The sequence below is a fragment of the Megalobrama amblycephala genome, linkage group LG4, assembly GCF_018812025.1.
Source record: "Megalobrama amblycephala isolate DHTTF-2021 linkage group LG4, ASM1881202v1, whole genome shotgun sequence".
Classification (NCBI taxonomy): Eukaryota; Metazoa; Chordata; class Actinopteri; order Cypriniformes; family Xenocyprididae; genus Megalobrama; species Megalobrama amblycephala.
Window position 1 is genome coordinate 16,408,978 of NC_063047.1, and position 72,089 is coordinate 16,481,066.

General features: G+C 36.7%; 4 protein-coding genes across 7 annotated transcripts; 3 read left to right on the forward strand and 1 right to left on the reverse strand.

The window, feature by feature from the left end:
• Positions 1 to 6,808: 6,808 nt before the first annotated feature.
• Positions 6,809 to 37,066, reverse strand: adad1 (adenosine deaminase domain containing 1 (testis-specific)). Of its 4 annotated transcripts, none has more exons than XM_048187943.1 (12): positions 37,048 to 37,066; positions 35,853 to 36,010; positions 32,002 to 32,136; positions 31,746 to 31,913; positions 29,330 to 29,404; positions 29,026 to 29,151; positions 20,861 to 20,984; positions 18,773 to 18,943; positions 17,750 to 17,982; positions 14,037 to 14,271; positions 12,062 to 12,194; positions 6,809 to 7,212 (listed from the first exon to the last, which is right to left on the reverse strand). In XM_048187943.1, exons 2-12 carry the CDS (start codon positions 36,001 to 36,003, stop codon positions 7,099 to 7,101), a joined length of 1,665 nt encoding a protein of 554 aa, XP_048043900.1. In that variant the 5' UTR covers positions 36,004 to 36,010; positions 37,048 to 37,066; the 3' UTR covers positions 6,809 to 7,098. The 4 variants fall into 4 exon arrangements, with proteins under 4 accessions (XP_048043900.1, XP_048043901.1, XP_048043899.1 ...); XM_048187944.1 differs by lacking the exon at positions 37,048 to 37,066 and adding an exon at positions 36,868 to 36,886; XM_048187942.1 differs by lacking the exon at positions 37,048 to 37,066 and adding an exon at positions 36,578 to 36,674.
• Positions 37,067 to 41,634: 4,568 nt separating this feature from the next.
• Positions 41,635 to 53,656, forward strand: srp72 (signal recognition particle 72). Its single transcript, XM_048187945.1, has 18 exons — positions 41,635 to 41,791; positions 42,280 to 42,400; positions 44,892 to 45,015; positions 45,119 to 45,262; positions 45,353 to 45,464; positions 47,161 to 47,192; positions 47,364 to 47,488; positions 48,281 to 48,338; positions 48,451 to 48,582; positions 48,667 to 48,795; positions 48,869 to 48,941; positions 49,039 to 49,103; positions 50,672 to 50,767; positions 50,862 to 51,043; positions 51,195 to 51,332; positions 51,447 to 51,484; positions 51,569 to 51,728; positions 53,089 to 53,656. Exons 1-18 carry the CDS (start codon positions 41,692 to 41,694, stop codon positions 53,255 to 53,257), a joined length of 1,998 nt encoding a protein of 665 aa, XP_048043902.1. The 5' UTR covers positions 41,635 to 41,691; the 3' UTR covers positions 53,258 to 53,656.
• A 1,917-nt stretch (positions 53,657 to 55,573) lies between these two features.
• On the forward strand, positions 55,574 to 61,546 carry arl9 (ADP-ribosylation factor-like 9). Its single transcript, XM_048187946.1, has 4 exons — positions 55,574 to 56,171; positions 57,010 to 57,178; positions 58,341 to 58,516; positions 60,863 to 61,546. Exons 1-4 carry the CDS (start codon positions 55,971 to 55,973, stop codon positions 61,037 to 61,039), a joined length of 723 nt encoding a protein of 240 aa, XP_048043903.1. The 5' UTR covers positions 55,574 to 55,970; the 3' UTR covers positions 61,040 to 61,546.
• A 143-nt stretch (positions 61,547 to 61,689) lies between these two features.
• Positions 61,690 to 69,111, forward strand: LOC125266858 (testicular haploid expressed gene protein-like). The gene is made up of 8 exons (XM_048187948.1): positions 61,690 to 61,837; positions 61,935 to 61,944; positions 62,030 to 62,086; positions 62,255 to 62,383; positions 63,898 to 64,017; positions 65,440 to 65,581; positions 66,370 to 66,504; positions 67,890 to 69,111. The coding sequence occupies exons 1-8, from the start codon at positions 61,828 to 61,830 to the stop codon at positions 68,001 to 68,003; spliced, it is 717 nt and encodes a 238-aa protein (XP_048043905.1). The 5' UTR covers positions 61,690 to 61,827; the 3' UTR covers positions 68,004 to 69,111.
• Positions 69,112 to 72,089: the final 2,978 nt, after the last annotated feature.

Below are 72,089 nucleotides of genomic sequence, written 5' to 3' on the forward strand. Positions count from 1 at the left end.
GCTTTAAGCATCAGCTTGTTTGCTAAAGTGAGACAGATCACTCACACAGGAAGGAGGTTACTACGAGAAAGCCAAACCTCAAGCCAGCTCTCACAACAATTCTCACACACACACACGCTTCACAGCAGCTGAGAGATTTACAGAGAGAGATGTGCTCTGCAAACACCTCAACGATGAACTAAAACTCTAGGCCTAACGCACTCCTGTCTCTGTTTCTTTCAAGGATTGTTTGTCTTCAGCTCTGAACTGCACTATTATGGAGCTTACAGTCCTTGAGGCTGAATGCCAAGAAAACTTCTTGATCCTCAAGACTGGACTGAGTAGGCAGTGGAAAGTAAGTAAAATTTACCTCCTATTAACATAGATTAAAACAATTTCATATGCTTCATCTATTAGGGCTAAAGTAGTGGTACATAATTTAACAGACATGATAATAATTGGTGTTACTTTCTTAAAAATAAAGGTCCTTTATTGGCATCAGTGGTTTAACGAAGAACCATTAACATCCACGGAATGGGTTCTTTATAGTGAGAAAAGATTCTCTAATACAAAGAAAAAAATGGTTCTTCTATGACATTGTTGCAAAAAAAAACAAAAAACAAAAAAATTAAGAGTGTAGTGGGAAAAGGTTCTTTAGAATTTTAAAATGTTCATCACACTAAGAACTGCAAGGTTCTTTGGGGAACCTAAAATGACTCTTCTATGGCATCTCTGGGAAAACCCCCTTTTGCAACTTTTATTTTTAGGAGTATAGACACTTTTGCCATATTTTTCTCACTTTTCTCATTCTTCTCTCACTAGATTACATCAAACTCAACCCAAGACTGCAGATGCGAGTTGTACGAGAAAACAGATGTGGAGCAGTTTGTAAACAACTTGAAAAGTCTGGTGCAACAACTCAACGTCTTAACAGCGTGATCATGTGAAGGTTACCCTGCTCTTGACCACTGCAGGCTTTGGGTCATAAAAAGCTATTTCTAGACAATGTTTAAAAAAGCAATTTAAACGATTGCTATGTTTTTTATGTGATGTATCATACTGGTTTATGATATTAATTGAATCATGTTATACGTCTTTATACATCGCACTGCTAAGAATGTATCCATGTATCCAGTGTATGTAACTTATGAAGACCAACATGTTGCCAGTTCTCTGAGTATCTATTTATTTTTTAATGAAAAGCACTAGAATGTTTTACATAAGCTTTGCTGCTTATTTATGTATTTAAGAATCTATTTATTGGTTATTTATAAGATGTCTGCCATGTGTTTTAAGATAAATAAATGTGAACATTTGAATTCTAAAAGCTTGAGATTTCTTCACTGACACGTTCATCATGTGGGTTTAATTACGCAAATGTCATTTTTGCAGCAGAGGTCACAGGTGATGAACTGTACCACCTCTGCTGCAGCTCTGGATGGAAACGCAGCCGCTCATTTTGATTCTGACCTCATGACCTACATATAATCTGCGGGACAGCGAAATCAGCGGAACTTTAAAGTTTCACTCTTTTTGGCGTTTGATACATTCCATCGCTAAGGTGGACATCGTGTGTGTGAACTCAATGGGAAAGTCCCCGATCACACGTTCTATGACAAGCAATAGGAAACATGCCTGGAAAATATTTTCCACTCCTACTACTAATAAGTCAGCACGCATCACTCTTACCCACCTAAACCACACTGGGATGCTCATCATTACACCGAATTAGAGTTATCAGTTATGGCACGTTCCTTTACCATGTGTGCTAATTCAGTTCATGTCATGCAGTTGCGGTCAGGCATTTATTTTCCCTCAGTGGTCAAAATTATGACAGGTCTCACATTACTCACTCTTGCTCTGACAGCAGTGGGCGTCTGTCCAGAACAACTTTAACTCTCCAACTAGATTTGTATTTTCTTACATAGCAGTGCCTGCAATGCAGCAAAAGTATAGTGTAAATATAAGTTTCGATTTCGAGGCATCAGTGCTTGTATTGTTTACACTGTGCAAATAAATGCAATCAAGAAGACAATTTGATAAATATTACAATGATGCCATCACCTCTGGTAACATTTCAAAATTTGGTCAGTCAATGGGAGATTTTTAAACTTTATTCTTTTATGTCTTATAAAGTTTACAATAATAAACAAATGGTCAATGGGAGATTTTTTTAAAGTTTGCAAAAAATAAATTAAAAATAAGTGGTCAATGAAGACAGATTCATGTATTTCTTATAAAGTTTACAAAAATGAATGAATGAATACATTTCTAATAAAGTTTATAAAAATAAAATGAATAAATAAATGCTTAAATGGTAAATGGGAGATTCTTATATTTCTTTTAAAGTTAATAAAAATAAAATAAATTAATATAAATGTCACACTTAAGTATTGAATTATCTATAAAGTTTGGGTAACACTTTGGCATGGGGAACACATTCACTATTTACTACGACTTGTAGAATATGGTCACGCAGAATAAGGCATTAATATGCGCTTTATAAGAACTAATAAACAGCAAATATGCAAGCTAATAAGCAACTAGTTAAAAGTGAGAATTGTTTGCATAAAGTTAGGTCCTACATGATGCATGCAATCTGTCTAAAGATATGATTGTCGACAAAAATCATAAATTTGATTACTTGAATTTTATTAAAGTCTTCTTCACAAGCTTCACGATTTGAGGCATCATTCATTCCCGCGGTACAAATGGTGCAGCACATGTTAATTGTCAAAGTTTAATACTTGGGGTTAGGGATTTCAATGCTAACACTAAGTATGAGCAATAGTATTAGAGATACTTGACATGGCAAACCCTGCTTTCCTTCCTGAAAGGTGTGAAGGGAAATGATTAAACTGCACTTTGTAGCATAAAGGAACTCCTTCAGATTAGATTGTGTGTGGGCACTACTATAAAAGGCGCCTGCGTGGGTCTCAATCACCCCAAAAACCAAACACACAACACTCAGCACTAAACCACAGTGCTGCTTCATTTCAATTATCTGCTGCTTCAAAAGTTGATCCCAGATGATGATTGCTCAAGACGACTAACGCCCACCTTCCTGAATGGGAAATGTGTAGGCAACAGTGGGATGTGGGATAACGGGACGGCCTGCCATTGCAGCAAACAAAACAGGAACTGAAAATAAATGAATAAATTGCCCCAGATGTGAGAGTTTATGTGGTTGAGCCCTTTAAACCATAAACTGATACTATCTGAGTTACAACCAGGTGCATAAACTCAAGTTCCAGAGCTAAAACTGCTCTATATCACCTCAGCGCTCAACATGAAGAACGTAAATGATGTTGCATTCTTTTTCGAAAAAGAATGCAACATCATGTACGTTCTTCATGTCAGGTGACTCTCTGCGGAACACACGAGGAGGAGTTCTGAAAAAGAATGCAGATCTTCAGTCTGTCAAGCACCAAAATAGAGTAAATAAAAAGTATTCCATATGTCTGTGAGTCATAATTCCAAGCTCAAACTCCCTTGAAGGAATGTCAGTTCACACTGGGGACATCTTTGAAATGTCTCCAGGCAGCTTTTTTTCCCTAGTCATTAGAGAACATGCAAGTACATGAACGGGTCAACCTGTCATTCACATGAGATTCACCAATAGCAAACCATCCAATAAATTCCCCTTGGACAAAATCCAGCCCCGCTTTACATTTGTTCTGATTCCAGAAGCCGTTTCACTCGGATACACGGCACAATAGGGAAGAAAAGACTAGTGCAACTTCTGTTTTATGCCAACTTTAAAAATAAGGTGGATAGGCCTCGCTATGTTTACATACAAACAAATAATTTTGAGTAATCCAAATTAAATGTCATTCGGACTGAAAGGGGTGGTGCAGATCTGAAATAATTCGATCAACAGTAGTAAAAAAAAAAAAAAGCATGTAAACGCTTGAATTTAACTTTTTTTCTCAATCAAATATATCTTGCGCAGTGCTCTTCTATATACATGCTCGATGACATTAACGCCATAGCTTTCTCCGATTCTGAACACGGAAGTTTTGTTGTCAAATCCAGTAAAACTAAAACGTTTTAAAGACTTAAAATATGCAGTATACATTTAATTCAATATTTCATTATATTATAATAGGTGTTTGTATTCATGTGGTCCCATCAGCCAACCAGTGTTGCCAGGATGTCATTTACCTGTGGATCCAGAGTGCGTAGTCACAAGACATTTACAGAACAGGTGATAAAATAAAATACAACAAAAGAATTGCCCATAAGCAGAGATAACCGCTTTCTGATCACATAATTCCATTTCTGGCAGACGTGCAACGTGGGAATGACAACGGAATCTCTGCAAGTATAAGCTTATAACCTGCAATTCTGAATTTATTACTTGCAGTTGTAAGTTTATATCTCAAAATTCTGAGGAAAAAAGTCAGAATAGCAAGATATAAACTCACAATCCTGAGGGGGGAAAAAAGTCTTAGATTTGAGAGATAAATTCGCAATTGCGAGGGAAAAAAAAAGTCAGAATTGTGAGCTGTCGTCCTCCTCATATATCCTCTGTTCCATTTCATGGGCATTTTACCTTTGACTCCACACCCCATAACTTTATTTTTTTTTTAAATTTGACAATTTCACTAAGGTTAAATTCTTTAAACAAAATATTAACATAACTGAATGCATTGCTATGAAAATAAATGCCACTTAACATAAATGACATAAATTGACCACAAGCCAAGTTCAAGCACTGACTGAACAAAACATCCTGCATGTTAACAGCACAATTGTCGCTATGCATTTTTGGCTGTTTATCCAGCATGGCTTGTGTGCATGCATAAGCATGCACATTGAACCTGTGCATTTGCTCCAAAGAAAGACAAAGAATCATCTTCTTTTGTATGACTTCAAAAAGCAATAATCCAGCACAAAAAGCAAAAGCATGACTCACTCCCTCCATTTTAAGAGATGCATACAGAGTACAAACCTTCTCCACAGCAAAACACGGTCCTGTCATTAAGATGTGCAACATAGCCCAACTGTATGAAAAAAAAGATGGTCCTTGCATGAACCCCACTAACACAAACGCATATTAAATGCAATTGGATGCAGATACACCTTTGACAGGAAGCCCCTGAGGTTTCCTGTGTTGTAGTGTGAACAGGGCACTTGAATGTGTTTACCTCCAAACACCCAGCAACAAACACACACCGCGCAGTGGCCCGTTTCTCAGTAGGGTTTCACTAACCACAAATAAAGTGACCCATAAAGCACTTAAGAACACACACTGCTCATCTACAACATATTCCTGATGTTAAGACAGAGAACTATTTTCACGCCTGAAATAACTAACCCAGGTTATTCTAAACCCCAGGTAAATGGAATCCCGGGTTATCTTGCTTCACGTTTCACACTGCTCATAAATTACACTGGGTTAACTATTAATCCTGGGTATTCATTAGCTGCTGTTTCACACTGCTGTTTCACTTTTCAGACTATAAAAGGTACACTCTAAAAAATACTGGGTTAAAAACAACCCAAGTTGGGTTGAAAGTGGACAAACCCAGCAATTGGGTTGTTCTAACCCAATGGTTGGGTTAAAGGTGCACTATGTAATATTTTCTGTATGCTAGAGGTCACTAGAGGCCTATTCAAAACAAAGGCGTAGCTTGATGATGCCAAGTTTGAGCGCGGAATCTTGGGACATGTGGTCTTCACATCACAGCCGGTGGAAATAATCGGAATAGGACTCGGGAAGAGTCCTATTTAAATGGATGCGATTATTAACGTTACTGTGGTATGAAGCAGAGCAAGAGCGAGTGTTGTGGAGCTGAACGAGGCCGCTGGAGCAACACACGCCGCAAGCAGCAGAACTTTTATTATGACACAGTCGCCGGCGCCGCTTCCGCTTTTCCGGTCATGAGTATGAGGTAACGCAGCTCTGTTTATCATATTAGATACATTTGAGTGTGTTGAAAATGATGTTATAACGTTACTCTGTGCGTTCGCTCGGCGGCTGCTGTGAGACACTGTTACACACTGCAGTAAGATAGATCGATTTTACAATATCATATTAAATGCTGGATGGCTTGTGTTGATAAATAAATTTTAAAACGTATTGTATGATGGAGAAAATTCTGTATTACTGTTACTAAAAATAAAGCTGCATCTGATTATGCTATGTTAGCTACTTCACAAAATAGTGTTTTCCTCTGGGCAAACATTTAACCCAACCGCTGGGTTTGTCCATTTTTAACCCAGCATTTTTTTTTTTTTTTTAGAGTGTACATTCCTAAACCCTGGGTTAATGTCCTTATTTGCATATTTCAGTGTCAGTGTCATTGATTGGATAAGTGCAGCACATGACCCTGTTTACATAAAGGCTTTATATAATATATTTTGCTGACTATATCAAGTTTATCCTGAATGGATTTTTTTTAACTATAAAAGGTAAGAATTAAAAGGTCTCTACACTCTAATTGGTGTTTTTTATATCTGCGTTTGACATTTTCCCCCTTAACCTATGAAACACTTTATACAACGCAGTGTTTCCGTAACTGTTCAAAGCATGCGAATAGGAGGTACGCGATTGGCTGTCGGTTACTAAGCATCTAGTCGTAACATTCCAACACCGCATCATTTCAGGTCCATGTTTCCGTTTACAAACGTCAGAAATTTTCAGAACAATCAGTTTTCTAAATTGGTTTCATTTTGACCTGGTGAGGAAATTTTAAGCTTTGAAAGTTGTTTTCAGAATACAATGGGGGAAAAATATCACGGAAAAGTTGATTCCTTCATAATATGTTTTCTTTAAAATACAGCACTCGCTGTTCAGTCAGTAAAGCAAATGAATGACCAAACAAACGTTTTTTTTTTTATTTTCATTTACCTTGGAAGCAAACAGAACATCCCCTTTTACACTATTATATGTCTTGAACTGTACTTATATCTTTGCACTTGGGAAAATAAACTTCAAATCCAGTACGTTTCCCCAGTCCATAAACATATGTATGTCTGTTGTCTGCAAGTGCCTCTTGTTTCATCGATATAAAACAAATTTGAACAAAACAAACATGCAAACCACAAAGTAATTCAGCATGCAATTTAAACATATTTAAACATGATATTGCACTGGCATCTGTAGGTGGGCTCTCACATTGAGAAATGGTCGCTGATCGGCGGTTTCTCCACCCACTGGCCGTAGCCCTTTCTTTCCAGGTAAGACTTCAGCACACTCTTTGCTTCCTGGTACGGCTTTGCCATCATCTTGACGTTCAATAAAGAACGAGATGGTCAATATTAAACATCCAATACAAATCTGAAGTAAACAACTAGCAGCAGCAGCAGCCATTAAGAATTCTTCTTTTTAAAGCTAGACAACTAATAAAAAAAAAGACTAAGGTGGTTTCCAGGGCGTTGCTGTGAGAGAGTCCTTTTGAGTCGGCTAGTGTGATGTCAGTTTATTTTAATGTAGGACTGCACGATTAATCTAAATAATACTGAAATTGTGATATGGCTTAGTGTTGTCATGATATTGTGACTTCGATATGATACCCAATACTACAGCAAATTCCTAAAACAACAGGATGATCAAAATCTTATTTCACGATATGAGTAATTTTATTTCACAACATAAATCTCAATATAGTTATTTTTGTTATTTTATTTTCACTTTGATTTTAGAAATAAGGACATAGATGCAAACTACTTTAGGAGATATACTGTATTATAGAGTAGTTTAAGAGTTGTAATTCTAGTAAGAAATATAATCAAATGTGAAAAAACACTGCAGTCTTGTCTGTATGGATTAAATATACATTTATCCTTATTAAAGTTACTCAGTCAAGAGTAGTGAGTGATTCTCTTGTTTTCTTGTGTTGTTTGAAAAGCATGTTGTTTATTAGGCTGCTGTCACTTTAAGATCTAAAGGCGGGTGCACATTGTGAGATTTTGGCCACAATTTGGTTGTCTGAGACAAATTTTCCAAATCCTTAAAGATTCCTATAATCCTAGGCAAAAATCTGTAGTCTTTGATCGGTAGTTTGACATGTTCACTGACAGCCGATTAATGACTGTTGTGATCAAATTTTACCTCTGACGAAATTCTGGCAGTGTCAGAAGATTTGGTACACAGTCCTGCAGTGTGACTTCTCCTATGACGAATGTCAAATTGCCTCCGTTTTTAACATGTCTTGACTGTCGTACAGTCTGACATAAATGACAGCTGAGATCCCACAGTGTGAAATGAGGATCATGAACGTACAGTCTGACAAGCAACAATCGTAAAGGACTATTATAAATCGTACAGTGTGCACCCGGCTTAAGGCACGGATCCAATATACTAATGCACATGCTTTTGCAGCCGTTTACATTTAATAAGACAACGACCGTGTTTACGTGAATACTCGCCAAGGCTATTTGACTGTTCAAGCACAATAAGCACGAAAGGGAACTGAATTTGGGATTGCATGCTGTGCTGCCTTTCCGCCCGTTTGTGGTTTATTGTAACGGCTGTGATTAATTAAATAAACGTATGCACTGCGTGTGTCAGAGTGAAACTGTGTTCATTTACATGAGCAGCTCATGATCCGGTGTTTTCAGTGTCCCAGAGCGGCTCGGTTCTCAGTGAATGTTGCTTAATAAAAATAATTATTATTGTCAATTTTTAGTCTAAATTGTGCAGCCCTACAAACAAGCACAGCGATGATGCATATAATGATCCTAAAAGTTAACTTACAACAGTTTCTGAAATGATCCTATGAACGATTTATAAAGCATTCGTATGCACACAAAAATTCATAAATGCATCTCTTTATAATTCACAGTTGACCTTAAATTCAAACGCAATGTGTACAAGCACATCAACACCTACAGAACGCCCACAAATATCGCTTTATGGTTCCGAAGAAGTGCCAACAGTTGGCATAGCCCAGTTTCTGTAAAAAGTGTGTAGGCATATATTATCATTATTTTCAGAAAATCATTAATATAAATGACTTCATTTCAGTAATTATTAAAAAGCAGTTTTATTGCTCCTTTTTGAGTATAATTATAGTAATGCATTTTGCCTATTTACAGTAGGTGGCCATCCAAAACGGTGTTTCTACCGCCGCGCGTGCCGCCGCGTCGCAAAGTGCATTTGCAGCTTTTGACCGCTGACTGGCGCTTTAACCACGTTATCATAATAATAATAATAATAATATCTCAGCAAAGACCGAACATATTTATTTGTCTCGCCACACAACCGCTAACAGTAACACAGTAGCACAGCGCATCAATGCTTGCTGTTGTCTTGGCTACCTTACAAACAGCAATGGAAACGAGTGAATTTTCCCCCCTTTTGTGGTAATTTAGCACTATTTTCTATTGCATTCTGCTTGCATTTTTGGGCTTCAGTTGGATGCTTTATTTTTATCTTTGGTTAATTGAGTTTAGTTCTAAAAAAAGCAAAGACTAAATAGCAAATAATCTGCGACAGGGCCCATCATAGGGTGGGGGCTGCGGGGGTGTCCCGTACGCCCATGATGTAATGGTAATACATCGCTTACAAAGGGTTCATGTTAACTACTGTATGATTATCAGACGATTTTAATGTGTTAATGTTTCAACTATATCGTGCAATTATAGCTATGTAACAATCTGATAAACTGCAATTGTGCCGTTTGTATCCATTAACACGCTCATAAACATTACAAAAAGAAATGTCATGCCATAAGCTACACAAATACGAACAAAAAAACGTTGATATCCCAATAATCAACATTTTGTTATTCAACAAGTGCTAGGCTTAAGATAAAAAGTTTCTGCTATAGAGTTTGCGCCTAATCTGACTCTCCACAATGGGCTACACAATGCATATGAATATTTTATAGGCCTATTTGTATTTTGACTGCAGTTAGAGCAAAATGACGAGAACATGTTTAACATTGGAAGTTTAAGATTCTTTATTAAATATTCTTACTTTATGCAAAACATTTAGGCATCTGTACATTGTACCTCTATAACATCATAACATAAATTATTAAATTATAGTACAAATGAACCGTACAAACCCAATCTTGTTTTTGCTATTTATTTAGGCCTATTTTTTTCTATCAGCAGATCTGTGTTGATTCAGTTCATTTCAATAACTGCTGATGTAACTGTGGTTAAGCTGTAAAGCAGCTCAAAAGAATTGACCAAGATATGTAACATTATGGCTCAGTATTATTAGATCAATAACTGTACAGAATCTTTACTGCCATCCAATGTTCCTTAAAGACAAATAAATAAAATAAAAATGTTAAAGAAAAACAAAGAAAAACAACAAACCGATTGTGTTCTATTTATAGTCTATATCAATGTATACTTTTTACATTATCTTGTGTATATAAAAAGCACTCACCCAACCTAACAGTGCTTGCTCTGCAACACTTGACAAGTTTGAGATAGGGGGAAGGGCGCTTTGTTTAAAATGTTTGTCACCAAAGCCATTAATCCAGAGGGCGGGAGACTCAAAATATTAGCCTAAGCTATGCGTGTGACAGACCTTTTTGCAATCTTGGTGCTTTTTGTTAATTTTAACATCCTGATCTGATCATATGAAATAAGCAGATGAAATACACAATTGTTAGACTCTGTTATGAGTATTTGCAGTAAGTTTCTTTATTTGTTTGTGTTATGGAGATTTGCAATGTTTTGCAGTGTTTCACTCTCCACTCCAGAAGTTCCGAATGGGATCAACCCTCCCCCGCGTGTTTGTCGGCGTCTGCTGCTGCCGAGCAGAATATGTGCGATGTTTTGACTGGAGCGAGGAGGGATTTTTTAAAAGTCGGAGCGTCGTGGTTTTTTTTTTTTTTTTTTTTTTTTTTTTAATCTGCAAGAAATTTTATGAGTTTGGCGTGTGGTAGGGAAAAAAAAGTTTGCACAATAAGCCACTACGCAAATTTGTGTCTAACTAGACCAGCTAAAATATATTGTTCAACCAAAAACATCTTATCAATTATTTAAGAAATAAAGACATGTAATAAAGTGGCCAGTGCTCGTTGCTGCTGTTATCATTTCTCTTGGCGCTCGTGCACACGCGCAGTTTTCACACATGCAGACAATCGAGCGTTTCGGTCTGGTAAAAGCACAAAACAAAATGTACACAACGTGTCCTTGCTCTTGATGTACAATCACAGATGAACACCTTTGGTTTTAATGAGTAAATTAGCCAAAATATTTATTCCTGCCGGTATTTTAGTCTGCGACATCAAAATCACTAAACATTACATAGCATAGCCTATATAATAGGCAATAAATAAATAAATAATAATAATCAAGAACAATAAAAAAAAAAAAAAAATCAAGAACAATAGCAGTTAATAAGAATTACTGCTCTTAATGCTGGACCGCTCCGCATGTGGAACTTGAAGGATTTTTTTTTTTTGCTAAGAGCAAACCAGAATGAAAATATTAGCCTACATTTATAATCTGTGTGTGTGTGCTCCTATATATATATACCTAATGACTGTTTAATGACAATAGCATGCAGTAAGACTGTAAATGTAAAGGTCTTTATTTTAATTTCTGATGGAGTAGGCCTAGCCTAAGACTATCCCACGTTTTGAAATTAACTCTCACTTTATATTTTATAATGGTTTTTAAGGATGTTAAAATGTTATATTATAATGTTATTGTTGTTTTACTTCGTCCTTTCATCTTCGTTTACAAACCGACATTTTATTATTACAGTCACTTTCCAATCCGTCCCTTTGTGCCACCTGGCGGTAGTTTTTTTACACGCCACTGAATTTCAGTTAACGCAACGGCCCTGCGGCGGCGGTATGCGCGGCGGTAATACCCATTTTGGTTGTCCACCTACTGTATTATTACATTTTCCTAAATAATGTTTAAATAATTGAATTACTGGTATATGAGCGCCAAAGTTTGTATGTATGCTCTTCAGTTGGCATGCACATAAGAACTTTCCATGTTAGTTCTGCTTATATAAATCATGATTTGTTCCTCACAATTGTCATAGGATAAAAATCTATGGTGTCTAAGACCAATTCAATGATTTTATATTATATTTAGATTTCTTCCCCAAATCATGCAGCGATAGCTGAAATGTAAATAAGAAAGAGTGCAGTACCTTGGCCTCCCTGTATGTGACAGCGGTGAGCAGCTCCTCTCTCTGGGCCTCTTTAGCTACCAAATTAAATCGACTCAACATCGCTGCCTTGCAAAGACGGCTGGCCAAGGCTGGACTGCTCTTAAACGGAGAGCTGGAAAACACAGAATTTATGTTGAGGACATGCCAAGCTCAATAAGCGCTACTGGGTGAGAATCTTTCTGATTCTGGGAGTCGAAATCCTATCACAACACAATTAGTTTAACCATTTAATTTATACCATTTTATTTACTTTATTTAAAAGCAAAAATTAAGTAATAAACAACGAGTGTATTACATCAAAGAGCGCTTTCAATATCTGAAGGTTTACAGACAAGTGCACTGACAGATTTTTCTCTTTTTCCAAGCATTATAGCTGTTTGGTTATTTTTGATGACATTATAGACTGAATTCACACTAAATGCACAGATCTGTTTTGACATTTCATATGTTTTGTACTGTCTGTTTATTCCCTTAAAGGGACAGTTCACTCAAAAATGAAAATTGTTTCATGATTTACTCACCCTCATGTTGTTCCAAAGCCGTAAGTCCTTCATCTTCAAAACACAAATTAAGATCTTTTTGATTAAATCTGAGAGGTTTGTGTCCCTCCAATGTTAGTTACACAAATACCACTTTGACGCTTCAAAAAGTTGATAGAGAAACTAATCCATGTGAATCGAGCAGTTTAGTTCAAATTATCTGAAGAGACATGATTGCTTTATATGATGAACAGATTGAATTTAGGTTTTTATTCACATATAAAAACAGATCAGCAAACATAAACAGAAGCTCAATCAAACTTGACTGACGTTCAAGAACAAACCTCATTGGTTCTTGCAGTAGCTTAAATGTGCCGCATAACACAAGAATGACCCTCACTGGTTCTTGCACTTGAGCTTCCATTTACCATAACTGATGTGTGCATTGATGAATGTTTATATGTGAATAAAAGCCTAAATTCAAACTGTTCATCATACAAAGTGACCGAGTCTCTTTAGAAAATTTGGACTAAACAGCTCAATTCATATGGATTAGTTTCTCTTTATCAACTTTTTGAAGCGTCAAATTGGTAGTTGCATAGCTGCCAATGGAGGGACAGAAAGCTCTCAGATTTCATCAAAAAGATCTTCATTTGTGTTCCGAAGATGAACGAAAGTCTTACAGGTTTGGAACGACATGAGGGTGAGTAATTAATGACAGCATTTTTATTTTTTAATGTGAACACGTATCCCCGATGTGTTTTTAATTTAATTTAGCTTTTTTCAGAGCACACACATACAAAGTGTACATGAGCATTTCAAGTGGCCTTCTGTGAGTGAGTTTTATGAATCTAATAATGCATTCCAAATAGCATAAATAATGACTTCGATGAGTATTTGGAAGAGAAAACACTGAAATACCACTGAGACTGTGCATTGTAAGTTCTGCAACAGTGAGCAAAAGCCTGTGGGGTTTTTTTACAGCGCATAGAAAGCAAGGACAAAAACTGTCATTTATTTTAATAAATTCATACCATAAGTTTCTTTTTGTGAAATGTTTTGCTTGAAAAGTATGTTATTTCTTAAAGATAAAGGCCACATTGTGTGCTTGCACAAACGAGGAGCTCAAGCTTTCAGATGTCAAACTTTAACCCTATAAAGCCTACTGTATCAAATTTGATTGAAAATCCTAATGCACTCAATTTACTACATGCCTTCTTTCATCTGATTAATATTGCAAAGCCAGGGTTTTTCTCAGCGCATAAGCTATTCTGCACAATGAAGTTTTCAAAATCAGTTCATATAGCGGTTTATATAGCATAAAGCCTATTTTTGCCTGCTGCACTGTGACAGGTTTCATTTAATATAGTTAAATTACAGAATTACAGTAATGAGAATAACCAATTAGAAGCATAAAACATCTGGATGCGTTATTATAATATAAGTCATGAGAAGTATACATCGATGACACTCACTCTTCGGTAGTCTTCCCCTCCAGAGCATTGACCATCTCCACCATAAGGTCTCCGTGGCTCCAGTTAAGGCTGAGGGACTTCTGGGTAGGGTGTGCGTCCTGAGGCACGGCCGAGGACACCAGGCTGATGTGCGGCCGGTAGACGCAGTAGTACAAGGGCAGTGCTGAGGTGATGCCATCCACACGCTGGTTCACTGCCATCTCTATACCGCGAGTATCACTGCAGCTGCCATCGCCTGAGGAAAACAAGAACACCAGGTAAAAAAACGCAATAACAGCACCCGGACTAGTGGTGATATTTTTTAAGAGGACCTATTATGCTTTTTTACATTCATCTTTCTTTATTGTGTAATGTCACTGTTTGAGCATGAAAAAGCTCTGCAAAGTTCCACAGCACAAAGTCACTCCAGAGGGAGTTATTCTCTATATCAGTATGATATACAGTTCCTTAACTCCCTGATAAGCCCCTATTGTAGTCTTGAGTTTTCTTCTGGGAATAATCACGTCACACAACATTCCATAACATGCTGTAAACTGGCTGTTGTTAACAAAAGAAGCTTTAAAGGATTAGTTCACTTTCAAATGAAAATTTCCCCAAGCTTTGCTCACCCTCAAGTAATATGACTAATATGACTTTCTTGTTTCTGACGAAGACAATCGTAGAAATTAGAGATGCACCAATTGCAATTTTCTTAGCCGATCAAGATTTTTTGTTAGTGTGATCTGCAGATACCGATTTCGATTTTCTTTCTAAGAACTATAATTGACAACATATACTGTACAAACAAAAATCTGCTTTTCTTCAACAAAGTTGTGTTTTCTTAAAAAAAAAAACAAGTAAAAAGTCAGTAATAAAATATAAAATGCTCAAATTAATTAGTTATGAAACTAAGTTTTTCATTGGTTAACCTTAATTTCTGTAGTCTTTATTGTAAATATTAATGCAGATCAATTCTTACCATTAAAGTTATAAAACGTATTCAGCCAAGAGTAGAAAGTGATTTTCTTTGTCTTTTGTTCTTTGATTAACATGACAGACAGCAGCAGGAATATTGGACTGCTGTCCCTTTAAGAGTTCATGAACGGTGTTTAACGGACCCGATACGGTTACAAACGACATGGGTTCACTTTCTTAGCTATTTAACGATTCAAAACTGACTGTGTTTATCTGGATACTCGCCAAGATTGCCTGTGCCGCTGGTTTTGACATACTTTTGTATGTATTTGACAGTTTAAGCGCAGTAAGCCACTCATTTTGGTACTTGTGACTCTGTTTGATTTCTGTCTCTGTTTGAGACTGAGTGTGGCTTGTCCGCTCCACCTTATAGATCAGTGGTGCATGTGCTTTTGGTGTGAGTGTGAAACCTGCGGGAATGACTAAAATTATGCGCAATACAAGCACTACTTAACAGGAGTGAATGAGACGAGTGAGAGAGAGGAGACGCCCGCGCGGGTGTGTGTCACTTCACCGTGACAGAGAAGAGAGCGTGCAGCTGACGTTATTGCCTGTGCCGCTGGAGACAAAACGGATCGGCTCAGAATCGGTAAGAAGTGAGACTGATCATGAGGGAAATCGGACGATTCCGATCCCTGGCAGATCAATCGGTGCATCTCTAGTAGAAATATTAATAAATATTAATAAATTAATAAAATAATAATAATAATAATAATAATAATAATAATAAATACGTCCTATGCCTTCCCTATTCAATTTACAGAACGGACGTGACGAATTCTGTTTTTTCAGTAATTTGAATAAGGAAGGCGGTCTGGTGGAAGCTGGATATTTTACTTCAAAACTTGGCAAATATGGATTTCTTTTTTACAAAAACACATCGCTTTGCTTTAAAAGGCCTTTATGAACCCTCCGGAGCCGTGTGGAATATGTTTATGATGGATGGATGTGGATGGAGACACTTTCTTCAGCTCATACTCGTTTGGTAACGCATACTGCCATTATAAAGCTCAAATGCATCAGGATATTTATTAATATTTCTATGATTGTCTTCATCAGAAAGAAGGAGGTCATACACACCTAGGATGGCTTGAGAGTGAGTAGGCTTGGGGTAATTTTTTATTTGAAAGTGAACTAATACTTTAAGTGCGCCCTGGGGTTCTATGCCAAAAAGCTTGATGGTTTTATGTTTGAAAATGAATTAAGAGAGCCAAAAACATTAGTACTGTAATTTTACAGTTATATTGTAAAATAAAATTATTATTGTTATTATTATATATTTTTTAAATACTTAACATGTGATTAACTCGAAAATCCCCAAAAAATATAATTTAAAGGTGCCCAAGAATGCTTTTTCACAAGATGTAATATAAGTCTAAGGTGTCCCCTGAATGTGTCTGTGAAGTTTCAGTTCAAAATACCCCATAGATTTTTTTTAATTAATTTTTTTAACTGCCTATTTTGGGGCATCATTAACTATGCACTGATTTTTTCAGCGCGCCGCCCCTTTAATTCGCCTGCTCCCTGCCACACGAGCTCTCGACTATATTACAGTGCATTTACAAAGTTCACACAGCTAATATAACCCTCAAATGGATCTTTACAAGATATTCGTCATGCATACTGTATGCCTGCTTCGAATTATGTGAGTAAAGTATTTATTTTGATGTATACGTTTGATTCTGTATGAGTTTGAGGCTATGCTCTGTGGCTAACGGCTAATGCTACACTGTTGGAGAGATTTATAAAGAATGAAGTTGTGTTTATGAATTATACAGACTGCAAGTGTTCAAAAAAATGAAAATAGCGACGGCTCTTGTCTCCGTGAATACAGTAAGAAACGATGGTAACTTTAACCACATTTAACAGTACATTAGCAACATGCTAACGAAACATTTAGAAAGACAATTTACAAATATCACTAAAATATCATGCTATCATGGATCATGTCAGTTATTATTGCTCCATCTGCCATTTTGGGCTGTTGTTCTTGCTGGCTTACCTTGTCTGTGCACAGATCCAGACGTTAATACTGCCTTTCCTTGTGTAATCCCTTGAACATGAGCTGGCATATGCAAATATTGGGGCGTACATATTAATGATCTCGACTGTTACGTAACAGTCGGTGTTATGTTGAGATCCGCGTGTTTTCCGGAAGTCTTTTAAACAAATGAGATTTACATAAGGAGGAAGCAATGGGGTTTGAAACTCAATGTATGTCTTTTCCATGTACTGAACTCTTGTTATTTAACTATGCAGAGGTAAATTCAAATTTTGATTCTAGGGCACCTTTAATGCAAATAAATTACTGAAGCACATGTAATTGCATCATTTACATAATATATGTCATGCAGTTAGATGATCTTAATCTTATAGTATTTTTCACAAATAAAGAAATTGTTTAAATAATTGAATAAAAAAAAAAGAGAAGTAAACACTGTAACCAACGGTGCCCTTAGAAATCTGGTAACTCTGTGATCACTGGGAATAATACTTTTTCAAATGAAGTCTAGCACTAATTTTACATATTATACCAAGTGAATATGACATAAACACAACAAAGCAATCAAAGTTTGTTCATTATGTCACTGTCAAAATTGAAGTCCCACATCCAACACGTTGGCCAAAAAGAAAAACATACCACCCAATGCAATAATTAAAACTTGCCAATTATCAAAACATGCCAATTATCAGTCTTGACTATTTATCAGTCAACCACTTGCCTAGACTGTTCATCATTGGGATTTAATCTAACTTACCAATGAAGATGCTGCTCACATAGACTGGCTCAATGAAGTGGCTCAGTAGCGCTCCCTGGAAGCCCAATACCTGCCACTGCATGATCTTATCGGTGGCGGACATACTGACCACATGCGAGCCCATCTGCTCGTACGAGCTGGAGAACTTGGAGAAGACCTTCCCTTCCACCACCACATGAAGACCAATCTGATTATTCACCTCCCATGCAGAGATGGACAGAGGATTGAGGCGGCTAGAAAACAAGGACAACAACTGATTTAGTTTATACCATTTGCAGTATGTAAACCTGATTATTTTTGTGAAATGTTTTGCATGAAAAGTATGTGTGCGCTATATTTCTTCAAGATACCGGCCATAATGTGTGCATGCACAAAATGAGGAATAAAAAAGCTTGAGCTTGAACAATTAAAAAGAAAATGTAAGATTTTAACCCTATAAAGTCTGCTGTTTAATATTTGATATGCCAATTTCTGAGGCCTGTAAATGATCAACACTGCTGAAAATCCTGTTGCACACAATCTACTACATGACTTTTGTCATCCGATTGATAATTTTTCAACAAGTAAACCTTTTAGTATAACTGTAAAAACATGGTTCACATATCTTTTTGCTGTGAAATCTTTACTGGTTTTTATAAAGAAAACATAAGAATAACTTTATTTTGTTAGTGAAAATAAAACTAAGCATTGAAATATATCTTACTAAGACATTATTGGCAGATACAGAGTGATGACTCATGCATTTTATGAAAGTAATCTGCTATGTTGTTATAAGTATTGTGATTTACATTACAAGCATCAGAATTTCATCTTACTTTTTGTCCATATAATTATCAGCATCTGCAAATTGCATATTTTTGCTCCATTTGGGCCTCTGAATAAACTTGAGCTGTTGTTATTTCATATGTCAGGCTTTACAGGGTTAAAGAAGAGCAAGATACTAGCCTTCATCAGGTCTGACTTTCTTTGTGTATACAGTTTATAAAGTCTATGTAAATGCATAGTGTGTGTGAGTGTGTGTACAGTTGAGAAGGTATCTGTGCCGCTCCTTTGGGCAGTTGGCTCAGGTACAGGTGTAGAGTGATGTGATTTTTGAGGCTGAGGAGCTTCGTGGTCTGGTCCTGCTGAAATACTGACTTCTCCTCCAGAGCGCTATTCTTACTGAAGAACAGCAACAGATTCCTATACAGAAACCTAGGGCACATTCAAAAGACACTCGAAATTACACTCATCTGTGCTTTAAATCAACTACAGAATAATTAATATCTTATGTTTGGCCATTTCAAGTTCGGTTGACCGACAGAAGTGTATCTTCTAGCACTGTCAAGTGGATTAACACTTTCAAATACCTTTGGTGAATTTATAGTAAATTTTACAAAAAAAAAAAAAAAAAAAAAAAATTTTTAAAAGGTGCTAAAGAGGATGTTTTGTTTTATACATTTTTGCAATATTATTTGAAACTGTCTTTACTAACTGATAAAAGGCTATTTATTAGGTGCACTGAAAGGAATAATATTAATATACATCATCTGTGCACGAGGTAGGGCCTTAAACACATCAGCCAATCGTTTACGCGATCATCGCGTAAACGATTGGCCCTCTGGCTTGTCAATCACTGCCATGACGTTCCTTGTGAGAGAACTGCAGTAACTTTCCACACTCCACAGGCACTGCATGCGATGTTTTTGTCAGGAGACAGGAGTAACAACTGCAGATTATGAGTTACCTGCGGTGAGTCCGACATAATGAATCCACTAACACGACACAGCGAATGCCGGTGGTAAACACTCGTGTTCCAATACTCGTGCACGAGTTTTGGGAGGCGTTCCCTCGAAATGCGCTCATTTCGCACATGCGCTCATTTCAAAATCTCACTAACAGTCTTTGGTTTCCCAGTCGACGAAAAGATCCTCTTTTCTTTTTTTTTTTTTCTTTTTTTTAAGAATTACCATTATGCTCACCAAGACTGCATGTATTTGATCTAAAGTAAAAAGAGTAATGTTGTGAAATATTTTTTTCAATTTAAAATAAAAGTTTTCTATGTGAATATACTGTAAAATGTATATTCAGCATCATTACTCCAGTCTTCAGTGTCACATGATCCTTCAGAAATCATTCTGATATGATGATTAATATCAATGCGGAAAACAGATATGCCGATTCATATTTGTGTGGAAAAACTGATAATTTTTTTATTTTTAATGTGTCCTTGCTGAATACAAGTATTTAGGCCCTATCATACACCCGGCACAATGCGACGGCAGGTGCGACAAGTGTTTTTTGCTAGTTTCAGCCCGACACGGTTATCATTTTCACATCCAGCGCCACGTTGTTTAAATAGCAAATGCACTCATGCACATCTGTTCGCCCATGGGCATGCTGATCTGATGCATTTCCCCAACAAAAACCTGGTCTAAAGTCAATGATGCAGAATTTTTTTGTTGTTGTTGTTTAAAGTGCATGTTAATGATATGCAGGTACACAACATGTGTACACTCTGCTTGTTAAACACAAACATTTTTAAATATTAAAAATTAAAAGGAGAAGCATTCAGTCTTTCTGCTTGCAAATTCCACCATGTAAATAGCAAATCTGCCATGGTGCAAGTGCAACTGGCTTTTAAAGGGAATGGGAGATGAGACTCTGGTGTGTTTTTTGAGCATAATGTGCAATACAATCAATGACTCATCAAGAGACTAGGTACAACCCTTTTGGACCATGAGCCGACAATTTTTTCCATAGTTAAACTAGTAAACGAGGATTCGGACATGCTCTAAGTGCACATGCACTGCAATCGTTAAAATAGGGCCCTTAAGGTCTTTAAAAAAAATTTTCAAACACTGTTTTAGTTTTGTAAGGAAATTCACACATGGACACAAACCTATTTCAAGAATTTAAGCAAAAAGCCTTCAGATCACTTTTTTTTAGATTATGACACATACATTTTTGACAAACAAGCCTTTGACTGGTAGAATAATAAGCACAGAGCAAACCACAGCGACCAAAAGCTTTTTGGGCAGTGCCAGATTTTCTCTGAACTGGCCATCAAAGACATGACCAACATGAACATCAATGTGATTATCACCTGCAACAGCTGAAAATCCCATTTACCTCATTAATGATCTCCGGGCAGTTACTACTGCATGTGAATCATGTAGAATTCGTCCTGTGGGTGCTGGACTGGCTTTGGTATTAGAACTGCCCGTTCCAAGAGCAACAACCTCACATCCTGTTGCTGCAGTCAGAACACAGGACAGTAAGGATTAGACTTATATAAGCTAGCACAGACAAGAACTGTATATCAAAATCAGTCAGATGATACAATACACAAACTCCATCTATAAGTGGTGCTTGCATATTTTGTTGGGGTGATTATGCACCAGTGTTTATGGCCTATTATGCTTTTTTTGTATGTTTAATTTTCTTTAGTGTGTAATGTTGCTGTTTGAGCATGAACAAGATTTGCAAGTTCTAAAGTACCACGAGCAGGAGTTATTTTCTATATCAGTGTCACTATTTCTGAACTTCCTGAAACGCATGCATTGTAATCGTGAATTTTCTTCTGGGAACGAACACGTCACAGTATTCCTTATTTAAATAAATCCCACCCAAGGCATAAACAGAATAAAGGGGCAGGGCCTGGTTGAGTGAGTTTGTAGCGTGTTGAAACTGGCGGTTATGGTAAGGGGCGAGACATTATACCAATATGACCAATAACAAAACACTGGTCCAGCCGGCCAATCAGAGCACACTGAAGGAGGGGCTTCATAGAGACAGGAACTAAACCAGTGATGGGCAACTGGCGGCACATGGGCTGAATATGGCCCGAAATACCTTTAAATACAGCCCGCTAGACTACATTATACCCTGATAATCAATTTTAAAACATACAGAGTAGTATGTGCATGCTAATGTGAACATTCACCAACATGAGCAAAAAGAAACCAAAAAAATGACAATGAAAATCTAGTTTTCCAGTCAAGATGGGAAACAGAGGGAGCATCCATATGTTTGGTTTATATGGAAACAAAATCTGTAATGAAAGATTATAATTTAAATTGCTATTACACCACTGCACAGAAAGAGAAGTATGAAAGATACTGCGGTAAAGACCGAGTTGCTCTTACTTCTCAGAGTTAAAAGGTAAAATACATTGTCAACAAAACATTTTTGTCAAATGCAGAACAGAAATGTATGCACTGAATTATGTTCTTAATATATTCTTATATTTTTTATTAATGGTAATGTGTGAATTTGAAGCAAAGCCAAGAACTCACTGTACCTTAAAAATTGTCAAAACAAACGGTTCAAAGAAAGCCTGCACACTCTAAAAATGAAGGGGGGGCCCCAATTGCAAGATAAACCACTGCTTTAATGAAAAAGTGACAAACGTTTTCAGTCACGTCACCTTTCTCAATGATCTATGTAATCATGTGACCTCACATATTGGCTCCAGCACTGAGCATTGTTAACTAGGCATTGAGAAAGGTGACATGTGACTGAAACTTGACACTTTTTCATTAAAGCAGTGGTTTTTATCTTGCAACTGGTGGTTCCCCTTCATTGTTAGAATGTGTGGGCTTTTTTTAAAGTGTTTCTCTAATATTGCTCGTCATCCCATTTGAATTAGCATAACTGCACAATTAATTAATAACTGCACATTTATAAATTAATAAAATCTTTAAAAACAAACTGCATTACTACACATTGATTTCCCTCAATAAAGAGGAAGTGTAAATGTCTAAGTGTGGATTAGCAATCTGGCCACTTGGCATAAAGGAGAAAAAATGCTGGCCATTGTAATTATCAAAGTTCCCCATCCCTAAACTAAACAAGAACGTTACTGACAGACTGGGAAAAGAGGGGCTGCAACAATGGCAAATGTGGGAAAATAATGTGCTTTTGAACATTCAAGGATGAAAAACTGTTCTAGTAGAGCCCAAAAACAAAATCAAGTATAAGGGCATAACAGGTCCACTCTAAAGCTTATTGAAAGTTATAAAGAGATTTTAAAAACTCATAAGCATAACAATAAACATCAACAATAAAAACAAGCAACAATAAAAATCAACTTTAAAACTGAAAAATGTCAAATTTTCATGTGACATCACACACTTATAGGAATTGCCCGCCAGTCATTTTTACCAGGCTTATACTAAGTACTACTGTAGTAAAGAACAGTGATTTTAAAGGTGCCCTAACCCATTTTCACAAGATGTAATATAAGTCTAAGGTGTCCCCTGGATGTGTCTGAAGTTTCAGCTCAAAATACCCCATAGATATTTTATTATTAAATTTTTTAACTGCCTATTTCAGGGCATCATTAAAAATGTGCCGATTCTGTGCGTGTCCCCTTTAAATGCTCGCGCTCCCCACCCCTGAGCTTGCGACTCTATAATACATTGCATAAACAAAGTTCACACAGCTAATATAACCCCCAAAAACCGCTTCTTTACAAAGTGTTCGTCATGCAGCATATCAGATCATGCAAGTATGGTATTTATTTGGATGTTTACATTTGATTCTGAATGAGTTTGATAGTAGGCTATGTGTGGCTAACGGGGCTAATGCTACACTGTTGGAGAGATTTATAAAGAATGAAGATGCATTTATACAGACTGCAAGTGTTTAATAATGAAAATAGCTCTTGTCTCCGTGAATACAGTAAGAAACGATGATAACTTTAACCTCATTTAACAGTACATTAGCAACATGCTAACGAAACATTTAGAAAGACAATTTACAAATATCACTAAAAATATCATGATAACATGGATCATGTCAGTTATTATTGCTCTGCCATTTTTCACTATTGTCCTTGCTTGCTTACTTGCATAAAGTCTGTTGATTCTGCTGTGCTGCTCCAGACATTAATACTGGCTTGTCTAATGCCTTGAACATGGGCTGGTATATGCAAAAGTTGGGTGCGTACATAAATGATCCATTAATGATCCCGACTGTTGCGTCACAGTCGGTGTTATGTTGAGATTCACCTGTTCTTCAGAGGTCTTTTAAACAAATGAGATTTACATAAGAAGGAGGAAACAATGGTGTTTGAGACTCACTGTATATCATTTCCATGTACAGAACTCGAATTATTTAATTATGCCGAGGTAAATTCAATTTTCAATTTTAGGGCTCCTTTAAAAGACCAAATTCAAAAACACCTATTAATGATGCATTCTATGCACAGTAGAGCTTAGATCGGGCCCAACAAATCAAGCCCGACCCTACCCGAGCCCGAGCACGTTCACTGTAATTATGAGCCTGAGCCCAATTTAAACTCGACCATTTTTAATATGTGGGCCATTATAACCAGGGGCGGCGCCAGATTTTTTTTTTTTTTTAACGCAGGTGCTGCTGTGCTAGATCATTTAGGCTACAGGGGGGAGCTGCGCAATATATATATATATTTTATATTATATTATATTATATTATATTTATATATATATATATATATATATATATATATATATATATATACTTTTAATATATGAGCAAAAACTTGCCACTCAATATTAAATATTCAATTACTTTAATTATCATAATTAAAGTTTTAATTTTATTCAATTGAACAAGCACAACCTTCAGCATTAAATCAAATATTCTTAATGATTAATTATTATTAATAATAATGTTACTTACATATTGTTATTTCAACATAATATGTGTGTGAGCAACAAGCAAGATGTGCATTTGTAAATTTAGTGACAGCGTGTTACGAGTTTCAAATGGTGTAAGTGACTGCAGCGCGCCGGCGCCTCCATGTCATTATTATATTGTCTGCTATATTGCTTTTTATGTATTAAATCCAGGCAATTGGTTGATGAAAAATGTATTAAGATACAATTTATACTAAACGAAATTCACTTTAATGAAAATCTTTCTTCAAAACAAAACTTAAACTTGAAACTAAATGTGCTTATTTAATGGCTAAAACACGTAGACTACTACAGACTCTCTTTTTGTACAAATTGCAGCACATTCATTTAATTCTGAATTTTGCACATGTAAGCTGAAAGGCATTTGTTTGTGTATAGTAAAACATATCTGTAACATTTATCAAGTTCATAATTGTGCGTGCATTTATTAATTATTATCTTAATGAATATTATGACAAGGAAGAAGCATGTAAACTGCGTTGTTTGTTTATTCAGAAGTCCCCATTTTTTTTGCTGTCATAGGCAAGCAGCGTGCCGCATTTAATGCACGAGACAAAGCCAACACATATGTTGTCACTCCCCACGACTAGTTTAAAATGTTTCCATACCTCTGATTTTCCTCCAAACTTCCTCCAAACAAAGTTAATTCTCCTGTTTTAATTTTTTTCTTTGCTTCTTCAAGCTCCATGTTGCACTTAAGCTACTGAATAGTACAGCACGCACAGCAGGTGTGATGCATCACGCGTGTGAGACTGAGAGTGCGAGTGGACAAGACGCTGCATATGACACGTGACGTGCTTTATCAAGGGCTCGGGCAGAGAATCTAAGCTCTAATGCACAGGTAAGCAGAATATAAAAGCAACGCACAGTTTCTCGTTAAACGTTAAAGGGTTAGTTCACCCAAATATTAAAATTCTGTCATTTATTACTCACCCTCATGCCGTTCAACACCCGTAAGACCTTCGTTCACCTTCAGAACACAAATTAAGATATTTTAGTTGAAATCCGATGGCTCCGTGAGGCCTGCATAGCCAGCAATGACATTTCCTCTCTCAAGATCCATTAATGTACTAAAAACATATTTAAATCAGTTCATGTGAGTACAGTGGTTCAATATTAATATTATAAAGTGACGAGAATATTTTTGTTTTGTTTTTTTGCCGCACCAACAACATATTTAGTGATGGCCGATTTCAAAACACTCGAATCATGATTCAGATCGCGTGTCAAACTGCCAACGGCTGAAATCACGTGACTTTGGCGCTCCGAACAGCAGATCCGATACACTGATTCATTTGTGCTCCGATACTTCCTGAAGCAGTGTTTTGAAATCGGCCATCACTAAATAAGTCGTTATTTTGTTTTTTTGGCGCTCCAAAAATATTCTTGTCGCTTTATAATATTAATATTGAACCACTGTACTCACATGAACTGATTTAAATATGTTTTTAGTACATTAATGGATCTTGAGAGAGGAAAGGTCATTGCTCCCTATGCAGGCCTCACGAAGCCATCGGATTTCAACTAAAATATCTTAATTTGTGTTCCGAAGATTAACGAAGGTTAACGGCATGAGAGTGAGTAATAAATGACAGAATTTTAATTTTTGGGTGAACTAACCCTTTAACCATTATTAAGAAAACGGTTAACCACTTAACATGTTAAATTCATATTCTAGGCTCATTTGCTCGCCTGTATGCATCATGAATAATCTGTATACTGAATTTGGTCTTTTAATATCATGGTTTTAATACATTGAGGCACTTTGTGTTTTTCACGTTAAGCATTTTAGAATGTCCTGTGTTTTTAGTGATTAAAATATTTCAGGTGCTGTACTGCATTTTGTTCACATATTTTTGTTGTTTCCTCTTTTGAGATGGCAAATTGACAGGCCTGTGCTGCAGTTCTATGGATGTTTTGCCCTCTGGGTCTCCGCACCAGTCACATGACTGAAAACTATGAGGTAATTGCGAAGGCCTAACATGTGACTGTTTTATTCATCCCACCACTTTCAAGCAAACCCACCAAGTCACAGGTAGCATTCAGGCCAATCTAACTGCCATCTGAGACTGTCTCCCCAATTGCCTTCCTTTTACTGTAAATGATTCCAAAAACAAGCTTGTCAGCACCTATGACTTCTCGGCTTCCTTGACCATTTCACTTGTCTAATATCCTGTGGATGTTACCTATATTATTAAGAATCCTCCAACATTTCCTGTGTTTTCGTTTTTTTGGTTTGCTTTCAAAATTACATCAAGCCGATGAAAAATTATGAAAGGGCCAAAGGAAATCACTTAATTGCTTCCTCTTCCAGTCTATTTCCATATTTGGTGCACTATTGTTATCCAGCGGCTCGTTGGCTATACTAAAGAGATTAACTGTGGAAATTCCAATCTGCTTTCATTTTTAAGTGCCCCCATGATATTACAAACAGGTGCCATTTGTTTAAAATATCACATACAACCACGTTAATGCTAAAAACAAACAATAGACGTCTCTATGTCATAAAGCTATAATTAAATTTAATGTCAACAATTCCCATAAAGTTCTGCCGGAAGTACCATTTCCCAAAACCGTCTTTGAGAGGGAAGTGCTTTAATGTGAACGAGACAAGTTCATTCTTCACATGTTTGCTCTGGTTGTACTCCTGTCTCCCCTAATGACCTTCCCATGTCTGACATGTGTTTTTATTTATCACCGTCTCTGAATTTCTTTACCAATGAAAATACATGGCTTTTTCATTTATTTGTGATTACTGGATAAGGATTACTGCGACAAGAATACTAAAGCAAAGATTTCCACTTGGATGTCATGTCCCAATCAATGGAATAAATTGAATTAAACAGTTATACTTAGTGTATGCATCTCCAAAGGAATCTGATTTGAATACACCCCAATGGAGTATTCGGATTTGTGGAGGAAGACTGATTTGTTTACAATGAAGGCGAAGTTCCCCATTAGTTAGTTTCAGAATCACCAGCAAACAATAAAGTATCGACATAAAACCTATTCATGGTCATCTAAATTAATATAGTGACCTAATGCAAAGTATATGCAAATATGTGTATTATTTTGCAATTGTCGTGGAGGGGATCCATGTCACATTTCCTCTCTCTCAAAAAAAAAAAAAGAAACCAAAAAGAAATCAATCACTTTTTTCATTGCAACATGATTTAAAGGTGCCATAGAATGCTTTTTCACAAGATGTAATATAAGTCTAAGGTGTCCCCTGAATGTGTCTGTGAAGTTTCAGCTCAAAATACCCCATAGATTTTTTTTTAATTCATTTTTTTAACTGCCTATTTTGGGGCATCATTATAAATGCGCCGATTCATGCTGCGGCCCCTTTAAATGCTCGCGCTCCCCGCCCCCGAGCTCGTGACTCTATAATACATTGCATAAACAAAGTTCACACAGCTAATATAACCCTCAAAATGGATCTTTACAAAGTGTTTGTCATGCAGCATGTCTAGTCGCGCAAGTATGGTATTTATTTGGATGTTTACATTTGATTCTGAATGAGTTTGATAGTGCTCCGTGGCTAAAGCTAACATTACACTCTGTTGGAGAGATTTATAAAGAATGAAGTTGTGTTTATGCATTATACAGACTGCAAGTGTTTAAAAATGAAAATAGCGACGGCTCTCTTGTCTCCATGAACACAGTAATAAACGATGAACTTTAACCACATTTAACAGTACATTAGCAACATGCTAACGAATTTACAAATATCACTAAAAATATGGTATCATGGATCATGTCAGTTATTATTGCTCCATCTGCCATTTTTCACAACACCTTGCTTGCTTACCTGCATAACGTCTGATGATTTAGCTGTGCACAAATCCAGACGTTAATACTGGCTGCTCTTGTCTAATGCCTTGAACATGGGCTGGCATATGCAAATATTGGGGGCGTACATATTAATGATCCCGACTGTTACGTAACAGTCGGTGTTATGTTGAGATTCGCCTGTTCTTCAGAGGTCTTTTAAACAAATGAGATTTACATAAGGAGGAGGAAACAATGGTGTTTGAGACTCACTGTATGTCATTTCCACATACTGAACTCTTGTTATTCATCTATGCCGAGGTAAATTCAATTTTTAATTCTATGGCATCTTTAATTAATCCAATTTATATTACCAGAATTACATGTTTTACTTAAATAAAAAAAAGAAAAACATAAAACATGTGTGTGTGTATATATATATATATATATATATATATATATATATATATATACACACACACACATACATATACATATATATATATATATATACATACACATATATATATATATATATATATATATACACATACACACACACACATACATATACATATATATATATATATATATATATATATATATATATATATATATATATATATATATACACACACAAATATATATATATATATATATATATATATATATATATATATATATATATATATATATATATATATATATATATATGAATGACGATGCAGATTTTGTGCAGGATAGATTATATGGCAACAAGGAACTATTTAAATGTCACATGACGTATCAATACAAATCCCACAATGAAAAACTGTGGTCTGACATCCTGTGCGTCTGACTTACGGGTGAGCATGACAAATGCAGCCACTGTTCCGCCACAGCCAGAGAATTCTGGGTAACGGTCCATTAGCTTGGTGAACATCTCCCGCACCACGCTGGGAACCTGATCCTTTATGGGGTTCTTTCTTTCTGCGTTAAACCAACCGAAAATGAAATTATTAGTCACGTTCACAAATATTTCCAAATTCGATATGATTAGACGCTCTGGTGTCAAAGGTTGCTATGGCTAAAACATTTGAGAGTTGACTATAGCTTTTATTAACTGGGTTATTAAATACATGCAGACTGACTTTAAGAATGAATTTACCAATCACGGCTCTTCCAGAATGGATTTCTGGGATTGTTGAGTCTTTTTCTCTTACTGGCAGAGGAGGAGGCCCCACTGAACAAAACACACAAACAAACAAAAGAAAACATGAATAGTGCTTGCCCATACAATGAAGGTTTGCATTTACTAAAAAAAAAAAAAAAAAAAAAAAAAAAAAAAATGCAGTTTTTGGGATAGCATGGTCTTACTGGCTCAAGTCTGACCAGGAACAAATGGTGCGAGACATATAGTATGCACTCAAGACTTAAGCACTCAGGTTTATTAACAGGGTCAGGAGTTTGTTGAAATCCCCAAACCTAACTATGAACCACAAGTAAAATATAAAATAAAGTCAAGTAATAATGCAATAGATAAGATTAAATTCCAGCACCACCCCGATGTGTGAATTTTTTTGCATTAAAAAACAAAACAAAAAACAAAATGTTACACCCCCACCTCAAACAGGAAAGAGCTTCACCACGGTTTCAGTGAATGACTATGGGGTTGTTTCGATGGGAGGGAGCACAGCGAGGATGTTCTCTTTCATCTGGGGAAACTTTCACATTGAATTTCGAAGTTTGCATATTTACATTAAAAATGGAAGGGCTGACTAAGTGCTTGCATCAGTTCTATGGAAAGTGTCAAACAGAAGGTCACACGATTTCTGCCTCTTATTTGCAAGAAGGCTTGCAAAGCAGACCATTAATGACAACAAACAGTGCCAGGAACAGTAAAGGGTTAAACCACATAGCTAAAGTCAGGTGTTTCACATTTATGCATTTTATTACTTTATTTAATAAATATATAATATTTGTTTTTCTCATTTTTAGATAAACTATTCCCTTTTTCATGTTTTTGAAAGCAGTCTACTAGGCTTGTTTGATCAAAACTACAGTAAACTACGTTTGTTAAAGTACTATTGTGAACTGTTTTTAATGCATTTAAAATTGTCATTTATTCCTGTGATGCAAATCTGAGATTTCAGCATCATTACTCTAGTCTTCAGCGTCACATGATCCTTCAGAAATCATTCTAATGATTCAATCTAATCATTCTAATGAACTTATTTACTTAAGTCATTAACATTTATTTACATAAACTTATTTATTTAAGTCATTAAATGCAAATCTTGCACTCCAGTATGGTGCATATTCTGTGCGTCAGTTTAGGTGTCAATGAATTTTATTGTCACAAGAAATATGGAAAGTGGTCGGCACCAATGGCCTCATGGGCAGTGTGTCGACATGTAGCGCCAATGCGCTTCAAGCGACCCGAGTTCGAGTCCCGGCTCGTGGTCCTTTCCCGATCCCGTCACCCTCTCTCTCTCCCACTTCGCTTCCTGTCTAAATCACTGTCCTACCATAATAAAGGCAAAACGCCAAAAATAAATCTAAAGAAAAAAAAAAAGAAATATGGAAAGTGATGCATGATATCAATATGCAACTCATTTAGGGATGCACGATATATCGGCCACCATATGGGTATTGGCTGCTATACAGACAAACCAAAATTTATTCAGACACCTTGAACATTTAATTCATTAATACAGTTTATTCACTATAGTTTAAAAAATGGTAATAAAATATGACAAGATCTCAGAGTTAAACTGTGTCAGAAAAAATTAATCTTAATTATGTCAGATAACACTTAAGAAAAACATGGTCAGGTCAAAGAGTCTGAATAATGTTTGGTCCTAAATTATCAACTTTACTGGTAGTCCACTGTATGAAGAATTTTTGGGTATAATATGTCACAGTTTACTTTATTTTGCTATCCTCACTTACATAAATGAACTATAGTGTTCTGCACCCACAAGTAAAAAAAATTTTTTTTTAAATTATATCTAGTGTCTGGATAATTTTTGGTTTGACTGTATGTTCATTTTTAATGTTATCGTTATCAGTCCAATAAGAAAATTTGGCCGATAAATAATGAATTATTTTCTTCAGCTGAGACACTTCAGATTCGCTCCATTTGCCATTATGGTTTTGAGTTGCTTGAAATATGCTTGAAATCACTTCAAAAAGGAAAATATAGTGCAACATTCAGCGCAAGTCTGTCATATAGGCTACATAATATTATAATGAGAACATTATATTTGTGTGTTTGGGACATGGCTTCTAATGGTGAGACTTTTGTTTTTGTAATCAGGCTCTCAAAAATTATATAAAAAAAATTGGATTTAGATTTATCGACCAATGTATCAGTTATCGGCTTTCAAATATAAATAATTATCGGTTATCGGTATCAGCCAAAATTTTCATATCGGTGCATCCCTAAATCTCAATCAATCATTTTAGATTCTCACTGAATAATTTACATTGATTTTCAATGAATCATTTACATTCATGCATTTGGTAGACGCGTGTGTTTTCTAGCTTTCAGTAAGTGGCCAAAATCATCATTAGATTATTACCGGAAACATCTGAAGGTATCCCATCATTCTCCAGACTTGCTATGAGCTCTTCAAGGGCCAGTTCAGCTGCTTTGGCCCTGGCTTCTTTCTTTGTGATGCCCATTCCGGTCTTATACTGGATTCCATCAATCACAGCACAGAACGCAAAGTAAAACCCTGTAATTCCTGCTGCTCAAAACAAAGAAAACAAATGTTGAATGCATCCATGAGCTGGACAATTCACTATGCAAAATCAGAGGGGATACTGGGAAATTACCAGTGGTAACGGTTTCTTTCAGATCCAGTTGAAACTGCAAAGTTTGAGAGAGCTGGTACAACGCTGACACCGGATGTGTATCTCCTCTCTTATATCGGTCGATCAATTCACGGGGAGGGCTTTTCTGTTTGGAATCTGAAAAGGAGACAAAATTGGCAGCGGACAATGTTGATATAATGTGAATCAGTCCATAAGTGACTGAAGCTGATGATAACACAGTCACTAAAAACACTGATTTGACTGCACTGATATGGAGCTGAATGATGACACTATTGACTTCTGTAGAGCTGCTTTATGTTAATTCAACTTCATTTCTTAATTGATGAATTTTGCTAAATGATAAATTATGCAGCATTGACATTATTATTGAACTGAATCAACATTCAACTGACCTGAGCGAATAATGACACTACTGTCTTTTTAGAGATGCTTTACAGCAGAATTTACATTGAACAAAATTATAAATGCAACACTTTTGTTTTTGCCCCCATTTTTAATGAGCTGAACTCAAAGACTTTTTCTATGTACACAAAAGGCCTATTTCTCTCAAATATGGTTCACAAATCTGTCTAAATCTGTGTTAGTGAGCACTTCTCCTTTGCCGAGATAATCCATCCACCTCGCAGGTGTGGCGTATCAAGATGCTGATTAGACAGCATGATTATTGCACAGGTGTACCTTAGGCTGGCCACAATAAAAGGCCACTCTAAGATGTGCAGTTTTACTGTATTGGGGGGGGGGTCCGAAAACCAGTCAGTATCTGGTGGGACCACCATTTGCCTCACGCAGTGCAACACATCTCCTTCGCATAGACTTGATCAGGTTGTTGATTGTGGCCTGTGGAATGCTGGTCCACTCCTCTTCAATGGCTGTGCGAAGTTGCTGGGTATTGGCAGGAACTGGAACACGCTGTCGTATACGCTGATCCAGAGCATCCCAAACATGCTAAATGGGTGACATGTCCGGTGAGTATGCTGGCCATGCAAGAACTGGGATATTTTCAGCTTCCAGGAATTTTGTACAGATCCTTGCAACATGGGGCCGTGCATTATCATGCTGCAACATGAGGTGATGGTCGTGGATGAATAGCACAACAATGGGCCTCAGGATCTCGTCACGGTATCTCTGTGCATTCAAAATGCCACCAATAAAATGCACCTGTGTTCATTGTCCATAACATACGCCTGCCCATACCATAATCCCACCGCCACCATGGGCCACTCGATCACAGCATTGACATCAGCAAACCGCTCACCAACACGACGCCATACACGCTGTCTGCCATCTGCCCTGTACAGTGAAAACCGGGATTCATCCGGGAAGAGAACACCTCTCCAAAGTGCCAGATGCCATCGAATGTGAGCATTTGCCCACTTAAGTCGATTACGACGACGAACTGCAGTCAGGTCGAGACCCCGATGAGGATGACGAGCATGCAGATGAGCTTCCCTGAGACGGTTTCTGACAGTTTGTGCAGAAATTCTTTGGTTATGCAATCCGATTGTTGCTGCAGCTGTCCGGGTGGCTGGTCTCAGACGATCTTGGAGGTGAAGATGCTGGATGTGGAGGTCCTGGGCTGGTGTGGTTACACGTGGTCTGCTGTTGTGAGGCTGGTTGGATGTACTGCCAAATTCTCTGAAACACCTTTGGAGACGGCTTATGGTAGAGAAATTAACATTCAAGGTGCCGTAGAACGTGTTTTCAAAAGATGTAATATAAGTCTAAGGTGTCCCCTGAATGTGTCTGTTAAGTTTCAGCTCAAAATACCCCATAGATTTTTTTTATTCATTTTTTTTAACTGCCTATTTTGGGGCATCATTAAATATGCACCGATTCAGGCTGCGGCCCCTTTAAATTCTCCTGCTCCCCGCCCCCAGAGCTCGCGCTTGCCTTAAACAGCATAAACAAAGTTCAAACAGCTAATATAACCCTCAAAATGGATCTTTACAAAGTGTGTTTATGAATTATACAGACTGCAAGTGTTGAAAACAACGACAGTTTTGTCTCTGTGAATACAGTAAGAAACGATGGTAACTTTAACCACATTTAACAGTACATTAGCAACATGCTAAGGAAACATTTAGAAAGACAATTTACAAATATCACTAAATATATCTTGATATCATGGACCATGCCAGTTATTGTCACTCCATCTGCCATTTTTCGCTGTTGTCCTTGCTTGCTTACCTAGTCTGATGATTCAGCTGTGCACAGATCCAGACGTTAATACTGGCTGCCCTTGTGCAATGCCTTGAACATGAGCTGGCATATGCAAATATTGGGGGCGTACATATTAATGATCCCGACTGTTACGTAACAGTCGGTGTTATGTTGAAATCTGCCTATGGCATTGTGCTGTGTGATAAAACTGCACATTTTAGAGTGGCCTTTTATTGTGGCAAGCCTAAAGGCCTGTACACACTGGGACGAATATCGCACGCGTTAATAGCCAGCGTTTTGAGAGATTTGAGAGACTTGCGATTTTCACTGGTGATGCACAGAGTGAACGTGCAAATTCACTCCCTGGCAGTATATGGCGCTTGTGCTTAACGGTAGTGCAAATAAACATTTATGATATTAATCAAGTTAAAGATGATAAAAAAGCAGATATAAAATGCCATATATGGCATACATATGACATATGAGAGATGGTAGTCAGAAATGGTACTGCAAATAAGTCACAATGACAGTAATGCAAGTGAACGGTAGTATATTAGAAATAATACACATCTATTGGTGTGGCCAAGAACTGGCAGAGCACCATCCGTGCTTCTCAATCAGCTCTCTAGTTCAGTAGTCAGGGCACTGATCAGGGAGTCGGCCACATTCATTTACACGGTATACTGATACACAACCTAGGAAGCTAGGGAGCTGTTTGAGACACAGGGATAGTTTGTTGGGGTCTTCCTCGTCTACTTACTTCCTCTTCGTCGTCTTGGTATCACTGTGTGCTTGGCAAGCCCGTTTTGTGCTTGAGCACCACCAAGTTGTGTTTTACTGTAACTTCAGCATCTCCAGGCACGTGAACAAAAGCGCCACTCTCATTGATCTGCCAGTTTTTAAACCAAAAAAAACAAACCCAAGGCATTTTTAAAAAAAATTACACTTTTACGCCTGCCGTTTTTTTTGCGTCTGTGTGCACACTCACACTGGCGCCCTTTGTTTAGTCACGAGGCATTGAACATCGGCAATAATCGTGCGCGATATTCATCCCAGTGTGTACAGGCCTTAAGGTACACCTGTGCAATAATCATGCTGTCTAATCAGCATCTTGATAGGCCACACCTGTGAGGTGGATGGATTATCTCGGCAAAGGAGAAGTGCTCACTAACACAGATTCAGACAGATTTGTGAACAATATTTGAGAGAAATAGGCCTTTTGTGTACATAGCAAAAAGTATTTGAGTTCAGCTTATGAAAAATGGGGGCAAAAACAAAAGTGTTTCATTTATAATTTTGTTCAGTGTAAATGCATTTTAATATTTGATGAATTTGCATCACTGATTCTGTTACTGTATTTTTGCTTTGAAACAATCTGTTTTGTATAAAGCGCTTTATAAATAAAGTTGACTTGATTTGACCATTTGTGCTCAAATTTCCAAAGAAAATATATTTGTCTTTATTTGTAATATTGCCTTTCATTATCACTTGAGGTCACTAATTCCTCTGACCTCTCACTCTTACTGAGATATACATCACATTACATATGTAAAATAGGATGCAAATACCATTTCATGTAGATTTTAAAAAGTAATTTTTCAATGGAAATGTATTTGCTTAAAAAAAAGCAATGGTGGTGAGTCTGTCCAGAAATACAAAAGAATAAATGAAAGAAGGAATAAACGCTTAACTGATTTTGGTTGAGGCACTTAAAGGTTGTCCAGGAAGATATTTGTCATTGTTGTTGATGTCATTGAAAGGTGAAGGAGATGAGATGTTTGTCAAGCAGCTGTGGGGCATGCTGGACCCTCTCGAGGATGCACCCCTCATCATCATCTTCATCTAACAGCTTTAGGGAAAGAAATACACAAAAAGAGATAATAAAGTTAGATATTAATCATAAGAAAGAAAGACAAACAACTAACATGCAGTGTTTACAGGAAAACTCACATCAGAAATGATGTTTTTGGTGTTTTATGAAGCAGTTCTGTAATTCCTGATGGCTTTATGGCTGGTTTTGATAAACTGATTATTATTATTATGATGATGATGATGATGATGATGATTGCGGTTAACTTGGCCCTTCACATAACGTTACATTATTTAACGTTTAAAATCGTGTATTAGTTTGCAAACTCGTATTAAACACATTCAAACTAAAATCATATAAACACAGTAGTTAAATCTGACAGGTTAGGGTAAAATAAAGCGGAGTGAAGTTAAAAAATTAAAAAAAAATAAAACGTCGGTTAGACGCTAGTAACGCTGCTAGCGCGCTAATTAAGCTAAACTAAACAATAAATACAAACTTATATTGTTCGTGATGTATTATAACTGATCGATGAAGCAGCATTTTATCGTTTTATCTTCAAACAAACACAATTACACACTAATTAACATGCACATACGCGCTTACCCTGGCCTGAACGATCACTCAACACAAATGAATCTGATCAACTGAATCAATCACCGACAGATACAAACAAAAAGGCCATTTCCGCCACATTATTAAGAGTCAAAAAGTTGAAATTATAACTTTAAATGTCATGATTATGAGGTGAAAAGTCGAAATTATTACTTTAAAAGTCATAAATATGAGATAAAAAGTCGAAATTATGACATACTAAATCAAAATGATGACAAGGGCCTGGTTTCACAGACAGGTTTAGTTCAATTAGGACATTTAAGTAGCTTTTTAAAATGTACCTTAGAAAAAAACATTATTGGTGTGCATCTTGAGACAAAACAATGGCTCTGGCATATTTTAAGATCTGTCAGTACAAGTTGCTTTCAGTTAAAAAAACAGCGCAAACATGCATTTCAGGTTGGGACTAGTTTAAAGGATTAGTTCACTTTCAAAATAAAATTTCATGATAATTTACTCACCCTCATGTCATCCAAGACGTTTATGTCTTTCTTTCTTCAGTCGTAAGGAAGTTAAGGTTTTTGATGAAAACATTCCTGTATATTTCTCTATATAGTGGACTTCAATGGACTCCTTTGACTCCTTGAAGGTCAAAATTACAGTTTCAGTGCAGCTTCAAAGGGATCTACATGATCCCAGGCAAGGAATAAGGGTCTTATCTAGTGAAACAATCGGTCATTTTCTAAAAAATAAATAAAAAATATATATAAACTCGTCTTGAACTAGCTCTCTTCTTCTTCTTCTCTATTTGAATTCCAGCAGTGTAGACACTGCTAAGTGTATTACTGCCCTCCACAGGTCAAAGTTTGGTCAAACTAAATTGTCATATACAATATGCTAGTGCAAGTATATAGCAATTAGTTAACTTTGACCTGTGGAGGGCAGTAATACACTTAGCAGCGTCTACACTGCTGGAATTCAAATAGAGAAGAAGAAGAAGAGAGCTAGTTCAAGACGAGCGTTTATGGTTAAAAGTATATCTTTATTTTATTTTTTTAGAAAATGACTGATCGTTTCGCTAGATAAGACTCTTATTCCTCATCTGGGATCGTGTAGATCCCTTTGAAGCTGCAATGAAACTGTAATTTTGACCTTCAACCGTTTGGGCTCCGGTGAAGTCCACTATAAGAAAATAATCCTGGAATGTTTTCATCAAAAACCTTCATTTCTTTTCTGAAGAAAGAAAGACATGAACATCTTGGATGACATGGGGGTGAGTAAATTATCAGGAAATTTTAATTTGAAAGTGAACTAATCCTTTATGTCCTGTCTGTGGAATAAATCAAAATTATGACTCAAAAAGTAAAAATTATGAGATAAAAGTGAAATGTGAAATGTAAAATTATGACAAGTTGGAAAAAATGACTTTTTATTTCATAATTTTGACTTAATTATTACTCTTTGTCATCATTTTAACTTTTTATCTCATAATTCTTACATTTTATGTCATAATGTCATCTTTTTATGTCATAATTATTACTTTTTAAGTCATAATTTCAACATTGTTTCTCATAATTATAACTTAGTATGTAATAGTTTCAGCTTTTATGTCATAATTATGACATTTGTCATAATTTTGACTTTCTATTTCATAATTTAAACTTTTTAAGTAATAATGTTGTCTTTGCATCTCATAATTATGACTTAGTATGTAATAATTTCAGCTTTTTATGCCATAATTATAACTTTTTGTCATAATTCTGACTTTCTATGTCATAATTTCAGCTTGTTAAGTCATAATGTCGACTTTGCATCTCATAATTATAACTTAGTATTTTATAATTTTGACTTTTTATACTTTTTATATCAGAGCATGTTTCTTTCTCTCTCTCTCTCTCTCTCCTACAGTATGTGGCGGAAACGAGCTTCCATAGTGCACAGGTTTCTATCTACATCTGGAAGAGATTTCTACATACACACACACACACACACACACACACACAAATATGTATATTTTTTCTTGTAAAAGCTCAACCACAAAATCATTTTTTCCCTCTTTTTTTCCATTAGTGACAGCCCAGTACAATGACCTGTGAGTAAAAGTGAAAGTGATGGATTGTGAAGGTCACCAGGAAGTAACATCAAAACCGGTTGTGCGTTTAGGGACAACAAAGGGGTTTTTAAACAGTTACTCATGAAAACAGAGTTTTCCAAAGATGTGTATGACTCAACACTCTGTGTGTGTGTGCAACCGGAAAGCGCTATAGACCTTTTTTTGTCATGTTCTAAAAATAGAAGACCTTTATTAACCACAAAAACGCAATGTTGACATTAAAAGAAGAGGGGACAAACATTGCGGGAGCCACATGCTTAGATTATCAACCTTTTCAAAGATGATAACAGAGGAATCTGTTGCCAAAAACACAGACTTTCAATGTGCCCAGTTATTAATTTATTTATTATTATTAGGCATATTTATTCAGACATTCATCCAGTCAATAATGGCTAAAAAAAGTAAAATATAAGATTACTTTGACTTGTTTAATGTTTTTTATAACATAAATTCTATTAATCCATTGGTATTATCTCTTCCATTCAATTTAATTTTATTCTATCCAATTTATTTATTTATTTATTTATTTTGATGTACAATGCTTTAATTTATGGAACAATCATGTAAAATGATATCTGATCTAATAAATAAAATCTATATCATTTTTTCCAAAACTAAAAAATACTGTTACTATCAGAAATGGAATGATCAAAAACAATAGATGCAAAACTCTTTACTCAGAAAGGCCTCCGTTTAGCTCATTGCCGAGTGCATATTTTAATGCGTGTATTAGAGGTGATAGATCCATGGATAATTTAATGTTTATCAGCAAAGTGGAAACATATGCGGTGTTTTTGACGGTGGAGTCCTATGGTGAGCAAAAAGAGCAAGACATCCTACCTCAAAGCCCACACACTAATATTGATGCCTGGAAATAAGAACTGACGTCACTGATATCATTCCCCTAACCTCTGTTTCCATGCAGACACAATCCTGACTCTGCTCTCACTGTTTTTTATCCTTAATAATTTGGTTGATTTGCAAATGCATTAATGCCCAAAGACTGTTTTGCACGACCAGGCCGAGTGCACAGGGATTGGTGTGCAATGACATACATGCAAAGTGCAGTGTAGGTGTTGGTTTAACACACTGTGGTTCATTGCTTACTCAGTGGTACAGTAAACACAAGCAACTCTGTTGGATGGGCTGCAGATATTATCTTTAATCTAATTTATTTATATATTATGTAGGAGTGCTTATTCCACTTTGTCAGCAGTCATTGGTGATCTATATGATGAGGCATTTCAGCTTTAATTGGCGACGGAAGTCAAAACCAACAAGATGTTTGCCAGTAATGATAAACATTTTCACGCCTCAAGGTTCAAACATTTCCTTGGCATTTTAACATTTCACTCCAGAAGACAGAAAAACTTGTTATAAGAATTAGTCAAGATGTTGGAAAAGGGCCCAGACTGATGACTAACTGACGAGTTTTGATTTATTATTATTAACACATCTGTACATCTGATACTGTATCAACGAGCAGAGAAGCCATGAGACAGAAAAAGAAGAAATGAAGCTTTAAACCTTTGATATATTTCATGATGATGATCAGGCCTGGATTTGGTTATGGGTTTAAAATGAGTTTAGTGTATGATGTAACCCATGTAGCAGAGAACTGAGAACTTATTGTCTTAATTGAATTACTGAACATGTATGCCAAAACACTGTGAGTGTTTTACTGGTATATGTTTGAAAATATGCCCTCATTAAGGTAAAACATGCCCCGGAAATCAATTCCAGTCGAGCAAATATTGTTCCTCAATAAAAAAAAAGCCAAGTTCAGACTTTAGCAGCAATTTATGCATGACGTCTAGAGTCGTATTGACTCTTGCAAACTGTTCTGTTGTGCCCCCTTCTGGTGCAGATTGATAAAACACAAGCTACTGCAACAATTCCAGCATAGGAGGATTTTAGGGAGAATTGTGTTTGGTGAAATATAGAGAATATAATGCGTTTCATGCAATTGATGCAATAATCTAAACACTCAGTCACCAGTTCAAGGAGCACCAAAAGAAATAAATCAATTGTCGATAAAACAGTTTATTAAGTATACTGGAATGACAGAAGTCAAATGATGGCCTTCTAGAAAAGGCACACGTGGGAACGAGTGTAGAGTTGCAGAAATGTAGAACGAACAAGAAGTCTGAAATGTTTGATGATCAGATGATGACCCACATAACCTGACCACAAAAAACACAGCGTGAGAATCTGAGAAGTCATTAAACATCTTCTTGATGGACCTGATTCTCTGCGAACTAAATATCTTACAGTTCATACGCAGAGAAAGAGATGCAATATAAGTCACACTAAAGACTGCAAGTGGAAATTGACATGTTTTAACTTTTTTTTTTTTTAATAAAAGACTTTACATTATATTTCATTGCTTTGACATTTCTTTTGATGGTTTTGGTTTCGTTTTAGCAATGACCTGCCCTTGACCTCTAATATGGGCCCAGGTCCCAATTGACACATCCTACGCTTCTTCTTTATTTAAAATATGGACGTTTTTCTTTCCGGAACAGCATCAGTTCCTACAGTCCAAACAATATGAGGATGCTATGATTCATGTCCTATATGAAATCTAAATGTGCTTCCACTGCGGTCAATTTATGCAGCATGCGTCAAGGCTTTATTTATGCTCAAATGTTATGAAAAGCTATTTTTTAAGACCTCAATTTGGATTCCGTTCACAGAGATGAGAATGGAAGTTGTTTATTTGTGTGTGTGATGTTTCAGGAAGCGTTTGCACAAAAATAAACACTCTTCGGGTTAAAAAAAGGGATAATGAGATGTTTTGAAGAACTGAAAAGAATACCGCCTGTTTGAGGGAGGACAAACAATAAGTTTAGTAAGTACCGAGTAGTTTAGTGTAGTCCTTAATAGTTTAATGGTTATTTTATCAATTCCTCTGCATTCTGAAGCACAACACATGGCGCATTTCTTTCAAATCTAAATGTACGATTTAGATTGCGGACTTTTATTATGTATTTTGGGTTGTTGGGGGACTTTTATTCTGCCCTGGACGCTGGTTCCGCTCATATGGCTGAAGATGGCGAGCGGATCGGGGCCCGTTTCTGCTCTCTGGACCGAAATCAACCGCTGCGGACAGAACGGCGACTTTACTAGAGCCCTGAAAGCTGTCAACAAAAGTAGAATAAAAACATTTCAGTCATATTTTTGTCCAAATTTTCCTCACTCTAGATAAAAACACTGTTTAGCTCCATTTCTCCTGTAGCATGTGTCTAACCTGCAGTGCAGTAGATTCGCTAATGTCTGCTTTTTACACAAATTTCAGGTTTTATTAAGGCAAATGTGATGTTTTCTTTAATAATGAGGATCTTAAAGGGTGTCTTCGTAGTCTTGAAGACTTTCTGGAGGTTTGAGGGGTCTGTGCTTAGTGATTACGTGTCATAAGGGGCTGGATTAAAATGTAAACATGCAGTGAAATATCTTAATTATATATTTGTTTAAAGATCTAAAGTTATTAGTTTTCTAAGCTTACTTCAATATTACCTTGTATGGTCTGTATGCAATATATATATATAGATAGATAGATTTCACAATAATATATAGTAATTGATTTTATGTTTACTAATTCTTACATTCTCTCTCTCTCTCTCTCTCTCTCTTTTTGCAGTTCTTCATGAAAATAAGGATGATGTTACTGCCCTGCGCTGTAAAATCGTCTGTCTGATCCAGAATGGAGGTTTTAAAGAAGCCCTGGGTGTCATAAACACTCACACCAAATCACTGAGCAGGTGAGACCAATTCATATACTAGTATTATAAACTAAAAGTATTTGCTTTGATAAGTGAATTGCATTAAAGGTGCCCTAGAATTGAAAATTGAATTTACCTCAGCATAGTTAAATAATTAGAGTTCTGTACATGGAAATGACATACAGTGAGTTTCAAACACCATTGTTTCCTCCTTCTTATATAAATCTCATTTGTTTAATAGACCTCTGAAGAACAGGCGAATCTCAACATAACACCAACTGTGACGCAACAGTCGGCATCATTAATATGTACGCCCCCAATATTTGCATATGCCAGCCCATGTGCCAAGCGTTCTAGGGAACCTTTAAAATTAATTGCTTATTCCGCTCTTATTCAATAAAAGTACTTGTTGACAGATTAAGCCAAAGACATGCACAGAGGGACCCTTCAAAAACCACTAGAAATAGTATTTTAAATACGTACCTTTGGCATACTGTTATCTTCGTCCTTTGATTTTGATGCGGTGATCTTACTAATCACATCACATACTGATCAGGGGTGATCGTTTACAAATTGGGAGGAAGTTCTTGATTCAGTCTAGAACACTCACACAAGACCTTCCAAGAACAGATTGGACGTGTTTGATAGAAAAATGTATTTCATTGGTCCTTGAAGGGAAATTTCTTGTGCAACATTTTAAGTATGCATTATATATATATATCTCAATCAGACTGTGTAATGCTCTGAGAAATTGCAGGCAACCCAAGAACCACACCTCAGACTCTACAGGCCTCAGTTAACATGTTAAATGGTAAAGTTCATGAAAAAGATGGGTCAATTATGGCATGTTTGGAAGGCTTTCTAGGAGAAAGCCTCTTCCCTAAAAAAACAAAAGAAAAAAAACATGTTTTTTTAGACTTCTGGAACAATGTCCTTTGGACAGAGGAGACCAAAGTGGAGATGTTTGGCCATAATGCACAGTGCCAAGTTTTGGGAAAACCAAAAGAGCATATCAGCACAAACGCCTCGTTCTAAAAGTCAAGCATGCGGGTATAGGGCTGATGATTTTAGGCTTGTTTTGAAGCCACAGGTTCTGGGCACCTTACAGTCATTGAGTCGACCATGAACTCCTTAGTATACCAAAGTATTCTAGAGTCAAATGTGAGGCTGTTCGTCCGACGGCTAAAGCTTGGCCAAAATTGGGTCATGCAACAGGACAATGATCCCAAGAACACCAGAAAATCTACAACAGAATGGCTGAAAAAAGAAAAGAATCAAGGTGTTGCAATGGCCCAGTGAAGCCAGACCTCATCCTGACTGAATTGCTGTGACGAGAGCTGTGCGTTAACAAATGCCCACAAACCTCAATGAACTGGAACAATGTTGTAAAGAGGAGTGGGCAAAAATTCCTCCACAATGATGTGAGAGACTGATAATGTCATCCAGAAAATGATTACTTCAAGTTATTCCTGCTAAAAGTGTATCTGCAGGCAATTGAATCATAGGGGGTTGTAGGCTTTGGTCACCCATGGTTTTTCCATCTTGACTTTATTTATTATGCAGTTTTCATTGAAGCACGCAGACGCATACGTCACTCAGAGATCACGTTGCGCGCGCACAAACATTCAAGAGCACAGAAACTTATCAAAGCTGCCCCACGACTTTTATTAATAAAATAGCTTTGCTACTGAATCGCTACATTATATTTCTCAGCAGCGAGGGGGGTAACATCGCTGGATTTAAAGTAATTAAACTCATAGCTTTATTGTTTGTGTAGAGAAACGCTGAACAGATGCAGGTAATTCACACTTGCATCTCTTAACTTGCGCACTCTCTCGCGATAATGATTCAAATAAATGTAATCTTACTGCACTACTTTATCTCTGTGTCTGATTCAAAGCAGGCAGAATGCTAAATCTAACGAGTCATAACTGATGAAAATAACCTTCATTTTTACCCTTCTGCTCAAATATTATAATGTTAATGCTTGCAAATGACCATGGTATAAGCAGAATAATCCACCGCTAACTATGTATTAAACACACTAATACAAATGTATTAAATACACTCCACGTCATGTGGTTCTTTGCCTCTACGTCGTGCATTAAAATCATTTAATGCACAGCTAGCCATGGATTATCCCTCAAATATATAATGTTCAATCGATTTTTTTTTTTTTGGGGGGGGGGGAATATCTTAAACAACAGGGTGGCTGTTCCTTCCTCCTGAAGAGTTTAATTTAAGACCTGTAATTTTCAAATGAAACCCAAAGACCTTGATTAGCTGGTTCATGTGTGTATGAGATATATATATATATATATATATATATATATATATATATATATATATATATATATATATATATATATATATGATATTGTATACACACATATTATATTATATATAAACAGAAACACTGTTATAAACTATGCTTTTAAGAGTCTAAATTGACAGCTAAATTTGGTGGATTTCAGCCACTTGTTGCCTCTGTTCTCAGTGTAATAAAAGTGTTGTGTGTTTGTTTCTGTAGTGACTTGATCGGGTTTGAGAAGGCCTACTGCGAATACCGTCTGAACAGGGTGGAGAACGCTTTGAAAACTATCCAGGGAATCCCAGAGCAAACAGACAAACTCAAAGAGCTCTACGGCCAAGTGGTGAGAATCGTGTGGTTTGCTGTCAGATTTTGCACAGGAATTTTGAGTTTTAGGATTTGCTGTTGGAGTCAAAGTGCGTGAGTTGATGCAGTTGTGTGTGTAGCTGTACAGACTAGAGCGGTACGACGAGTGTGAGGCCGTCTATAAAGACCTGATCAGAAACTCTCAGGACGAGTATGAAGAGGAGAGGAAGACAAATCTGTCAGCTGTGTTGGCGGCACAGAGCACCTGGGAGAATGCACAGCCGGTGAGTAATGCACGTGCGCTTCTGTGGAAATGTATTGATTTGCTTTAAGTGGTCATGTGACACATCTTTGATGTGTTTGTTTGTATTCAGGAGGATCTGGGTTTACCGGAGAGCTCATATGAGCTGTGCTACAATGCTGCCTGCTGCCTGATTGGTCAAGGGCAGCTCAGCCAGGCCATGCAGAAACTGCAGAAGGCTGAAGGTCAGAGGTCATGCCTTTATTTTAGGGTTTTCTTTAAAGGGAGAGATTGCATTATCATTGGAGAAAGCTAAAGGATAACGTACATTTAAAGACTTTACATGCAAACCCCAAAGCCCCAAAGCTTTGTGATCAGTAAGATTTTTTTTTTTTGGGAAAGAAATTAATACTTTTATTCAACAAGAAAGCATTAAATTGATCAAAAGTGACAGTAAAACATTTATAATGTTACAAAACATTTCTTTTTTTCAAATAAATGCTGTTCTTTTAACCTTTCTGTTCAGGAAAGAATCCTGTAAAAATGCTTCATGGTTTCTACAAAAAATATGAAGCAGCACAATTGTTGTCAACATTGATAATAATCAGAAATGTTTCTTGAGCAGCAAATCAGCATATTAGAATGATTTCTGAAGGATCATGTGACACTGAAGACTGGAGTAAATTCAGCTTTAATCACAGGAATAAATTACAATTGAAAATAAATATATTCACATAGAAAACTGAAGATGCACCGATACTAAATTTCTTCGCCGATACTGATTATTTAGAATGATATATGCTGTAAACAACCCTCTCATTTGGTACATTACTATACTATTAGAAGTTGACAACAGAGTCCTGAATTTGTACTGTATCTTTCAACATACCCTCTGATGTTCATGCATGTTTTTTCGTTCTATAACTTGTATTGAAGAGGAAGAGAAGATGCAAACTGAGGCTCTACAGTGATCTGTCACATTACATTTAAAAGCGTCAAAATGGCATTTATTGTTTGACTTTCATGATAAAATGGACAGAATTTGAAAGCTGAGACTTTTGTCAGAATTAAGAAAGCACAAAGCTCTTTGCGATTATTGGATGGGAGGCACTGCAAATAATGTTTAGTGTTTGGGAAAAAACGCAGACCTGCCATTTTATTAACTGTTAAAATGTTTTTCTTTAACTTTGACAGCCCTAAATTCAACATAAGAGAGATTTTTTTTTTTTTTTTTTTCACACACATTATGGTTGCAGTCTGAACACGTTTTGATTGACGTGATACAATCGACCCTGATCATTAGCTGTTTTAAAACAATCGGCCAGTGATAATTGCTTTTATCGGCCGATACCGATTATTGACCGATACATCGGTGCACCCCTATAGAAATTAAAATTGTAATATTTCACAATATTACTGTTTCTAATGTATTTTACTCAAACAAATGTGCATAAATATTCAATGGCAAACATCTACTTGTTGGAGACCAGATTTCTGCAACCTCCGGAGGTCGCAGGGGGTCTCTGGATCGTATGTTTTTAATCAGCTGAGTTGAACTGCTGGGAAATCATGTTGTGAAATCCTAACCAGACAGCTTATTTACTGTCAAAAGAGCCTCTAGCAGTGCATTACAGCTTTTGGTTTGGCTCATAAAATCTGTAGGTGGTAAAATGCTCCCTTTTTATCATTTTGTGTCAATGAATGATCCATTTAGCATGAAATCTCATATGGAAGTGTATGTAATACTGTGGTTCATTAAATCTTGTCTTGGATCACTAATGCTGCACCAGCTTTAACAAAATTAGCTTCCGTGAGCCGCCTACACGGTTTCATTTTGAGTCTCTGCGACTTTTGAGAATAACGTGAGCTGGCTAAGAATAACATGAATGAGTCAGTCAGTTTGTGTTTGTTTTATGCATTTGTTTTCTTTGTTTTTTCCAGAGTTGTGCAGGAAGTCTTTGGCCGAGGACTCTGTGAGTAATTCTTCCATATTTATATTCTGATGTGTTTGCAAAACTTGTGCTCTTTCGTTAGTGGATTTTGCTAGCATAAGCATCACATGCACAAACCTATGGTTAGGGATTTTAACAGAGACCTCAATTATTTGTCATTAGTTTTGATTAATTGTGAAAATTGTTCTTTAGGATGTGACGGAAGAGGACGTTGAGTCTGAACTGGCCATCATTCACTCTCAGATGGCTTATGTGATGCAGCTACAGGGAAGAACCGAAGACGCCCTTCAACTCTACAATCAAGTCATTAAACTCAAGTATGTGTTACAAACTGCACATTTAATATACTCATAAACCAACAGATGTCTTAATTAATAAAACAGCAAATAAATGCTTGCTCGGGTGATAAGATATGCATAGAAAAAACTAAAAAACTGCAGAAAATATTGATGCTTCTATGTAGCGTCTTATAACTCTAGTATTTGTTTATTTGCATCATTATCTATTGCTGTATCACCATTATTTTCATTGCTTGGATTTTGTTTCAAGTGCTTGTAAAGCACTTTGAGTTGAATTTAGGGATGCACCGATATAAAAATTTTGACCGATACCGATAATTCTTTATATTTCAAAGCAGATAACAGATATATTGGCCGACAAATCTAAATCCAAGTTTTTATGCTTTCTGATTACAAAAACAAAAGTTTCCTCATTAAAAGCCATGTCGTAAGCACACAATTATAAGGTTCTCATTATAATAATTTGTAGCCTATATGACAGACTTGCGCTGTTCATTGCACTCAACTTTATTTTCCTTTTTGAAGTGATTTCAATCATATTTTAAGCAATTCAAAACCATCATGGCAAACTGTGCACATCTGAAGTGAAGGAAATGATCCACTATCGGCTTTAATATATAAGCCAAATTTTCTTATCAAGCTGATAACGATAACATTTAAAATAAACATATTTCGGCTGATACCGATATTGTGGCCAATATATTGCGCATCCCTAGTTGAACTGGATTAGTTTGAAAGTTGCAGTAGAAGTTTTGATATGTTGCCATATTAGACTCGCATTAGAGTTTTGGCTTTTCTCTTTGCGTTCAGGCCGTCTGATGTGGGTCTGCTGGCTGTGACTGCTAATAACATCATCACCATTAACAAGGTAAAAAAAGTATAAAAACCAAGATCTTCTTGTGTCTTTCTTTGCCTGAAGAGCTGATTGAGTCAGTGTTGTTTGTAACCAGTGTTTTTATCTGTGCTCTTTGAACCTCCAGGACCAAAATGTGTTTGACTCCAAGAAAAAGGTGAAACTGACCAATGCTGAGGGGGTCGAGCACAAACTGGCCAAAAAACAGTTGCAGGCCATTGAGATCAACAAAGCCCTGTTGGCCATGTACACTAACCAGGTGACCAACCAGTTTGTACTGTACAGTATGCATTCTTCTTGACGGACGTGACCTGTTTTGACCTCCCCGGTTGTCGCCTCACAGGCTGATCAGTGCAATAAGCTGTCTGCGGGCCTGCAGGCCCAGAATCCCGGTCACCCCAGACCCGTTCTGATCCAGGTGGCCCAGCTCTGCCGAGAAAAACAGCACAACAAAGCCATAGAGCTCTTACAGGTATTTCGCCCTCCTTACTCTGTTCATTTTTGCTCTTAATGGTGTTCTGTAAGCATTTCCGTCTCTCCTGCAGCGGTTTTCAGATCAGCATCCTGAGAGCGCATCTGGAATCAAACTTACCATGGCACAACTCTATGTGACGCAAGGTACGTTTATACAGACCGAACACACACACACACTTACAGAGAGCAGACTGAACCTAAAAGGATCTTTAAAGTGTAATTTGTGTCCACCCCACATCAGGTCATGTGACTAAAGCCTGTGACATCCTGAAGTCCATAGAAGAATTTAAATACAAACCAGGAATGGTGAGATTTCATTTGCTTTTGATTATTTTTAACGGGATTTGCGAGGGCTGTCAGTAGATTAAGTTATTTGTGATTAATTTAAATTGATTTCTAGTTAATGCTGATTTTGCTAAAAAAAATGTTTTTGCTATTTCCTACATGGTTGTTTAACCTTTAAAGACAGAGACAGCTGCCCATGGCTAAAAAGAATTATTGTTTTTAAATATTTAATAACTTTTGAAATGCTTTAAAAAGTGTTGTGAAGAGGGGATTCCTGGCCTTTAAGTGGTATCCCGTTTGTCTCCGTCAGACGTTCAGAGATTCCGTAGTGAATGTGATTGTCATCAATTGTGATTTAGCATTGATTCGTCAAAGAAACCAATGCGGTTTGTTCCTCTGAGCCAAAAAGGACGGATTGTTGATGCTTAGTCCCACCCCCATGCCCAGATTGATTGAAACGCTCATCTACTCAACCAGTAAACATAGGTTTTTGTCTTTAGAACCACCAAATAGCATGCTTCTTTGGACATTTAAATAAACGTAAAGTGAAAGTAGTTGCATGTGTATTTGCATGCACAAAAACAAACACAAAATAACAGATTTGCATGAGAGCACTCCCTGACAAAGCATAGCGCAAATCAAAAACGAGTATAAAACAGCAGTTCTCATCAGATGAGACATTTATGTTTTCAAACGAGTCACTACACAATGTCCTAGTGGAATTGGTTCCGATGGAGATAAGTCAAGAGTTCAGTTTTGTTTATGTAAATACTACTTCGAAAGTTTGTGAAAATCATTTGCACTGTTTTCTCGATTGTTTTCACTACTTGCTGCATTAAATAAAAAAAAAATAATAATAATAATATACACGTCACTTTTGCATCAGTGTTCTGTTATCATATAACAATGTCTCTATTTACTTTACTTCCTGAAGTATCTACGTATCTGCATTGTCAGTAAAAAAAAAAAAAAAAACACACCAGACTTTCACTGAAAAGTGCCTATAATAATGTTGTAGTAAATGGCTATAACTTGCTTGGGGACCGTTACATTTGGACAAACTTTCAACTGGAAGGCTAAAACATCCAAGTATAACTTTCTAAAGGAAAAAATCCAAACTTCAAATTGCTGCTGTTTTTCTTAAATCTGGTAAATTCATCCATTATCACACAAATTTAAAGTAAAATTGGAACTTTAGCTAGATTGAAACTTCAATTTCTCCTTTTTAAAATAATTTATATATTGCACTTGATGCTGACTGCTAGAATAGGTTAGAAAAACAAAGAAAAGTACGGACGAGTCAGATGCCCCAAAAAAGTTCTAGGTCTTTTAGGATCAAGAAATGAAAAGCTACACACTTCATCAATTAGGGTTAGAGGAACTGTTCTCAAACATATGACATGCTAGAAACATAATAATCACTGCAATAACGATTCAATCATAGACTCTTAAGTCTATTTAAATTCAAACAGTGACTTTTTTGTGTTTAAAAAAACAAGTTAAGGATGTTTTATTGGTGTTCCATCAGTCCTTTGGGTTTGTTTTTAATGTCACCCCTATCTTTTGCTTTGTTTTGTATATTTTAACAGATTTCAGCTCTGGTCACGATGTACACGCATGAAGAAGACATAGACAGTGCAATTGATGTATTCTCTCAAGCGATCCAGTATTACCAGTCAGAGCAGGTAAATGCGAGTGATGGCGGTTCAACAAGCCTTCATTCACTCAGAAGTGCATAATTTTATATATAATTTATTTTTAATTTTTTTCCTCTCTCAGCCGGGGTCTGCTATCCACCTCTCTCTGGTGCGGGAGGCTGCCAACTACAAGCTGAAATATGGCCGTAAGAAAGAGGCCACCAGTGACCTTGAGCAGCTGTGGAAACAGAACACAAATGATGTCCGTACGCTCGCCCAGCTCATCTCTGCATACTCGCTCGTGGATCAGGACAAGGCCAAAGCGTATCCTATATAGCTTATATCACTCAGATCTCAGCAGGAAGATCGCTGGTTTCTTTCTGTGAGCTGGGAAGATATTTAAGCTACTAAAATAACATAAATGTTGTGTGCTCTTGCACTATTTTCTTGTGTTTTCCTGAGCGCTTTTATTCAGTCTGAGTAAGCACCTTCCTTCCCCGGACACCATGTCCTTTAATGTGGATGTTGATGAACTGGAGAACTCGCACGGAGCCACGTATATCAAGAAGAAACCTGCCAAAGTCGTGGGCGAAAGCCAGCCTAAAGAACAGGGGTAATGACCATTCATCTCAAGCAGAATCCTGAATGCTTGTGTCCTTAATAGTCTACATGAAAACACTTCATGTCATTTTTAGCACCATTTAACACTTTTGTTGATTTATTTCAGTCCAGAGGATGTTAAAAAGAAGAAGAAAAAGAAGAAAGGTATGTCTGCTTCTGATCTCTTGTTTTATTAGCACTAACAAGGATACAAGAAGTTGTTCAGTTCATAATCTATTTTCTGTTCAGGTAAATTGCCCAAGAACTACGACCCCAAATCGACCCCTGACCAGGAGCGCTGGTTGCCGATGCGAGAGCGCTCGTACTACCGCGGCAAGAAGAAGGGCAAGAAGAAGGAGCAGGTTGGCCGCGGCACACAGGGCACGACCTCTGGAGCTTCTGCCGAGCTGTGAGTTTACCGTGTCAAATGCTAAGAAAGCATTTTTAAGTAATATTTAGAATCCGTTTTAGTAGTTTTTTTGTGACTCTTGTCTTTTTTTTAAATGTCTATATAGTTTTAATTACTTTTATTTCAGGTTTAGCTATGAGAAATTGAAGTTTAAAATGCCCCTATTATGCTTTTCCAGAAATGACCTTTATTGTCGTGTGTAATAGAGCTGTTTGTAAATGTAAAAGTTCTGCAGAGGTTCAAAGATCAAACTGCAGATTAGGGGGATGCACGTCATATCGGCTGCCATATCGGTATCGCCCGATATGTTAATTTTTAATGTTATCATTGGCCCGAAAAGAAAATTTGACTGCTATATTAAAGCTGATAAATAATGGATTATTTCCTTCAGCTGAGACACTTCAGATGCACACTGTCTGCCATTATGAATCTGAATTGCTTGAAATATGATTGAAATCACTTCAAAAAGGAAAATATAGTGCAACGTACAGCACAAGTCTGTCAAATAGGCTACATAATATTATAATGAGAACATTATAATTGTGTGTTTTTAATGGTGAGACTTAAAGTCCTCCATTTTCATGCATTAATTTTGTACTTAATATACTAAAATTTCTTCTTTAGTACTTCTTAAGATAATCTTAAGAACATCTAAGTGTACTCAACTGTGCTATTTTGAGACACCATGAAATTTCTCACTTCCTGATAAATACCTATGTAACAAATTTGCATAATGCAGCGTCTGATCTTCATTGGCTGCCGGTGAACAGTGTTTCCTTTGCCCCACCCTCAGTCACTGTAGTTGTATCTGAGACTGGAAGAGTTTGGTTCGTGTTGTTCATGTCAAAAAGACACTGTTTTGTGCTGCCAAAGTAAATCCACTTTGATGAGATTGATACAGTAAAACCGACGCCGTCGTTACTGTTCGTATCGAGTGCTGAGGAAAAGCTGAGATTCAGATATGCTAATGAGTGTTTGGTTTCTGACCAATCAGAGCAGAGCACCTCTCAGAAAAGCGGGGTTTAGAGAGACCGAATCTTTGAACGAACCGTTTCAGACACTGAGAGAAAAGAGCTGATTCTGTAATGGATATTATGAAAAGTGTTTTTTTTTTTTTTTTTTTTTACCTTGGATGAATGTAAACCTGTTGTAGGAGACTCCAAAAAGACATTAGGAGCTTTAAAATGGCATAATAGAGGCACTTTTTTTATCTTTTTTTTTTTTTTTTTAATGGGTTTAGTTAACTGTAATATCTTTTCTGCATGCATACAATATCAGTGCAATGCACTGACTTTCCTTTCTTCAGTTTTGTTAAATGCACCAGAAGCAACATCAGTTAAAATTATGTTTTGTTTTCCAGTGACGCCAGTAAAACTGCCAGCAGTCCGCCCACCTCCCCTCGACCCGGCTCAGGAACCGGCAGCGTCGCGAGCAACGCGGTGCCTCCGCGACAACAGAAACCCGCTGCGCCCGCAGCTGCTCGTAAAAAGGCTCCGCAGAAGAAGAAGAAAGGAGGGAAGGGATGGTAGAGAGAGAGACACAAACCATTTGATCTTGCTTTTGTCTCGCTCCATTTGATTGTTGGTTTTGAAACGCTGAGAACAGTTGTAATATTGACGATGCACCCGCTCCAGGGGCCTGGAGGATGAATTGTTTTAGTCATTAAATTGTGAAGGACGAAGGAAAAGGATTGTGATTTGAGCGACAATGTCGAGTGGAATAAACAGGATTCGGTTAAGGAGCCCATCATTTGTCAATTCATTTTTTTTTAACCATCCAGTTCATTGTGTACATGCATTACTATCAATGTTTAAGAGACTAGGGCATTTTTCATTTCATTTTTATTCTGGACCTGGATGATTTTTCTGTTCATCTTTTGTCCTTGCTTGGTACATGAATGCCTAATAAAGCAACTTTGTGTCACAATAGAGGCTGTTTATGCAAAGATGAGATATTTATTTTTTAAATCCTGTGCTCAACCATAATGATTTTAAACAAATTATCCTCAGTCAGAGAACTTGAAGCAGATCTCCAGTGTTAATGTCTTAATAAAGAGATTACTGGGGGAAAAAACAATGAACTTTTAGTGTTTTTCTATGTCATATTTAAACACCTAAAGATATTTGCCATAATTGCAAAAATAATTGTGCACCAAGTAAAATTGTTTAACTATTAATTCCAAAGGTTGGGATATCTAAATAAATTGGCTTTTCCAGTAATCCCAAATAATTGCTGGTCAGGATGGACAAATCACAATGAGAAATGTAAGTTATAACACTGTATGTGATGATGCAGCATCAAATGAAGGAACTTTAATAGCTTTTGCATTAAAAACAAACAAGTAATTCCAGGGGAAAAAAAATACAAATGCTTGTATTTTTTAAGTGGGTAACTGACTTTGTACTCTTATTTCTACATTAACTCCTTAAAGTTAGTTATACTACAGGGCTGTTGAATGCTTGAATCTGATTGGTTGATGAACATTCTTAAAGGGTTAGTTCACCCAAAAATGAAAATTCTGTCATTTATTACTCGCCCTCATGTCGTTCCACACCCGTAAGAGCTTCGTTCATCTTCGGAACACAAATTGAGATATTTTTGATGAAATCCGATGGCTCAGTGAGGCCTTCATAGCAATGACATTTCCTCTCTCAAGATCCATTAATGTACTAAAAACATATTTAAATCAGTTCATGTGAGTACAGTGGTTCAATATTAATATTATAAAGGGACAAGAATATTTTTGGTGAGCCAAAAAACAAAATGACGACTTATTTAGTGATGGCCGATTTCAAAACACTGCTTCAGAGCGTAATGAATCAGTGTGTCGAATCAGCGGTTCAGAGCGCCAAAGTCACGTGAGTTTGGCAGTTTGACACGCGATCCGAATCATGATTCGACACAAAAGATTCATAACGCTCCGAAGCTTCCTGAAGCAGTGTTTTGAAATCGGCCATCACTAAATAAGTCGTTATTTTGTTTTTTTTTGGCTCACCAAAAATATTTGAATAGTTTAATATAATAGTCACTTTATAATATTAATATTGAACCACTGTACTCACATGAACTGATTTAAATATGTTTTTAGTACATTAATGGATCTTGAGAGAGGAAATGTCATTGCTGGCTATGCAGGCCTCACTGAGCCATCGGATTTCAACAAAAATATCTTAATTTGTGTTTGGTCTGACGGGTGTGGAACGACATGAGGGTGAGTAATTAATGACATTATTTTCCATTTTTGGGTGAACTAACCCTTTAAGGTGTGAGATTATTTTCAGGGAAACGCTTGAGTAAAGTAGTTCCGGCAGGTCTTGACCGCATTACAGTTCCATATCAGTTCGCCAGATGATTTCAGTTATTTAAAGGTCCTTAGAGACGACAACAGCAAAAGAACCAAAACCCACAATGACAATGACTAAGCAAATAAATATAGTAAACAACAGGGTAAAAACGACAAATTATTGTCATGGTTTTTGCCACAAAATACGCTTTATTATGTCGTGAAAGGTCATAGGCTACTCTCTTTCTCCGGTCGTCAATTATTCCTTACACATCCCACTAGTAAGTTTACATTTATGTCTGTGGAAGCCAACAAATAGATTGATTAAATAAATAATACTATATATTAAACATTTTCCATAGTGAAATCTGTCTATAACAGATTGAATGTCTCTGTGAGTGATATATTTCGCCAGCAGACGGCGCTGCTGCTGCGCATTAATTAATTCGCTGTATATTCGAGCGCCCTCTGCTGGAACGATCACGCATTACTTGGATCAAACAAATCACCGACTAGTGTGCACCTTTAAATTAAAAAGATTCCCTCTCGACGGCAGGTTAGTTCATCTCAGGAGATTATTCGAGCTGCGACTCCCCGCAGAGGCACTTAAGATCACAATCTCTCGCGGTTTCTTGTGATTACCTCACGAGACCTGCGCGTTTGTTGTTGATCTCCAGGAAACGCAAAAGCTCGGATTGCACCTCTTCCGTTTTTGCAAGGACGACGAATAAACTGTATTTAGCGCTCTTATTTGATTGTTTACTGTACCGCTAACTCTATTTCTCGCTCTCACTATTTCCACTTCCCGGAAATATCCACTTGTAGAGTCTCTAATCCACTTGTGGAGCCGCGCCGAGGCCTGTACGTGGCGCATCATGTCCGCGTGCATGTGAAAAAGTATCGCATTTGTTTACATTTTAACTTGATTTGATTTTGGAGGCTTTTTATTCAGCGTAAACATGCCAGGTGCGCGCGAGATCGGGATGGTGGGCGCCGCGCTCGCGCTGACGGGAGGAGTCGCGTGCGCTGTCTGCTATCTGATGCATAAAACACAAGAACCCAAGAAAAAAGTGAAGGACGAACTGAATGAGGGCAAAAATGAACACTTGCATAAAGCGACCAAGACCGAAACTGCACTAAAAACGCACATAATATCAGAGGTTTGTTGGTTTTGATCCAGTTTATCCTCTTGGACTTGTAGTGTTTTATTCGCACGCGAGGCCTCGATGTAAGAAATAAATGTCCAGGTTACAGTAGGTAACACGTCTTGAAAACTCTCAATAATAAGTATTATTGTAATATTTAATGCTTACAATATCATATATCCTCATAAATATTCAATTATCATTATATAATGCATAACAAATCCTTAAAGTAGATGCAAATAGTTAAAAACATCATGCAACTTTAATATTTTCTCATGTTAATATTCATTAATAAATATTATCAGAAAATGTAATGCTTAAAAAGACTCTTTCAGTGCATGCAAATAGTCCCATATAATTTTATTTACAAATCAAAAATATAATTTTAACTTCATATTTTTAGATATGTTAATAGTTATTGGTTAACATAATTTATAATGTTTAACAGATACTGAAAGTACATATTATTAATTATAATAATACATATATTTTAAGAAATGTCATCCAACATTGATTCATGTTTTAATAAAAGTAATAAAATAAAGAGCTACAGATCTTTCAAGGTTTATGTAATGCTTCTTCATGATAGTTATTATAATGAGATACTAAAGTGTTACCTTACCTGAAAGTTCATTAGAAACCTCGCTTAAAATAAATTTGCATGCATTGTTTGGATTTTAGTGCCCGGTGCATGATCCTGTATTAATGTAGTTTAGTTTTAGTGTAATCCGTCTCTTCCTGTGTGTCCGTGTGACCTTTGAGGCAGCTTTACTCTCCCATCATGCTGTGATTTCTGTAGTAAAGCAGCCAAGAATGGCGTTATAATGTGGTTTATTTGTTGTGTGTTGTGTAGCCCAGGACGGCAGGTACTCAGGTGCTGGTTTTGGGTCTGGACGGGGCAGGAAAGACGAGTTTACTGCACTGTTTCGCCACAGGCAGCCTGGAACAAGATGTGTGTCCCACTCAGGGCTTCAATGCCGTCTCCATCAACAGGGAAGAGCTTCAGATTGAGTTCTTAGAGAGTAAATACAGCTCATTCTCACACACACACACACACACACACACACACACACACACACACACACACACACACACACACATGTGATTCCTGTAGCTGAAACAGTTGCATGATGCTTGCCACATCAAAGTTATGGGTTTGAATCCCAGGGAATGCATGCACTGATCAAATATACAAAGTAGATGCTATTAAAAAAGGGTAATACCAGGGGCGATTCTGGGATTTTAATTATATATATATATAATATCAAATATATATATATATATATATATATATATATATATATATATATATATATATAATATCTAATCATTTTAAATAACCAGTTAATATCCATTAAGAATGTAGACAAACTTTATATTACTGTTTTTGTCTAGATTGGCAATATGTGGTTAAACACATGTAATGATTTTAACACTATTATTTCTTTAACTCTACATTTGTGCAGTAAAATTAACTTTAAAGAAGATCTACATGCCTCCTTTTCATTCATGGAGATAACATGGAAAATGTGCCATGCTTTATTGGAGGATTTCTGTCACCTGGTGGAAAACAAACACTTTTAACATGAAAATGACACAGAATTACCAATATAACCGGTAGACGGCTGCAGAGGAGCACTCATTTGCTCATATGCCATTTCCACTCCTTTTTATAGTTCTTTTTGTGTGTTTTGCTCTTATTTTTATTGTAAAATGAATATTTTAGCATTTTATTTTAGCATTTTATTGTACTGAAGTGTGAAGTATAGCAAAACTAGGAAAAGTCACAAAATCTCATGCCATTTAGATAAAATGAATTTCATAAAAAAAAAGCCTAGATTTTACAGTGGATGGGAAGCCATCTTGAATTGCTCCCGCATCATATTAAGTAAACTGAATTTATGACCAAGAACTACACAGATGCAGATATCATAAGAATCTATCAATAAATGCACACATGTTGTCCTCTGATACGGGGGGGAGCCGAAGCCGACCACCGGTTTCATGTGAGTTTTAAAGGGGACTGAGGCGATCATGAATTAGTGTACATATTATGGAGTTAATTGCACATTTTTAAGGGGCTAAAGCCCTCCGATAACAGGCCTAGTGATGCCTCTGGGTAATACTATTAGTACTTTTGTGTCACTTTAAGTGAAGTGTGTAATATTTTTGTCTGTCGTGCAGTTGGAGGCACAGAGAAGCTGCGTGATTACTGGCGGATGTATCTGGGTAAAGCGCGTGTGATGGTGTTCGTGGTGGACTCGTCTGACCCCGAGCGATTCCCTCTGGCTAAACGTCTCCTGCACCAGCTCCTGTCGGCTGACCCCTGCTTGCCTCTGGTGCTGCTCGCCAACAAACAGGTGAGGAGGTGTTGTGTACGCGCTCTGTAATCCTCTCTCGGCTCTGACAGGGTGCGTGTCAAGACCATCTGGCTGGTCAGACGTGAACTTAAAGGGATAGCTCACTCAAAAATGAACATTTGCTGTTAATTAATTCACCCTCAGGCCATCTAAGATATAGGAGTCTTTTTTCTTCAGTTAAACTGTAAAGAAGATTTTTAGCTGAAACCGTGGTCCTTGGTGATTCATATAATGCAATCAATGGCTACCGTCACTTTGAGAGTCAAAAAAAAATACATACAGGCAACGAGGTCTTAAGAAGCGAAACGATCAGTCTGTGCAAGAAACTGAACATTATTTACAGTATTATTACCTGTGATCCACTGAACACGTTCACAACAGTTTGGTGCTCAAGCTTCCTGTCCTTTTATACCTTTATGGTACTAAATTATATTTATGGAATAGATATGATGCATTTATTACCTGTTAACCACTTTTTGAGCATAGACCTGAAAATGAAATTTTCAACTTATACTACGTAAATCTTGAATGCTTTGAAGCACAGACTGAATTTCTCTCTTTTTAAAGAAGACACTTGGCAGAAAGTTAAAAAAGTGAAACTAAAAAGTTTTATTATGAAAAAGGCACAAAAATACTATTTTTAAATTCTATATGAAATATATGTTTTACTCGAAAACTTAGAGAAAATCAGAGCCATAAATCCAAATTTGAGGTTGATATTTTAAAAAATTAGCTTTCAGTAAGATTTTGTTTGGGCGCAGTACCAAATATTTCCACTAGATGAAACTCATCTCCCATTCATTTCCAATGAGCTCATTTTTGATTGCAAACAATACAAGTGTGACTATTTTTTTTAGGAACATTTAACCTTTTTGAATCATGTCCATGATTTTTTTTTTGTTCACATAGCAAGTGCCAAAACCTGTACCAAGTTTTGCACCATTCCAATGAAGTAAAAAAATTCTGCTGCATCCAAAGCAGCATTTATTTACACAGCAATTACAATTGCATAAATAATGTCCTGAGGTCAGTGTTTTAAAAAATGAGAAGGACTCTCATGCAGTTGACACTGTTCTCATGCTCTCATGCCACACATCCATTTTCTCACGCAGTGGAAAACATTGCATATCAAAGAGGACACAGACAGAGCAGGTTACTTTTGATTTGATTTGAAGTTGCAGCTTTCAAAGTCTGTAAGTTTTATTACAAAATTCAAACAATACATTATAATTAGTGAAAAAAGTGCTCTAGAGAGGAGCATTTTACAAAAAAAAAATGCACTATATTATATATTCATTACATTTCTACTCTTTTATCTTTAAAAGTTATTATAACATCTTTATAATTAAAACTGCCTTATGTAATTGTATACAAATTAGTTAATTTTAACCTTTAATGATGATGTATCAGCTGACAGGGTTCCTGTATAGTTTACAAAATTAGTTGAGAAAGATTTTTTTTTCCTTAAGAAAAATAACATGTCCTATCCAAATGAATCAATATTGAATTGATGTTGAAATCGAATAGCTTATGAATCAAATCAAATTGTGAAATTTATGTCACAACCCCCTTCCCCCAGGAGGAATAATTCTCACTGCAAGCTGAACTCATAATTTGGCAGCCCTGATGTTTCAAAAATTGAAACATGGAATGATTTGTTTTTTTAAAGAAATAATACTAAATCCACCATTAGGTGGCAGCAAGTCACTATCTTAATGAGTGAGACATTCAATCACAGATTTGTTAAAACAGCTGATTTATTCAGGAATGAAGCAAGTGACTGCCTTTAGGAACGGATCATTGAATCATTGATTCGTTCAAAGACACTGATTCATTCAGGGATAAAACAGAACTGTGTGTTGATTTGAGACACTTTGTTTGGAACTATTTTTGTTGGCAAAATAGAGGCGATACTGACAATTTTGTGTCTAAAATGTACACAAACAAACAATATTAACTCAATTGAACTGTAGTATAAAATCAGTATCACATTTTTCAGTCGTGCTGATATTCATGAAAAACGACACACTTTCTCGGGTCATACGGCTTAACTATATCATACCAGGTCATTTTTACCCCCATACATTGAATATTGGAGGCATTTTACATTTTTCTAGGCTTTATCACACAGTGAAAGAATGCACTTTTTTTTCCAAAGTGAATGACATATTCAATAATGTCACACATCAGTAGAAAACAACAATTATGATATTATCATAGACGATACACATCACACAGCCCTATTCCTGCTCTTCTTGGACTAATTCATCATCATGATTTTTAATATTGGAAACATAGTCCTGATTCTCAACATCTTCCACATGCTTCTCTCTCTCCGTACCGCAGGACGTTCCCGGAGCTCGTGGGATCACTGATCTTTACGAGGCGCTGGATTTGGGGAACTTGGGCGACGGCCACCGGCTCAGTGTGATTGGTACTCAGGTGCAGAAGGGAAAGTCTGTGACCAACGCCGGTGTGCAGGACGCCCGTGACCTCATCATAGAGATGATGTCAGACAATTGACCACCGACTGTTCGTCTTAAAATAGTTACTTTGTCACAATTATTCAGGGCTTTACATTCACCAAATGACTGTTTTTTTGTAGTAGAAGAGAGACTAGTTGAAATAATTATGTTTTAATGACACTAAAACATCACGATTGCTTAAAATGAGAGCGAAAATGGAGCATTTTGAAAAAGATGCCAAAGATAATAATGTTTTTCAGTGCATTGCTGCTGCTGTTGTGTTTGTGTATTATTATGGGATGTTTGAGTATGTTATGAACCTTCTAAAGCTCTTGAGTAAACTGATCCGGACACTTGTATGTGTGTGTTGTATTTGCTAGATGATCAGATGCTTTAATTGGTTTATAATGTAATTTACTGACTTGTCAGTAAGCTGCAAATGTCTGTATATTAATTTTGTAACTTGACCTTTCTGTCTTTAATTGGATTTTTAATGCCAGAAATCAAGTGAAGATTTGATATATTTTGTGATGGTCTTTTGATAACCATTAAATATTGATTGAAATATGTTTGTCATTTTTTGTAACAACAAAAATCCCCTAATGTTACTACGTAGCGTCGATGACATTACTTTTAGAATTTTTATGGCTGGAATCTTGATGTGACTTTTACTTGGTCTGTTAGTTCAGGTTGATTTCAGCTCTTCTTTGATGACAGAGCAGGACCATGTGACATCGGTTGCCATAATAACAGCTTCCTTGGCAACAACCGGTCTCTATTGTGACTATTCAGTAAGCTTTTAGTTTCCCAGGATTCCTTTGGGCGAGAGGTCTGTACCTGGACAGAATGGACTCGGGTAAAGTCTGCATTTAATGCAAAACCTAAATATGCTCTCATGTTCTTTTTACTGGAAAAAAAGTGCTAATATATGTATTTCTTTTAATTCCTGTAAGACTTGGATAGGTATGTATATCAGAAAAACCTTTAGTTTTTCATTCATTTCTTTTGTTTTATATTTTTAAAATGCTGATAACATGTTTGCTTGTAGGATTTCATTTCTAGCTCAGCCAAAAAAGTCCAAGACTGTTTGGGCCACAACACCTTGGTAAAACTTTTTTCTTTTTGATTAACTGTATACTTTAAATCATGACTACAAGTAAACACAAGGCTTATATCTTTCAGCACTAGCCAAATAGACACAAAACAGTTGTGTTTCATCCCTTGATCCAGCTGACGTCTGTCCGGTCTGTTGTGCTTGTGTTCTGGGCTTCAGGACGCTGACATGGGGAAACCAGGAATCAATCCGGCCGCTGTCCCGCTCGGCATTACGAGCCGTTCCAAGTCCCAGAATAAAGGCTCTGGCTCAACATAAGAGAGACTTCTCCCTCCAGATTCAGCTCAGGTACAGCGAGTGACACACCAACAAATGTCTTAAAACTGACATTTTACTTATAGTTCTCATAAATGTTTGAGGTCAGTAAAATATTTTGACTTTAATAAAAGATGAATACTTTTATTCAGCAAGGATGCATTAAATTGATCAAAAGTGACCATTTTTGATCAAATTCACCAAAGAATTCAGAACAATAAAATGTATCAGTTTCCACAAACATATGAATCCGCGCAACTGTTTTCAACAGCAAATGAGCAGAAAATCATCATATTAGAATGATTTCTGAAGGATCATGTGACACTGAAGACTGGAGTAATGATGCTGAAAATTCATCTTTGATCACAGGAATAAATTACAATTTACAATATATATTCACATAGAAAACAGCTAGTTTAAATTGCAATATTTCACTATTTTTACTGTATTTTTGATCAAATAAATGCAGCCTTGGTGAGACCTCTTTCTAAAATGTTTTAAAAAGCAAGCGTTTGATCAGTAGTGTGCATGAAGATGGTAGTGTGAGCTCAGGTTCAGCTGCTTCAGCTCTTACGGAAGGAACATTTACTGTAAGTTAATAATGAATGAGAATTTGAGGTCAGCGTTCAGAAACAAGCATGTGACGACTGCTAGAGTAAGCTAGTGTTCAGTGGAAATGGTGAAGAAAGCAATCCACGTTTCCTGTTGATCATTTTTGGATGCTTTAGTGTACTTTACACCTTTGCATCTGTCATTGTTTGATCGAGCGTGCTATTAGAAGTGACTATTTTCTAGCACTCCCAAACTGCATTCATAGACAAACACTGAAGTTCCTTTTTTACCCTGACAAATTCCATATTCATATTACGAGGGAAAACTGCATTAAAATGTCTCTCTCTCTCTGCCCAAGTGCCCAGCGCTCCGGTTAAAGACGCCCTGTGAGCCCGCTCCAGTCCTCTGAATGAGCAGGTTGTGTCTGAAGCCAGAGAGATTTTATGAGATAATGGATAAACTGAATTTAGTTCTCCGAGTCCAGCTGGCAAGAACGTTTCCAGTCCATTCTCCTCAAGAGAGCAGAAAAACTGCTCATATAAAAGACAACGCTGAGAAATATGGGTGTGATTAGCATAAACACTTTCCAAAACCTACACCCTTAGAGAAAAGAGTGGGGTTCTATATAGAACCCTGGAGTTCTATTCAGTTTTAAAGAACCTTTAATGCCAAAAAGGTTCTATATAAGGAGAAATATCTTAAATGATTGCATAATATGTTCATGGTTAACGGGTTATGTAAATGTTTGACTAGTTTACGGGCAGTTTATTTAATCAAAATAAATAATAGAATTTAAACAAAATTAATTGGAACCCCTAAAAGGTTCGATATGTGAAGCATCTGATGGAATTCTTCAAGGTTCCATATAGAACTTTTCTTCTAAGAGAGTTTCACTTGTTCCTAATAAGCATCCTGTAACACTCGTCCTATTGTCTTATTTGAAAAGGCGGATTTTCTCTCGGATGTCAGACATTCCCTCTGCAATCTTCCTGCAGGAAAGAGGAAGAGGACAGAAGGATGAAGATCTCCCGCCCTTCCTCTCATGCAGTGCAGTACGAGAACTTCGTCCGTCTAGCGACTCCCAAAAGCAGAGGCAGAAGCGCCCAGGAAGTGAAGTAAGAGAACCTGGAACTACACAGCACACATTCATGAAATCTTTCCAGAGTTAAAATTAGCTCCTGCTGAGGAGGAAGCCAATACAACATCTGTTTTCTTCAGTAGCACGTAGTGTGTGTGTCTGTCTCTGTGTATGTGTGTGTGTGTGTGAGAAGATGCTGTCAGACAATAGACGATTGTCCGGTCTGTAACCCCTGGCAAGGTCTGTGTACCACAGAGATCTTTTTTTTTTAAATGTTATATCACAGTCTCAGATCTGGGCCCAATTTCATCTCCAAGCTGTTTTAAAGACTCATATATATATTGTGTCAGTTGTCCAATAATTTTGTTTGTGAAGACTTCATGCTGTTTTTATTTTGAGAGAATTCAGTGGTGAATAATTCATCTGTCATGCTCATGTCTGGATTCAGTTTAAAGTTTTATTTTACAACCTGCGGATTTTTGTTACGTAACGAACACATGCGCTGCAAACCAGAAGAGAGTTGTGATTCTTATCAAACCAGCAGCAGATGATTTTTGCAGGGCTTAGACATGTTATATTAGAAAAGAAAGTGTGTGATGGAATTATTATTGTTAATTAAAACTAAAACTGTAAAAATTACATTTTCATTAATTGAAATAAAAAATAAGTGATAAATAAAAAAATGTATAAATATGTCAAAAAACCCAACAAATTTACTAAAATTAAAGCAAAAATATAAAACATAAAAAATATAAAAACAAAATGTATTTCAAAATGTTAGCAAAAAGTATAATAGTATATCAGTGATCATATAGTCTGGAAACCGATCAAAAGTTTGGGGTCCGTAAGATTTTTTAATGTTTATCAAAAAAAGTCTCTTCTGCTCTCCAAAGCTGAATTTATTTGATGAAAAATACAGTAAAAACTGTAAAATTGTGACATATTTTTACAATTTAAAATAAGTGTTTTCTATGTGAATATATAGTAAAATGTAATTTATTCCTGTGATCAAAGCTGAATTTTCAGCATCATTACTCCAGTCTTCAGTGTCACATGATCCTTCAGAAATTATTCTGATATGCTGATTTGATGCTCAAAATTGAAAACAGTTGTGCTGTTTAATATTTTTGTGGAAACTGTGATACATTTTAAACAGCATTTATTTGAAATAGAAATCTTTTGTAACATTATAAATGTTTTCTATATTGTCACTTTTGATTTAATGCATCCCTAGCTGAATAAAAGTGTATGTATGTATGTATGTGTATATATATATATATATATATATATATATATATATATATATATATATATATATATATATATATATATATATATATATATATATAATATTTTTTTTTTTTACTTTTCAAAATCATACTGACCCCAAACTTTTGAAAGGTAGTGTAAAGCAGCATCGGAGCTCTAACATTTTGCTCTGCTGTGTGTGTTTCTGTAGTTCTCCACACTCATCGCTGTGTGAGCATGACTGTCCCATCTGGCACGTGAGTCCCGGTGTGAGGAACGCGATGGTCTCACCACGAATCCTCCATCTGGCCAACCCTAAAACCAACCACCCAAACTTCACCAGCAACAGACAGGTCCGAACCTACAGCAACAACATCGCTTTTAATCTGGTTCTGGTGCTTAAAGGTCCCGTTCTTCGTGATCCCATGTTTCAAACTTTAGTTAGTGTGTAATGTTGTTGTTAGAGTATAAATAAAATCTGTAAAATTTTAAAGCTCAAAGTTCAATGCCAAGCGAGATATTTTATTTAACAGAAGTCGCCTACATCGAACGGCCAGTTTGGACTACATCCCTCTACTTCCTTCTTTAATGACGTCACTAAAACAGTTTTTTGACTAACGTCCGCCCACAGGAATACACAAGAGTTGCGTTTGTAGAGTGTGTTTGTCGCCATGTCGTCGAAACGCTGTTATTTTCATCCCGCAGTCCAATCACCGGGTCTGATTCGGCTCAAATTGATAGGGTAAAATTAAAGACATGTTTACAATAACACTGAGCGCATGCATCTCCACGTTATGGTAAGAGGCGTGACCTTTCCGGGCACGGTGCGCTCAGAGCTGTCGAATCACAACACAGGAACCGCTGGCACAATCAGAACTCGTTACGTATTTCTGAAGGAGGGACTTCATAGAACAAGGAAGTCATCAGCCCGTTTTTATGACAGTGGAAACAGCGGTATACAGATAAGTAAATTATGTGAAAAATACTGTGTTTTTTTACACGCGAAACATGAACACATGTTATATTGCACACTATAAACACAATCAAAGCTTCAAAAAAACACGAAAAACGGGACCTTTAATTCATTGTGATGATGAGTTTTGCTGTCAAGCTCCATTTACATTAGTGTGTTTGTGTCCAGAATGTCCAGACATTCATCTCATATGCAGCTCAAACAGCCAAGATGTCACCCAGACTCGAGCAGCTCTCACTGCCCAGACTACGAGAGGACAGACACTTCTATGACCCCAGACGACCAGAGAGTCCAATCCGACCTGTAAGAGACAAACAGTGTGCTGTATATGTATAAATGATCTAAATAATGTTCACGAAATACAGTAAGAATTGCCGTAAAGTATACAGATTGACCAACCTGAATCAAGTATTTCAGAGAGCCTTTATGGACCATTTACACGACACCGTTTTGAACTATAAATGGAAAACTTTTTATGCGTTTTGGCTGTTCATTTACACAAAACCGCCATTTTGAGGCCTGAAAATGCAAAAACATAAACATTTTCGTCTCCATGTAAACTACAAAAACGCGAATTTGCGTTTCATGTGTATGTGTATTACATGTACAGTCTATAGACACGTAATGTTTCTTTACAAAGTGACATCGCCATCTACTGGCCTGGCAGCAGAATACAGTGTTTTTAGTCATTTTCACAGATTTTGACAACATTGTCGTCTGTACGCGAAAAACACAAAGGAAAACTTTTCAGTTTTTAGTACATTGTTGTCATGTAAACGTACCCTTAGAATAAAGTGAATTTGTTAAAGCTACATTATATAACTTTTGGCCCTCTAGTGGTCGAAACATAAAACTACAAGTGATTTGTGGAGGAACATTGGTCATTACGCGAGTTGTGCTTTGGCTCCGCTGTTCTGCAGGGATGAATTTGATGTGTTTGAGGCGCGCCATTGTGCTCATGGTTACAGATGATCGCTTTATCAGTGTGAATGTCACTAACGTTATCAAAACTCTGCCAAGAACAAAAAAACGGATGTCTGAAAAATCATATTAGCAGGTAAGCAGCTTATATGCTGTTGTTGTTTGTTCAATTGTCAATATTATACATAACGATTGCTATCCATATCAGATAACTATACTTGGCAAGGGGATTTATAGGCAAATAAGGCAAAGTAGTAACTTTTTTAGAGATTGGAATTGTTACCAACATAAACATTGTTTTGTGAGTCAATGCATAGCAAATGTGATGCTATACAGAGACTATGTTGATTCATGTTTTATTACAGATACTGTCGCTTTCCCTTTTTGCTTGGTTCAGTTGTTGTGGCTTCAAGCTACTTCCATTGCATATAGAAGTAGCTTGATCTTTTCTCCTTTATTTACATATATGATGTAAACATGAATGATGAAAGTATGCAGTTTTCCGGGGAATCCGTCCCGATAACTCTAAAATATAAAGAATTAATATACTGTAGGCTTAGTCATGTAGGGTAAGCCAAAAACACAGGATGGAAGGTGGTTTTATGAAGTACTCACTCGTTATTTAAATTTTGTACATTTTGAAGAAGAAAAAAAATAGTAGGACTCAAAATAGATAAACTGTTGTTTTTCATGGTAGTACGACATGAAATATGTCTGGATATGTCCCAAAGGTGGATTGATTCGCCTGTCTTTGGTTTCTCTTACAGGTGTCTAGAGGAGCAAGAAAAGCCACGGCGAGTTCTCGGATCCGAGATTTATCCGCTCCTAAAGCCCTCTCTAAAGATTACATCCCACCCAGAGAACCAACATGGCAGCCCTGAGAAAACAGAGGAAAACTGTGGTTTCCAGCACATTCTTCATCTGAAGTTATTGTATTTTGACATTCTCTCACCATCTTCCTTTTTTCTATCAGGAGTTTGGTGACTGGTCTCTTGTTCTTTCTGTCGCTCTGGTTTTCTAATCAGGGTCTCAGATTTTGTCTCTGGACATTTTTTTGACTGAAATTAAAGTACTATATTATTCTTAGCCTGCTGCCAAACCTGTCTGACTTCTCAAACAGTGTTTTCCGGCTCTAGTATTTCCAGACCATCTCTTCTGCACTTTGAGAAAACTCTGTGAAAGAATGATAATCAGCATCTGGTTGGTAGATTGGTGTAAGTGTTGTTGCCTGGACTTTGTCTACACAGTTTACTGTAATATAAAATGTAATAATTTAATATAACAACAGTTATGTTTATATATACTCACATTACCGTTCAAAGGTTTGGGGTCAGTAAAAAATTTTAAGGAAATAAATACTTTTATTCAGCAAGGACCCATTTAATTGATTACATTTGTTTTATAATGTTACAAAAGATTCTATTTAAAGCGAATGCTTTTTGAAAAATAATGTATCAATTTCCACAGAAATATTAAGCAGCACAACTGTTAACAACTAATAAATGCTCAATTATAAAAAGAATTAAAGCTCAGTATTTAAATATTTTAATTTTATTATTATGCTCATTTGTGTTTGTGAGTTTGGACACTTTCCAGTTGATCACGTCACTGCAGAAGCCTGTTGGACCTCAAATCATTCCAGTTTTTGTTCTCTCATGTTTCTCATCTGATATTTCTCTATCTTTTCCTGCTGTTCTCTCAAAGTCTTTCCTATTCCCATGATCCTCCTCTAACTCTCTCTCTGACCCGTGGATGGCAGATTCCACTTGTGTCTGTCGAGTCGTCGTGGTAACACACAATATCACGGCTCTCCGTCAGCCATTCAGAATCAGTAAACAGATCTAGTTCCTCTCACTGTATTAACTCGTCAAACAGAACTGAGTCAGAACCTCATCAGAGGTGAGAGATTTGTGTGTAAATCACATTAGGGATCAAACGAGGAGGCATTTCATCGCATGAAATTCTGCTTAAAATAAAAATAAAAATAAATATTGTGGTTCTGTCTTTTTTTAAATCAACTTGATGTTTGCAACCTATATTACTGCTGTAAAAGATATTAAATGAGGAGAACAATATAGGGCAGGACAGATTTTATCCATGAGGAATTGACTGTAGAACTGCATTTTCACCTGTTGGTTTTGCAACCAGCACTTGTTGGACAAGAAGGTAAAATTGGTGCAAAACATGGTTGCAAAACAGAAGATAGAGCCAAAATAGAGGCCAAAACCAATAAAGTGTTGTGTTTGAAATCGCCCCCTATACCCTCATTCACTATTCCCTACAATACTCCACTAATATACAGGTGGTTGTCGTATAATTAGAATATCGTGAAAAAGTTCATTTTTCTATTGTAAATTATTTTAAAAGAATGAAACTTTCATTTATACTAGATTCCCTACATGTAAAGTAAAACATTTTAAAAGTTTTTTTTTTTAAATTTGTTGATTAGAGCGTACAGCTAATGAAAGTCCAAAATCCAGTATCTCAAAATATTAGAATATTTACATTTGAGTTTCATTAAGTGACCATCCCTACAGTATAAATTCCGGGTATCTCTTGTTCTTTGAAACCACACTAATGGGGAAGACTGCTGACTTGGCAATGGTCCAGGAGACAATCATTGACACCCTCCACAAAGAGAGTAAGTGACAGAAGGTCATTACTGAATGGGGTGGCTGTTTACAGAGTGATGTATCAAAGCATATTAAATGCAAAGTTGACTAGAAGGAAGAAATTTGGTAGGCAAAGGTGCACAAGCAACAGGGATGAGCACAAGCTTGAGAATACTGTCAAGTAAAGCCGATTCAAACACTTGGGAGAGCTTTACAATGAGTCGAATGAAGCCGGAGTCAGCGCATCAAGAGTCACCACACTCAGACATCTTCAGGAAAAGGACTACCAAGCCACTTCTGAAACAGAAACAACGTCAGAAGCATCTTACCTGGGCTAAGGAGAAAAAGAACTGGACAGTGAACAGTGATCGAAAGTCCTCTTTTCAGATAGTAAATTTTGCATTTCATGTTGAAATCATGGTCCCAGAGTCTGAAGGAAGACTGGAGAGGCACAGAATCCAAGCTGCTTGAAGTCTAGTGGGAAGTTTCTGAAGTTAGTAATGATTTGGGGGGCCGTGACGTCTGCTGGTGTTGGTCCATTGTGTTTTATCAAGTGCAAAGTCAATGCAGCCATCTTCCAGGAGATTTTGGAGCACTTTATGCTTCCATCTGCTGACAAGCTTTATGGAGATGCTGATTTCCTTTTCCAGCAGGACTTTAGCACCTGCCCACAGTGCAAAAACCACTTCCAAGTGGTTTGCTGACCATGATATTACTGTGTTTTATTGGCCAGCCAACAAGCCTGACCCCTGAATCTATGGGATATTTTCAAGAGAAAGATGAGAAACAGTCGATCCAACAATATACAGATGATCTGAAGGCTCAATAGTGCCTCAGCAGTGCCACAGGCTGATCACTTCCATGCCACACTTCACTGATGCTGTAATTTGTGCTAGGAGCAAGTCATTTGCTGTAATATGTGCTGCCGACCAAGTATTGAGTGCACAAATGAACATACTTTAAAGAACTTGAACTTTTCTGTTTTGAAAATCCATTTTTTGATTGATCTTAGGAAATATTCTAATATTTTGAGATACTGGATTTTGGACTTTCATGAGCTGTACGCTCTATCAATTTTTTTTAAAAAAAACTTTTGAAATGTTTTACTTTACATGTAGGGAATCTAGAATATATGAAAGTTTCATTTTTAAAAATAATTTACAATAAAAAAATGAACTTTTTCACGATATTTTAATTATATGACCAGCACCTGTAGTTCACTTGAAGGAGTGAATGAAAACGAGTGAGTGAATTCGGACACTGAGTGTGCCGGACAGGGGTGCGTTTCCTGAAAACATCATTAGTTAACTATGGTTGTAAGTCCCATTGAACTCTACTGGTAACGAAGGAACTTGCGACCATAGTTCGCTTTGGGAAACACACCACAGGCTATTGCTTTTGCATAGTTTGTACTTGTTGTTTAATAATCATTTGAAACTTAGCAAACTGGCAACTACAGTAGTAAAATGAAAATATTTATCTTGAACTCTGTCTTGGAAACTATGTATAAACCTTAATGAATTTAAGACACAGCCTAGAACAACAAAACCCACAGAAGATATGGGAGATCAAAGGATGAAACTATATATTGCCATACCACAGGGATGAAAAACAGACAAAGAAAGTCAAGAGAAATAATATCACCAAGGTTAACCAGTGATATGGTCATCTTAAAGGATTAGTTCACTTTCAAATGAAAATTAGCCCAAGCTTTACTCTCCCTCAAGCCAACCTAGATATATATGACTTTCTTCTTTCTGATGAACACAATCGGAGATATATTAATAAATATCCTGACGCATCTGAGCTTTATAATGGCAGTAAACAGGGTTCACGAGTATGAGCTGAAACTTACATCCAACCATCATAAACGTACTCCACACGGCTCCGTGGGGTTAATAAAGGCTTTCTGAAGTGAAGCGATGTGCTTGTGTAAAAAAAATATCCATATTTAACAAGTTATGAAGTAAAATATCTAGCTTCCGTCAGACCACCTTCTATATTCAATGTACAAAATAAGTGTAAAACTCTCAAAACGCTTACACTATGTCATACGCCTTCCCTATTCAACTTATGGAAAAAACAACTGACGTGACGCCAGTTTACACTTTCTTCGTAACTTGAATATGGACTGCGGTTCAGAAGGACTTTATTAACCCCACGGAGCCGTGTGGAGTATGTTTATGATGGGTGGATGTGGATGGAAGCACTTTCTTCAGCTCATACTCGTTGGTTCCGTTCACTGCCATTGTAAAGCTCGGATGCATCAGGATATTTATTAATATTTCTCCAATTGTGTTCATCAGAAAGAAGAGTCATATACACCTATGGCTTGAGGGAGAGTAAAGCATGAGG

Coding starts and splice junctions, on each gene's coding strand:
- adad1 (XM_048187943.1), bottom strand. CDS start 36,003: ATGAAGATGATGATGAGGGGTGCATCCTCGAGAGGGTCCAGCATGCCC. Junction 18,944..20,860: donor GCCCGGAGATCATTAATGAG/GTAAATGGGATT, acceptor AATGTGCCCTAG/GTTTCTGTATAGGAATCTGT. Junction 7,213..12,061: donor TCACATACAGGGAGGCCAAG/GTACTGCACTCT, acceptor TTGAACGTCAAG/ATGATGGCAAAGCCGTACCA.
- srp72 (XM_048187945.1), top strand. CDS start 41,692: ATGGCGAGCGGATCGGGGCCCGTTTCTGCTCTCTGGACCGAAATCAAC. Junction 45,465..47,160: donor GAAACTGCAGAAGGCTGAAG/GTCAGAGGTCAT, acceptor TGTTTTTTCCAG/AGTTGTGCAGGAAGTCTTTG. Junction 48,583..48,666: donor TGGCCATGTACACTAACCAG/GTGACCAACCAG, acceptor GTCGCCTCACAG/GCTGATCAGTGCAATAAGCT.
- arl9 (XM_048187946.1), top strand. CDS start 55,971: ATGCCAGGTGCGCGCGAGATCGGGATGGTGGGCGCCGCGCTCGCGCTG. Junction 56,172..57,009: donor AAACGCACATAATATCAGAG/GTTTGTTGGTTT, acceptor TGTGTTGTGTAG/CCCAGGACGGCAGGTACTCA. Junction 58,517..60,862: donor TGCTGCTCGCCAACAAACAG/GTGAGGAGGTGT, acceptor TCCGTACCGCAG/GACGTTCCCGGAGCTCGTGG.
- LOC125266858 (XM_048187948.1), top strand. Junction 62,087..62,254: donor GTTTGGGCCACAACACCTTG/GTAAAACTTTTT, acceptor TCTGGGCTTCAG/GACGCTGACATGGGGAAACC. Junction 64,018..65,439: donor AGAAGCGCCCAGGAAGTGAA/GTAAGAGAACCT, acceptor GTGTTTCTGTAG/TTCTCCACACTCATCGCTGT.